Source organism: Phyllostomus discolor, chromosome X (assembly GCF_004126475.2).
Source record: "Phyllostomus discolor isolate MPI-MPIP mPhyDis1 chromosome X, mPhyDis1.pri.v3, whole genome shotgun sequence".
Classification (NCBI taxonomy): domain Eukaryota; kingdom Metazoa; phylum Chordata; class Mammalia; order Chiroptera; family Phyllostomidae; genus Phyllostomus; species Phyllostomus discolor.
In genome coordinates, this window is record NC_050198.1 from 15,766,311 (window position 1) to 15,838,399 (window position 72,089).

Sequence of the window (72,089 nt, forward strand, 5' to 3'; positions counted from 1 at the left end):
TATAAAACTAAATAATTAAACTGTCCACAAACCAGAGATTTAGTTTTATTTTGTTTTTGGTTTTGGTTTTTTTGGTATGGCCAGTGAGAAATACCATTCTCAAGTTTGTTATGGAACCACAGACTGTCAGTTACTCAGTTAGTTGATCAGAAGGATTTATCATTCATCCACTGTTTAAATGTTATTCTATATAAGACTCCCAAATAAATAATTCATAGTATTTAACCAGATATATGTTGAGTCATTTGGAGGCTAATTAAAAATAATCATTTTGATTTTGTATGGGAAAGAAATGAAGCAAAGGAAGCAGGGATCCTTGTATCTTAATATTCTATGTGTTATGCTTAATTTGAATTAGGATACATTTTCCACATTGGCAATTCCCTTGTTTATAATTTAAAAAGCAATGATAATAATAGCATCAGACTCTATTACAATTACTTTGCAGAGGTAAGAAAAGAACCACTTAAAACATTGTAATTACATCAATGTTATTAAATGTCAAAATCCCAACATTAATCACCATTCTGCACTGAAGCATGAAATGGCTTCAAAGTCCTTAGCTAAACAAGGATTGTGACTTAATTAGTAAGGGTAAAGGTTGAACCAGTGAGGAACAAAAAGATTTGGCTGTAAAGAAAAGAAACTATATTTTACAGAACTATATGTTTGGTATTTTCCAAGTGAACCATATTTCATGTGAATTTATTTTTCTTTTCAATTAAAGTGATTTGTTAAACATATAATTAAATGTATTTTATGTTTTATATCTTCATAAGATTTTTCATATAAATGTGTACAAACTTGAAACTTTCTTTGTCAAACCTCAGGTCCCAATTTGTAACTTGGAAAATGTGTCCATTGTAATTATACAATGGCAACATAGGAACCACCAGATCTATCTATAGTCAAAAATCAAAAGTAGTCTTAGGTAACTGGATTTAGAAATGCAGACAACTGTAATTGAATAACAATAATGTAATTAAAAAAATAAAAAGAAATGAGGTATAGTAGATGTATTTTATAAAGTGTCACAAATATACTTAACATCTATTTAGCTCCTGCAACTAAACTGGAGACAGTGTGGCATGATGATAGGAACTCAGACACTTTCACATAGACTGCTTTCACATTCTAGCTACACCTGTGCTAGTGATGGGGTCTTGGGAAAGAGTGTTATAAACAAAACTAATCTTCACAGATATCAGCACCTCAGTGAAGTATACAATAGAGCCCCAGAACTGCCTTTCCTGTGCTGAATGTGGACTTTCATTCATCATCTGAGAGAACATTTGGAGCTTTCTCATGCAGGAGGTGCCTGCCAACCAACAGTTGCTATTTCTAAAGTTTTCCCATCTTAGTGTGTCCATAGCAGTGTTTGTAAAATATGTAAATAGTCTCTTGCCCTTTGCCCTTATTATTTTATAAGAAAAAGAATTTTAAAACATGGAAATGAAATAAAAGAAGTTGAGGGTCATATTTAATACAGTCAGGACAGAGATTGAAATAATTCATCATGAATGCCAAGAAAAGACCCTTATTGGATTTGAATGCTGATCATAGGTTCAACCATTTAGGAAAAGAACATTTATGAATGCACATTAGTAACTGGATTTCAAAATAGAATTTTGTCACAAGTTTCTGCTGAGGCACAGAGAAAACAAGATGCTAAGTGAGATTTAAAGTCATGAAGCAGGAATCATGAAGTTTACATGATTCTTAATCCGTCTTGCATGCCAAGCCTATAAAGGTATGGAAGCTGGAAAAGGGAAAAGAATGTTTGAGAGAGCCAAGCCTTTTATGCATTGAGGGCATTCTGTAGGTGGAGTGGTGGAGGTGCTTCTCCTTTCAACACATCAATAAAAGCACTTTAAGGAGATGACTTCTAGAGTTCTGTACTGCAGTTTGGGGAACATCATGGATTAGTGTCTGACTCTCACCTGGAAATCTAAAAAGCAATCGATGGCTGAGTAAAACACGGAATGGCATGGTACAGAACATGTGGCTGCACTGGGCAGCTTACGTTTAGACTTTGCCAAAGCGGAAGGGGTAGGGGAGGGGAGGGAGAGAGAGAGAGTTTTCCTTCAAGAGGACAGCAGAGAGCAAACATGCATGCTGCCATAAGTTTACCTTACATCTGTCCAAAAGATTTGCCTAGTAAGGTAAAAAGACTTAGTAGAAGGAGCTGGAGAGAAAGGCAGATATCTGCGGTCTGAAGAAGGAGAAGCAACACTAGAAGGAATATAGAAGTAGTTGCAAGAAAGAGAGATCCCAAGAGATTGGGAATAAGGAAAAGATGATGATTTGCCCAAATAATCTATGCAAGTACCCATATGAAGAAGAGTTGACTCTAAACATCTGCATGGCCAGAGAAAACTACAAGCTCAACATTGGCCAGGTAAGAACTCTTCTGCTACCCTTATCTCTTTCTCCTTAATGCCTTCCAACCCTGTGAGTATCTACAAATGTTGGTAGCAAGATATGCAAGTAAAACTAGAACTACATGGTCAGAGAAATATTAAAGCCCCTGCTGTCCCACTATAGGCAGTTAACTTGGGAACATTTCAAACTGGAAGAAAAATCACCTTAAATAATCTTAATCTACATCACTATAAATCACCTTAACTGTGATTACAATTGCATGTAAGTGCTGTGAGACCTTCTGGAGAATATTTGAATGTGGGGTGATCTTGGGGAGCTCCAACACAATGGGAGAATTTACTATAATGACCCCAAGTCACTGAAATATAGCTACAGTATTATTTGGTGGGGGGAGGAAAACAGGCAAGGGGCAGGAAATGACAAAACCCTGGTATGTGTATGCCTATGGAGTCACCCATAATATGAAACAGATGCTGAGCTGCTGTCTGTGGTCAGAGGTGAAAGTTACTATGGAATGTCAAAATGATATATACACCCCACCCCCACCAGGAGATTCCACTTTCTTGATCCCAGGCTACCTTGGGTCATTCAAGATAAAGTGAGAAAAAGTAGCTATAGAGCAGATTGTGCTTTTGTTTGTTTGTCTGTCTATCTGTCTCCATTCTCTGGGAAGGGGAGGAAAGGGTCTGAACACAAAAATTAGCTTTAGGTAGATGTCTCCTCCAAGTGGGAGGGGGGGAAAAGGTTAAGTCTGTTCCCAGAGCTGGAGGAAGGCTTTGGATAAACTAGAGAAGGAAAGAAAGACAAAAACCAGTCTAGTCATTTCTTCAGCCTCATTTGGACTCAGAATACAGGTGTCTGGCCCTACAGTGTCCCAGCTTTGCTGCTGCTGTGAAGAGCTCCTGGTATTTTCAGTCTACTGAGTCCCCAATTGTCTGGACCTGACTCCATGCTAAAACCTGTTCCTGCCCACTATGGGTTGTTATGGTGTCAGCAGGTATGGGGCTGCACTGACGTGAAAGCAGGCAAAGGCTCAGTGAACAGGACTCAAGACTCTGGGACTGCTGATAATTTATGATACCCTTCTGCCAGGTCCTAAAATCATGTGGATGCTAGCTGGCCTAGCCAAATCACTTGCGTATGCCCTAGGATAATAGCTTGTTCTTGAAGAGGACCACATGAAAGGGAGCTGTGGATGCGCACTAGAGTTCTGATGCAGAGGCTGATTGCCATCCTAACTCATGATTCCTATTGAAAGCTCCCCCTCTGCCCACCTCTGACTGATCAGGCTCTGGAATCCCCCTGGGATAGATTGATGTCTCACTGCTGTTGACATGTATTCTGCCTTCCAGATTAGCTGCAGTTTGCAGCAATGGATTGACAGCCTGACTCCACTTCCCTCACCTTTCTCATGCTGCACACAACTTAGTAAGGCAGTTGGATCACTCAAGGCAGCTGTCTCTAGAAAGGGATTGATTGTTTCAAGGCTGCTCACTGGATAAATGATTGGGACAAGAGGCATGGGGGATGAGGGGTTATGCAAACCCACTTTTTCAAAACTGGAAAAAATCAGAATCTTGCCAAGTATTTGGAATATGATGGCTTTCTAGTTAAGGTGGATAAAAATGTTATTCTGTGAAAATGCTTTTGTCCTTCTTGCACACAACCCTTCCAGACCAAAGGTTTAGGCAAAAGAAAGAAAGAGAGAGGGAGAGAGCGGCAGAGGAGAGAGAGAGAGGAGAGAGAGAGGAGAGAGAGAGAAGGAAGGAAGGAAGGAAGGAAGGAAGGAAGGAAGGAAGGAAGGAAGGAAGGAAGGAAGGAAGGAAGGAGGGAATTACTAAGAAAAATTGTAAAGTTAGGATTAGTGAATGGGACACTCTGGCTTTGTAACAGCAGCAGAAACAACAACAAACCCTGGCACCTGGGAATTCACAGGAGAAGGGGTAGGACATTAATGACCTTTGTTTACATAATTGCTCCTGGAAATTTCCCCTGTTGAAATGAACAAGGTGAGTTTGACTGCCCATAGTAACAAAAACCAGACTGAAGAGACAGGTGCTGGTGCAAAAGGAAAGACATTTATTCAGAAGCCATGTGACCTGGGAGAATGGCAACCTGTCTCAAAGACCACTTCTTCTTGCTCAAGCATGGTTCTTATAGGGATAAAGAGGAGCAGGCTTTCTTTCTCTAACCAAACATCCTGCCACCTTTTGGCATGCTCAGGCACTGACCATTCATCTTTCTAGCCTTTAGCATGCTCAGTGTAAGAACCTCCCCCTGTACCATCTTGGACAATGTGGGAGACTCCCTGGTGCTCTGACTATCTGCAGTAACACTCTTTTTTTTGGGGGGGGGGAAGCTTGTGCTGCCTTTGCAACAAGTGCTTGCTGCAAGCACTTCAGGATTTCTGAGCCTAGGTGACATATGACAGTGTGACTATGAAACAGCAGGGGTAGGCCAGCTCCTGCACAGTCCCATGGAACACCGCCACATGCCATGCACACTTGGCAGGTGATGAATTCCTGTTGCAGACAGAACTGTTTGGAACTGAGTGACTGTGCCTCTGAAAGCAAGGACTAAACTCAGAACTCTGGGGCAGGAGGAAAGTCACATTGGGGGTCCTGATATCCTGTGTTGCCTGACCAATGCATGTTCTGCTTGGTGTATAGATCCTTAGAGAATGGAAGAAAGACATAGTTAAGAGTAAACTCTTTATTTCCAGGTGATGCATGTGCCCTCACAAATTGCACTGCTTGGGTGTGTGTCCTGACCTTCATGATATTGCCAGACATGTGCTGAGCCTCAGTTGATGCCTCAGGCCAGGTTAATAGAGAAACTTATAGAGGAAGCCACTAAGCTTCCCAAGATAGACTTTTATAATTAATGGGATGTGTTTTAGCTGGCTAAGTCCATGACCCATACAGGGAATAAGTGAGATCAACACTGAAGGTTGGACTCACCCTGCTGTGTGGGGTTCCACTGATAACAATTCTGTCAAGATACCTTGACCAAGGGCCAAGGAAATGGATTGCACAGTCAGGTTAACATAGCAAGACCGAGACTGCTCTCCTTAGAATGACCTGTTTGCAAGGTTGATCCTTGGCTGACATCTGGACACTTCGATATGGAGACTGCCCTGCCTTTTCCTAAGTCATAAGACTGAGTAATTGTGCAAACAATGGGGTTTATACTGAACACCTGCTTTCTCTATGTGTTTGAAATTTTGGTACATGCTAGGTAGAGGGAGCCTATGTGACTAGCCCTCAATAAAAACGCTAAACTCTGAATCTTGAAAGGCTTCTCTCAGCAGGAATATATCACACACGTTACTGAATTTTTATTGTTCAGAAGGGTGTGCTTTGAGTGGTTCCTCATAGGACAGGGAGAGCAGAATGAAGCCTGCATATGGATTCATCCAGACCCTGCCTTAGAATCCAGCCATATATCCTTAACACATCTTTGTAATAAGTCTTAGACCTGAAAACAAGTATATGCTGAGTTCAATGAAACCTTCTAGCACATTTCGAATGGAATGGAAATCTTGGGGTCCCCTAACACAGTAACCAATGAAAATCTCAGATATTTTCTTATCACATTGTACATGCAGTAGGTTATTCTGAAATTTAATTGTATTAATCACGACTTTGACACTAAGGTAGTTGGTAGATCTGCCACCAGATAGTTTATTTAATGTTGACAAAGAAGCACATATTATGTATGCCACATTTGAGAACATTTTTAAAATTTAACTTTTTAAAAAGATTTTACTTTTTATTTTTAGAGAAAGGGGAAGGGAAGAAGAAAGAGAGGGAGAAAAACATTAATGTGTGACAGAAACATTGTTTAGTTGCCTCTCACACGACCTGGCCTGCAACCCAGGTATGTGCCCTGATGGGGAATCGAACCTGCAACCCCCTTGTTCACAGGCCAGAACTCAATCCATTGAGCCACACCAGCTGAAATTTAACACTTTTAATACATTTTGACATATTACCTTTGCAATCGTTAACTATTTTATTTGCTGTGTTATTCTAACAGCCTGATTCTGAGATGTACATAGGATTCACCAGACAGCCAAAGGGATCTACACAAAAGGAAGCTGAAGACTCCTTGCAGTGGGTCTAGATGTATTAATCACTAATGGGCAATTTATTACCTATAAATGAACAAACATTTAGTGCCCTAAATTTTATCCAGAGACAAGAAAGAACTAGTTCTACAGATGACATTTAAAGGGGCAGCAGGAGCCAACAACAAAGTCACTTGATGATTTCATGCAATGCTTGTTCAATGTGACAGTTACCTCTATAATATATCTAAAAGGTAAGATATAATTGGGGGTTTATAATGATGTTGAGCCTTCTGGAACTATAGAATGTAAGTTTCCTGTTGACCTTTATCCACTGTGTGCAGAAAAATCCCAAACTAAAACTCTGAAAAACTCCTACTTCACTGTCAGGTGCCTCTATGATTGCAGACTGCCACTTGACTCTACTTGGTACAAAGACAGACTTCCATGCAGATGTTGGAAGTGGAAATGAAAGCAGAGACAAGTTGACCCTCACTGGCACTGGCATGTCATAATATTAAATGCCATAATGCCATCTACAAAGGTAACTTAATTTTTGTTTATGTTGACTAGGTTTTAAAGTATTTTTTGGAGTCTTAAACCCTGATGAAACCTTTTGCAATCAAGTTAATGGTTCACACCTTAACATTTATTAAAACAATGTTACAAATTTGATTTTACCAGGTTCAGTGGAGAGTCACTAAACTTATGAAAATAGCTCACTAGTGTAGTACCCTGTTCATTCTTTAAAGATGTACAGAGACATGTTACCTGTTGCAAATGTTTTCCTTCACAGTCAACTATTATGAAACAGGGGATTTTCTAATTGTCTGTAACTAAAGTTTTTCTTTAACTGAATACAAAAATACTATGCATGTAAAAATACTAAGAAAGTTTATTTTATGCTATTTACACTCTTCTACACACAGCTCCTTATCATTCTTCATGGCGAACTGCATTTCTGTGACCCACAGATGCCTTTATAAATTCGTGCAAAGCATCTCCAGCATCATATCATCCATGCTGACCGCGCCGATGATGGGCCTGAAGAACAGTTCAGCAATGGCAGAGGCACTGATGAATCGAAGCTCAAAAAGGATACTATTCAGTGCAGCAACTCTGGCATGGAACCCCCTGTGCATCATCCTGGTATGTTCGCCAAGGATCTGCTGAGTTCCCCACTGAAGTCCCTGAACGTACTTCACACACTGCAGACCTGGCAGATCTGGAGGAGAAAACAAGAGAAAAATCTCTTCATTATTTACAGCTCACTCACAGAGTCCTTTGCTAGCTTTTTTATTTATTTAAAAGTTCTTTTTCTTTTATTGATTCTAGAGAGAGGGGAAGGGAGGAAGAAAGAAGGGAACAGAAACATCAATCAGTTGCCTCTCTCACACACCCCAACTGGGACTGAACCTGCAACCCAGGCACGTGCCCTGACTGGGAATCGAACTAATGACCTTTTGGTTTACAGGATGATGCCCAACCAACTGAACCACACCAGCCAGGGCCTTTGCTAGCTTTTTAAATATATCATTCATGCCCCTTCCCAAATTAAACAAGAGCTCAAGCTTCCTGGTGAAAAGGGCTTTCTAGAGCAAATATAAATGCCAAACCAGGTCTAAATTTTCAGAAGCAATGCTTTCAAGAATGAAACATTATATTATTATTCTTATTTATTACCCACTATGTTTGTATCCTCACACTTAAAAACTGCTGGCCCTGAGCCAACAAATGTACACTTAATTCAATGTGACCGTAGAATGTAGTTTAATGAATTATTGTTCCTGTTCATTATCTGTGCAAATCTGAAGAAAGTAAAATTATTTCAAGAAGTGAGCACTTTACCATTTACCTATGGGAAGCAGGCCATTGTACAATGACAACAAATTCTGCCAGTTACAAATATTTTATCATCCTCCCTTGAGTTTTCCAGCATTATAATAATTATCCAGTCAATGGTGGTAAACTTCAGACATAAACTGTGGCTCACTGTCTTGTTTTATGTAACTATTTGCCTATAGACTGATTTTAGTCTTGAGTCCCATAATAATTTAAAAGATAACACCAGTCACTTAGCTCATTGTACCATGATTTCTGTATTGGAGAAGGTGGAGGAAAAAGAGTAACTCTAATGAGTGCACCAAAGGGCTCTTTTTAAAAATTACTTTAAAATAAGAGGTCTTTGAAAGTACTGCTTTACAGCCATTAAAAGGTTAAAAAGCCAACATGAAAACATCATGGATTGCAACATGGTTCAAAAGTAACTTTTTCAAATAGAGAATACATGGCCTTCTTGCAGTCCAGTGTGAAACCCAAGTAAAACTGAGTGAAATACAATGCAGGAAAGATGAAGTGCCTATAAATTTAAGAAGGTAGTAAGAGGAAGCTGCTTTTTTAAAGTCCTTTGATCCTCCATGATATTACTGTAAAGTTCTTCAACTTGTATTTAATTAATCACCAATTTTTTCATTCTGTTTAAGTGATGTCAATGATGATTGCAATCATTTTCCTTCTTTTTTTCTACAAAATGCAACAGAGATGTATTTCAAAAGCACCATGCTAATCCTCACAGAGTAGCAGAACCAGTGTTCTTTAAAAAATCATAATGTCAATAAATGAGCCATTCCTATTATAGGCAAATACAAAATTTGATAAATAAATTGAAAGCAAAAAAAGCAGCATCTCTAATCCATATTCCAATTCTGATTACCCCAGTCCACACATTAACATCCCCTGCCACCTACACCTCATTATCCAGGCTTGGGACCCAAGTTTATTGAGTTTGAATTTCACTGATGATGGTAACAAGAGGTCTGTGTGAAACTCCACAGCAACATAAAGCTCCTCTAGGTCATATTCAGGTTCATTAAATCTTTATCATGTGAACTCTACATTACTTTTGTCTGCTTCCATACCATACCTCCCCTTTCACCATCTCATCCCCCCTCTAAAATGGCTTTTCCCCCCCCAAAGAAGGCTTGCCTTCAAAGTAAATTCAGAGAAGAAAGAAAGGTGGATAGATGGACTCCACAGTAAAAACACATGTTAAACATAAAGATCAAAGGATCCAAAAAGATAAACAGCAAAGAAAGTACACACACTTAACAGGCTTCACTTTTCCTCCCAATACAGATGCATTTGTGTTTTAAATATACTCAGCTGATTGGGAGGATTCTGAAAAGTAGAGCAAGAATAAGGGAGATTGTGTGTGTGTGTATGTGTATGTGTGTGTGTGTGTGTGTGTGTGTGTGGAAAGTGTGCAAAACAACAAAATGGGGTGAAGGAAAGGAGGGAAACTAGTGAAATGTAAACTTCTAGAAACTGGCCCGTCTTATCTTTGTGTCCCAGCAGAACAAGGCGCATGATAGATGTTTAATAACACAGGCTGAAGGAAAGCATAAACTATTTCCCAATGATCTTAGGAACCACCTGGGGCACTTGAATGCAGGTTTGCAGACCCTGGACCAGAACTACTTAATCAGAATCTGTAGGGGTGGGGCCTAAAGAGACTTTAAACAAGCCCCGCCCCCCACCCAGCCCCAATGTTTCTAATGCACAGTCAAGTTTGGAAGACAGTGATGTAATCAAAATGTTACCTACAATGATCATTGGGATGAGCTGGCATTTCTAGGTCCTGAAATATATTTGACTTGAAAATAAATTATTTTCTGACTAAATACTGCTCTATAGCCCTTCAAAGATGCTAGGCAGGAAGTAAGGACATGACCTGAGACTCCTGGTGTCAGGAAAAAAATGTCATGAAAACTATCCCTATGCAAGCTGCCTGGAAACTTCCTGCCCACTGTGGCCCTTTTGGAAGGGCTCTGATTGAAGATGACTTTAGTAGTAGGACATACTTGAGACTAGGTTCTAGGCTGTCCATGGAGATGGTCTCCCATGATTTGGTTGCACTGTGAGGAGGACAGTGTCTAGTGCCCAAAAGACATTGGGTCCAGGAGAGAGGAGGCCCATGCTCCACAACTCACTGGCCATTCACTTTGCAGTAAGGTCCCTTAGGACTAGGCTACCTAATTTGCGAATGGGACAGAGGACAAAGGAACTTGATTAGGAGGTCTCTAAGGTCTTTTCAAGCTCTAATATACAGTGCTCCTGCTCACAGTCCCTAGTGTGTCATTTCCCTGCCCCATTGCTAGCCTGATATTCACAGACATTTGAAGGATGACACAGTACAGCTGCTTAGGACCATAAAAATGACCGTTCAGAGAAAGACCATGAAACACTAAGTCGTGTCCTGCCTGACAGTGTCCCCAGGGCATGGTCTCCCTATGGGTCCTTCAGAAATGTCTCATTTCTTTCCAGCCTTACTAGAGGCCCTCCAACAGAAAGATTCTAGTAAGTTTCAGAGCCAGGTTCAGAAAGAGAAGTTGCAGACTTTGAAGTAAACACAAACTTTTTTTACTGCTATGCTACTAGATGTGAAAAACCAGAGGAGGTGGAATACCCATGCCCCTCGAAGGCACAGACTTTTGAGTAGTAACAGAAAGTTACAGAGAGATAAGTACAAACTTCAACAAAGTATGCCCCTCCTCTAGGATGTGTTTCTGGCAGCAGCCCACCCACAAGAGGTGGTTTCTGGAGCTCCCCCAACTGTGCTGAGTTAGTAGCCATTCTTCACTTTTGCCCAGACACTCCCCTGACCACTGAACGCTCTTCAGTGCCTGAGTCCTAGTAGACACTGCGGAATCCCCTATTGAGCAGAGAAAACCCAGAGCCAGAGGCCAGGGCCCTTACCTGGGGTAAAGAGCACGATCCCCTTGAGGTAGGCGTACTCCTTGGAACTGATGCCCAGGCTCCAGCACTTGGCAAGGAAGCTCTTAATAGCTTGGACTTCGGTGGCTGAAGGCAAACGCCTGGCCTCTGTTGGTGGCACCAAGTGTTGCTGCAGCGTAGGGAGAGGCGGCGGCTCCTCGCCGGCAGTCTCCCGCCGCCTGGTGGTGAGGATACTCTGCAGTGGACTGGGCTCCGAAGTCTCCATGGTCTCGAAGCTCACGCGATCCTGGGCCAGCTCCAGCATGAGTAGTGGCGCCCAGCCGCTGCGCACCAGCACCAGCTGCTGGTCCAGGGGCAGAACCTGGAAACAGGGTAAGAACTTGACAAAGCGCATCGTCTTCAACAGGCTTGCTGAAGCTGCCTCGCAGGCCACCTGTGGACTCTTGAGGGTCACTCGCCGCTGTGCGCCACTCGAGGGGTTCCACCAGGGGGCCCCCAGCAGCACTCCCGGCCGAACCGCGTGCATTTGTTTTGAGCTTGTGGGCATGTTGTTGAAGATGCTGCTGCCCCGCCGTGGGTGGTTTTCACCGCAAAAGCAGCAGCGGTATATGAGCGCCGTAGCCCGCCTGCCCAGCATCTCCTCTCTGCCCACCGGCGGCTCCGAGCCGCAGGAGCAGCCCCAGCACGCCCCCGCCAGCCGTGCCTTGGGTGCCTTGGAAGCTTCTTGCGTTTGTTTTGCGCTCGTGAGCATGTGGTAGAGAATGCTGCCTTGCCTTGGGTGATCTTCACCGCACAAACAGCAGCGGTACAGGACCGCCACTGGCCGCCTACTTGGCAGCCCCTCTCTGCCCAATGGGGGCTCCACGCCACAAGAGCAGCCCAGGCACGCGCCCCTCAGCCGCACCTTGGGCTCCGCTGCTTCTGACGCCTCGGGCTTTTGCTTAGCGCTCATGAGCATGTTGTAGAGGATGCTGCCCGGCCACTGATTGTCCTCACCCGCCATGACCGCGGTGCCCGCAGCCCGGCTCTGTCCAGGGGCCGGCGCCTGGGATCTATTTATACTGAGTGCGCACGCACGCGCGTCGTCTGTCTCCGCCTGGGCAAGGGCGTGGAGGGGGGCGCGGCGCTGCACAGCCGTGTGTTTGGTGGTGACTTCGGAGGTTCAAACGGGGCAGATGCGCCTTAAAGGCTGGAAGTGGAAGAGAAACGGAGGCATGAGAACTCCTGGACACTTCCCTTTTTCCTTTCATTACACCCTTCCCTGCTTCTGGAAGACCAGAGCAGAGCCCAAGGAACAGGTATTTGGGGCACTGTTCCAACTCTCTCCAATTCCGGGCATCTAATTTGCTCCCTTTATTGGGAGGGCAGGGTTGCCTAAAAGGGGAAAATTTTCTATGCCATCTTTGCAAACTTTCACTGAATGATCAAACTTTACATGACTTGTATTTTGTATTTGGATAGAAAAGTCTCATTTTCAGGACCTTGAAAAATACAGACCATGGGAGCTTGGTAGAAATGGCCAACCACAGGCCCCAACCAGAACTTTTAACTCTGAATCTTCATTTTAACGAGGTTCCCAGGAGATTTGCATGCACCTTAAATTAGGGAAAGCACTAGTTTAAGGATGCTGTCATAAACATTTTTGATTGATTCAATTAATACTTATGAGCACCCACTGTCTTAGATGCTGTGTTAGAGAGCTGGGGGCAGAAATCAGGATGTCAAAGTGGCTAATATTTAGGGATATAATAATCAGAAGGGGCTAAAGTTTCAGTGAAAACTTTGAATTCTTCTAGATGTATTATGTTGGGCAGCTGTGTAATTCACATTTCTTCCCCCACTCTCTCTAAGTGAATAATGAGAAACACAGGTTTCAGGAACCATGGATCCTTTGGTCCTCATTTGCCTCCTTCTTTGAGTTCCATACAAGTGTTGAAATCAGTGGATTTCTCCATATTACTACCTGCCCCTTCTGTAACTAGCTGATTGTTTCAACCCGTTAGGTAACATCAAAATCACAATCCTTTAGTCCTCAAATTCCTCATCTTTCTTTTTTAAGATTATTTATTTATTTAGCTTTAGGCAGAAGGGAAGGGGAGAAAGAGAGAGAAACATCAATGTGTCATTGCCTCTGGTATGCCCCCAGCTGGGGACCTGGCCCGCAACCCAGGCATGTGCCCTGACTGGGAATTGAACCAGTGACCCTTTGGTTCACAGGCCAGCACTCAACCCATTGAGCCACACCAGCCAGGGTGAATTCCTTATCTTTAAAATGGGATGTTTATTTAGTGATCTCTTAGGTTCAGGACTGAAGACATAGAGCAGTAAAGGGGACTGCGGTATACCTCTGGTATAGGATCCTCTTTCTCTTTTTTCAGTTTCTCTTAAAACATGGAATTCTGAGCTTAGGAGGAAAACCTAGGAGACACATATTTTGCATTCAACCCAAAAATTTATTCTGCCTGTAAGAGGTCCTATAACATAGTGGTTAAATCTCTAACAGTGATGCCAGATTGCTTCCATTTTAATTCTGTCCCTGACACTTTGTAGCTCCCTGGCCTTGAAAAATATATTAGTTTCCTATTGCTGATGTAACAAATTACCACAAATTTAGTGACTTAAGCAACAAATTTATTGTGTTACAGTTCTGGAGGACAGAGCTCTGAAATCAGTTTCACTGGACTAAAATCAAGGTGATATTTCTTCCAAAAGCTCTAGGGGATAATCTATTCTCTTGCCTCTTCCAGCTTCTATAACATGCCTGCATTCCTTGGCTCCTAGCCACATCACTCAGACTCTGCTTTTATCTTCTTTCTGACTCTTTTAAGGATTTTTATAATTTCATTGGGTAAACACACATAGATAATCTAGAATAATCTCTTCATCTCGAATTTTTTCAATCACATCTGCAAAGTCCCTTTTACCACATAAGATAACGCATTCACAGGTCCTGAGGATTAGGACTTGGACATTTTGGGGGCTAGGGCATTATTTAGCCTTTCACAGGAAAGTTACTGTACCTCAGTTTCCTTATTTGTCAAACATGGACAATAATCTCTGTGAGGTTATCCTTGTATTGTGTTAATTTATGTAATGAATATTTTCTTGGTACGAAACTATTGGATGTATCAACCATTATACTCCCCTTCCTTTTTTAATAATGTGGAATGATTTCAGGTTTAGGATGTGATACTATACATCAGCACCACCATTATTCTATCTCTCTTAAGGAAACCCACACTCACCCTCCACCCAGAAGCTGTCTCATTTTCTTCTGCATGTCCACATTTCTTGGCCTAGACTCAAAACACTGGATGGGTTACCTGGCCCCCAACAGTAATGTATATTCAAAATGTTATCTCTTGCCCATTTCGTCATTTGCCATGTCTTTCATTCAAGCTACTATTTTGAGTATGGTTAATGTTGCTTCTACAGTCTTCCTGCTTGATGAAGCCACTAACCACCCTAGCTGAAAACCCAGCTGGCCTCAGTCCTACCTTAACTTGCCAGTGCTAGTTACTTTTAACTATGTTACCCCACGTTATTTTCTTCCTAACACTTATCAGAATCTGATATGATTTATTTATTTATTTATTTGATGCTTGTTGGTTGTCACCCCCCACTAGTATAAAAGTCCCTTGAGGCAAGGAATAAGTCATTCTGTATCCCAGCAACTAGAACAATGTCTGGTATGCAGTAGATACTCAAAAATATATTTGTTGGCCACCCATATCTTTACATAAAGAAGAGAAGGCTACAGTTTGTAATCTATAGACACAGAGAACAGCCATTCCCACACAACTATCATTGCAGTGAATCTGAAGGGAGAAGTTAGCAGGACCCACTGAACTCAGAGCTTTCTGGAAACTTTTTTTTTGACACTCGGAGTGCTTCATGCATTGTGGTAAAGTAGCAAGAAGGACCTAGTTAACAGTCAGAAGACATGACTTTGAATTTGGGCTCTTTCACTCTAAAGATCTATATTATATTGAATAACTTGTTTCATTCAGCTTTCACACTTGTGAAATGGGGAAAAATAATATACACCAATATAATCTGTACACCCTAAGCCCTTTCAAAGGTTGTTTTTTTCTCTCAATATATTTCTTTATTAAACATTTGCTGACCTCATAATTACATTGAGAATATAGAGCAACTTAAGTTTACACTCATTTACTTTCTAATGATTTAACATAATATTAGCCCTTACAGCTATGGAATCAGAAAAAATGCTATAAATTATTGTAATATGTGTACCCTAAACCTGTATAATTCAAGGATTTTTCTAAATCTCTTTCATCTTATAACTGTATTTTTTAAAGTCCTAGTAACTTAAACTCATTTTTTGTGACTTTAATCATTCATACCTCACACTTATTAGATGCCTTTGACTTAAACTTTCAGACATTGTCTCAAACTGAAACTTCAATACAGTGTTGAGAACCATGCACTTGTGATATATTGGTTATAATTTAAACTTCCCAGGAGCAGAGTCTTCTGATTTTTTTTTACTTGTGGCTTGTTTGTTTGTTTATTTGTTTGTTTGAAGTTGTGATCCTCTATTTGCTACTCTGAAGGACTTTCTAGGTTCTTTGGATTGACTATTTCTAAGAAGAGATTGCCTGCTTGTCCTTCACAAGTATTCATCTTTGGGAACGTCAAAAGAAAACTGACTTCATCTTTACACTTTCCACTTTTTCCCCTGAATGAATAGTTCCTGAGAAACAAAATCATCTAACCACATCAGTAATGCCAACTTACAGGTTGCTACAGTGAAGATGTAACCTTCCAAGGCAGGCACAGGCCTCTTCATTTGAATTGTTCTCTGTCCTTAGACCACTGTGACAGCTAGACAAAAGGGCACTCATCAACTGCACCTGTCATGTGCCAAGTTTGTCCACAACTACAATTTGGGTATTTACACTGAGTCATTGTTTGATGACCTTGGTCAGTTGGACACCTGCTCTTCAGAGTCCATTATCTGTTCCAACTCAGGATGGGAGTAAAGCTGCTCTGCCTGCCTGCATGCAACCTTCAAATTCAAAGCAATGCCATTTTCACTAAAGGATGTAGGCATGAAGTACAGGTGGGGATAAAGTCAGGTAAAATTATAAAATTGAACTTTGCACAGCAAGCTGCTCTTGACCTGGGAAGTCTCTATGATCTGAAACCTGATATGAATTTTTAATCCAGGCTGAAAAAGAGCTAGAATGCCTCAGAATTCAGCTCCTTCCATAAACAGGTGACAGGGAGTAACACTAGAGTTTTCCTGGTTTTCAAGGTAAATATCGGGTAAACACTATTGTAGAAGAATAGTGGCTGATAAAATCCAAGAGATAGCCTTCCTCCTTTTCCTTTCCAAGACCCAGATGTCTAAAGCTCTTTTCTTGTGGATGAATTAATAGGCTTTAGTTGCTGACTCATGAAACCCCTGAAGACAATCTAGTCATCATTATTTATTTCCTTTTGAATAAGCAACAAAGAAGGCCTTAGGGGTCACATTGGTGCTGAACTGGAATAATGACTCTCATGGCCACAGTAATTCACAAATTTTCTAAAATCAACTTTCCAAATCACTCAAACAACAACCCCATTCAAGGAAAAATGTTCACCAAACCAATTTGTTTTACTGCATCTCTCAATTTTGAGTCCATTTCAATGCCACATGTTGATCAAACTGTCTAATTAATAAATGTAATTGACCGGTGAAAAAATGATTGTCCCATTGGTTGACAAGATACTAAAACTGATTTGACTGGTCACTTTGAAAATCACTGCTCCCTTGGTCCACATAACTATGTCCCCTAATGGTGATGGTAATGTTAGTTATAGATTCCCATTGTATCAAAGTCTGAAACTGTTATAATATCTCCCTCCCAGGAACTTGCTTTCTTTTCCCACCCAACTTCTCTTATAACATATTTCCAACAATCATTATACCTAGAGTGCCTTGTATATTGCCTGAATTATTAAAGACACTCAAAAACAACTGTTAATAAAACAGTGAGTGAAAGGTTTCTTCCACTTTACTAGGTTGCCCAACTGTTGCTCCTCCTTTCCCATGACTGTGTGTGTTTTAACAATCTTGCCAGCCCTGGTGGAAAGACCCTAAGTCCTTTCTGCTAGTTTGATAATCTCAAAAAAATGAGAGCAAATATTTTATCTGTGTTTACTTCACAAGGTTATCAACTATATGGAATGCTTAATCATGCCTCACAGTTGTGCATTATTACAGTTAGATAGCAATTTCTTTAAAGTGGAAGCATCAGACTTTGTGATGTGATGTATTGCCCAAGTAAATCAAGTTTGTGCACTTGAAATTCTCTTCCTCTCCCTCTCTCTCTCTCTCTCTCTCTCTCTCTCTCTCTCTCTCTCTCTTTCTCTCTCTCTCTCTCTCTCTCTCTCTCTCTCTCTCTCTCTCTTTCTCTCTCTCTCTCTCTCTCTCTCTCTCTCTCTCTCTCTCTCTCTCTCTCTCTATATATATATATATATATTTCAAGGCTCTATATGTATATAGTGCACTTGAAATAAGGGATCCTACAGTTGAAAATAAATCACTCAAGTTTGGAGTTAAATATGCTTAACATTAGTAGTGCCATGAACCTAATTGCTTTCCCTAAGCTCACAATAACAAACATATGAAGAACAAAAAACTAGGTGAATGGATGTATGTGAATTTCTTTACAATGGAACCAAACACTGGAGATGCAGAAAATCAAAATTTTATTTTCAAACTGATGTTTTTCCATGATGGGTGTTTTGCCATGATTATTAAGAAGCAGCTGTCTTAGCTTGAGTTCTCAGAAGCAGGGCACTGCACAGGATTGTGTGCACATTCCAGGAAGATGACCCCAGGAAGCAGTAGTGAGAATACAGGAAAAGTGAAATTGGGAATGAGGGAAGGCCAATATCAAGGTGAATTGCTGAGGTCACTGTTGTGAGAAATAGAGGTCACTCCTCCAGGGCTTCCCAGAATTGCCCATCAAAGGAGGTGGCAGCAGTATTTATCCATTAGTTTCCATCTCCCAAGGGTGAATATTTCCCCCAATATCTATGGTGTTACAAAGCATAGTTCTTATTTTAAAAGACACTGACCTCATGGAACTGTGTACCCACTTGTTTGGAATCAAAGGTATGGGCAAGAAGATACAAAGCAGGAAATCTGAGAGGGACAGATTATCCTGGTCTAGCTGTCCTGAGATCAATCCAGTTGATAAGGGAATTGATTGAGGTGAGAAAATAATGACCACAGCACTCTTTTGCTGAGCTTGCTCATCTTTAAAAACCATGTTACCATAATGTCCCAGGCCATTTAATTCTTTAGATAAGTAAGGCTTGAGTGGAGGGGGCCAGCAAGAACATTCACCCAGAATTGAATAATATTTGTCCTGACTCAGTCTTTATTCAACAGTGTTACCAGTCACTGTTACAGAGTGGAAAAACAAAAGCAAAAATTTTACTGTTTATCAGTAAAACAACCATCTTTCACCAACTATCTACAACTTTTTTTTTTTGCAAAAGTAAGAGTTGTAGTATTACATGTATCTTTTGGGTATTTCTAAATACTGACATTATTCACAAATTTTTAATATTTGATCGATCTATTCAAACAAGTTTTAGCAAAACCAGAAACTTCACATAGGCCTCCTCTTCAGACTTGAGGTATGGCAGGATCCGGTAGTCTAACTACATTTCTAGAACCTGTTTCTTGAAGTCTTCTTACATCTCATTCCAATGTGAGTTATCCTTGATTCATATCCTGCAAGCAACCCAGTAGCCAATTTTATCAATTCCACCTTCAAAATGTATCTCAGATCTAACACTTTCCCATCACTATCATCACTATATCATGGCTGAAACCACCATCCTGTCGAACCTCAACTCCTGCAACAACCTCTTCACTGGCTGTAGTTCTCCAAATAAAGAGTAATGCTTAAAGATGTGAGCTTGTATGGCTTTTCATCACACTTAGAAAAATGCAGTGGTGTAGGCCCTTACTCTTAGAATACTACAGGATCTGGCTCTGGCTCTTTCTAACACCTATCCCTCACTCTGTTCCAGCCACATGGCCTTCTTGATATTCCTCAAACCTGAAACCTCCCTCATCCTGATTGTTGCACCTCTTCCTGCAGATAATCACATGGTTCATTCTTTTAACTTTGATTTAGCTTTGCTCAAATGTCATGTCCTCAGAAAGGCCCTCCCTGTCTGACTTCCCTACCTAAAACAAAACCTCTGCATTCTTTACCCTGCTTGCCTGCTTATCATTATATATCTACATGTATATTTATTAGATGATTTGTTTCTTGTTTGCCTCTCCTGTGAAAATACACAGTCTATGAGAGTGCTGACTGAGACATTCCTGCTATGTGCCTAGCACCAGGAATAGTGCCTAGAACATGGTATAAGTGATGAGTAATATGGAGTGGTTATTCTCCAGGGCTCCTGAACCTGACTGCCTGTGTGGAATTTCATTTTCATTCTCCTATTGACTGAGCAAGCTACTCTATGGATGTTTCCTTAATGAATTACCTGAACAAGTAACTGTCCAGCAACCACTCCCACTTTTCATGCCTCCTCTTTACCAGGTGGAAAATGCCAACCTTCTCAGTAGCTTTTCCCTGTGTGTTTTCTGGGTCATGATTTCCCCTGCCCTAGTTTATCTATCAGTGTAACTATATCTCCCTTCCATCTTCCAAAAGTCTATACAAATCTCCATTCCCATGGATTGTTTCCTTCTCAAAGCTGTAATCAATTTATCCTGTCTGTACCATTTACTGTGTCATTTCAATAGGATTCTGTGAGGAGAGGTAAATGTTTGTGTTCTGCCTGATACCTCGAGCCACAAGCTCCTGGTTCACAATTTAGTAAACATGAAACTGTTAGGACTCTGTGGTGTGTGTATGTGTGTGTGTATTTTCTTTAGAATTTGTATAATGTGAGAAAGTATTCCAAGGGACTTAGCCCAAAATGATCTGGAGCCCACAGTTTTCAAGATGGTGGAATTTGGTTCACAGGCCACTAAAGTAAAACTGTCCAGTGCCATTTCTATGACATCCCTCCAGCTGAAGTCTGATGGATGGAAGCAAAAGATGCCATTAGAGACCAGACCCTTAAGTAACCTTGCAGCAGCATTTGAAATGGGCATTGCACATATAAGAACACACACAAATAAGAAATAAAACATTTCATAACAATTCTGCTAAAACTACAAGTACTGTAAATAAAATATAACTTGCCATTTCTCCTGTATCTAGAACTGTATGTATAAGAAAGGTTCTAACAACCTTTCTGCATTCATCTCTCAAATTTTGCCCCATATTATAGATGCCAACACAGATATTAGACATCCCAAAACACATCATGCTTCTTGCTATTTCTTTAAAAATTAAATTCTTCTAAAAATTGCCAGTTAATTTTTTTCAAATTATGTAATTATAACATTACTATAATTTACAATGTTGTTTTAGGATCAGAAAATGATTTAACTGTTAGATAATTGCAAGCTAGTATATTAAATTAAATATTTGTGGATGAAACTGCTAAGTCTGACAAGCTTGGGGGAGGCCTGCGTGATAGCCTTGCAAACTTGTGAACCTAAAGTAATCACATAGGATGGTGTGAACTTGCCAACTAAAAGTAGGTCATGGCAGGCAGTAATGTCCTAGGCTGGAACCTTCCCTGACAAAAGTTCATCTTTACCTTAATTGAGCCTATTGGGGTTTTTTTTTGCATCTATAACATACATTTAGAATGTCAAATTTTGTTTTTCTGGATCCCTCAAAGCACAGGCACCATGGGGAGCACTCTGCACCATGGATCCCACAAATCCCCTCATTGTTATTGTTACCATGTTAATTGTTGATTGCTAACTATCCCATACCACCTATGTAAAAGAAGTATGTGACTATCATTTTATTTTCTATTCAATCCAAGGGGCCCCCCTACTTTGCTTTCTCTGGCCTCCCTAATCTACCAACAATAGATTTCATGTAATACAACCTAATTATGCCTCCTCTTTTGATTATAATGTATAAAATAAGGTACAAAACTGCCATTTTCTGGAGAAATTTCTCAATCTATTCAGGTTTTGCTCCCCAGCAATTGTCATCAGTTTGGCTCAAATAAACTGATAAAAATTATTTAAAAAATAAAATAAATAAAAGTAAATTCTTTTTACACCTCTATACTTTTGAATATGGTATTTGTTTCTAGAATGTCCTTTTGTTTTTTCAAAAAATATTTGAACCTTTACATAGATTCCCAAATTCAAATTCAGTGTCATTTTCTACATAAAGCATTCCTAAAACCCCTTAAATAGGGTTTGTCCCTCTTTCTTCAATGTAATCATATGTCCTATGTGTACTTTCCATATGTCCTATGAGCTTTCAACATATTGTTTATAATTATTTTGATGTACTTATTTCCCTATTATAAAATGAGGTTCTTGAGGATGTAAATAATGTCTCATTCATTTTTGTAGTCAGTATCTTCTTCATATTGGGATCTATATAAGTCAATTTGGGTTAGTTATGCTATATAACAATTAACCCCCCCAAACCTTGATGGTCTATAACAGCAAAGGTGTGTTTCTTGCTTATGTTATCATGGGTAGGGTGTGGCCCTGTTTCATGCTATCTTCATTCCAAGGCCCAGGTTGATAGAGCAAATTCCATTTGGAACATCACTGGCTTTCTAACAAATAGAAAAGAAATAAGGTAATTCATGAGATTATACACTTTCTGGGTATCTCCCCCCCAAATTAGAACATTATTCATAAAGGTATATGAACCTCTATGTTCACTGAACAATTATTCACAGTGGGCAAAACATGCACACAATGAAAGTGTCCTTTGGTAGATGATTGAATAAAGAAGTTGTGGTACATATATATAACAGAATACTACTCAGCCATGATTAAAGATGAAATACTGCCATTTGTGACAACATGGATGAGTCTTGAGAATACTGTGCTAGGCAAAATAAGTTAGAAAAAATCAGGAACCATATGATTTCACTAATATGTGGAATATAAAATAGAAAGTAATAAATAAACAAATAAGACAAACAAACAAAACCTCACAGACAGACAACAGTATGGTGGTTACCAGAGGGGAAGGGGGGTAGAGGGTAGTAGTAAAGGGTAAAGGGGGTCAAATATATGGTGACAGAAGGAGATTCAACTTGGCCTGGTGAACATGCAATGTAGAGTATAGATGATGTATTATAGAATTGTAATTCTATAATACACTTGAAACCTATATAATTTTATTAATCAAGGTCACCCCAATAAATTTAATAAAAATATAAAGGTTTATTTTGACAATCATTCAATCCAAAATAATAGTACCTTAAACAATATAGAAGTTCATTCTATCTCATTCATAATTGATCTGGGGACAGAAACTTCATGGCTGTTAAGATATCTCCATGTCCATCAAGGATCCCTCATGGACATCCTTCTATCTTCCTTTTTCTCTACAATTGTTAGCTTACTGCTTATGGTCAAGATGACTGCTATGCCTCCAGCCATTAAATCCCCATGCCAGCCATCAGAAAGATGGAAGAGACAAGGAATGATTGGTAATCTCTTTGACCATGTTTACAAAGAAGCTAACATGCTACAATTTACATATCATGAACAGAGCTTAGTCACAAAGCCACACGTGGTTGAAAGGAAGAGTGGGGAAAGTAATCTTTACATAGCCATATACCCTGGTAAAAACTCAGGGGTTCTTTTACAAGATAAGAAGCAGAAAATGGATTTTGGAGTATGCATTCATCTCTAGTATAGAATGCTTCAAAATATAAAATAAATATGCTATTCTATCTGACTTGTAAAATAATATATGCATTTTCTGCCTTAGCCATTCTCTTTCCCCTGCCCTAGCCACCCAGCCTGTAGGCCTTACCACAAATGTTCAAGCTCCTCTAATGATTTTGTAATATGTGGCTCATCCAGAAAATTGTATTTACTGTATTTTGAAATAACTGCTTTTTACCTAGAGTTCTCATTCTGAGCACCAAAATATGAGAGGTTCCCACCGGGGTCTAACAAGTCACCATCTAACAAAAATGTTACTCAAAAGGTTCATTTTATTGATGCAAAGTTCATATAACACAAAATTTACCATTTTAACCATTTTATGGACAATGGCTTTTAGTATATTTACAGCACTGTGCACCCATCACCACTAATTTCAGAGCATTTTCATCATCTCAAAGAGAAACCCTGAACCCATCAAGCAATTACTCCACATTCCTCCCTTCCACCAAACTCTAGCAAGCATTAATTTGCTTTCTGTCTCTATGGATTTACTTTATTCTGCATATTTCTAATAAATGGAACTATGCAATATGTAGCCCTTTGTGTTTCACTTATTTTAATTTACATAGTGTTTTCAAAACTCCTCCATGTTGTAGAGTGTATCAGCACTTCATTACTTTTTATGGCCAAATTTATCCCATTATGTGACTATTCTACATCTTGTCTATCCATTCATCAATTACTGGACACTTGTTTTTTTTTCAGCTTTGGGGCTATTATTACTAATGCTGCTATAAACATTCACATGCAAATTTTTGTTTGGACCTACATTTTCACTTATCTTGAGTATAAATATCTAGAAGTGGAAATGCTGGGTAATATGGTAATTCTATATTTAACTTTTTGATGAACAGCCAATCTGTTTTCCAAAGTGCCTAAACTATTTTACATTCTCACCAACGATATAAGGTTTACAACTTATACACATTCTCAGCAACAGTTACTTTCTGTTTGTTTGCCTGTTTTTTTATTGTTGTTCAAGTACAGTTGTCTCGAATTTTCCCCCACCACTCTCACCCCACCTCATCCACCCCTGCCTCCCACCCTCAATCCTACCCCCTTTGGCTTTGTCCATGTGTCTTTTATATGTGTTCCTTGACAACCCCTCCCCTATTTTCCCCCATTATCCCTCTCCCCTCACCCCTCTGGTTACTGTCAGTTTGTTCTTTATTTCAATGTCTCATTATATTTTTTATTGCTTGTTTGTTTTGTTGACTAGGTTGTCTGTTTTTCTAAAAGATTTTATTTATTTATTTTTAGAGAGAGAGAAAAGGTGGGAGAAAGAGAGGAAGAGAAACATCAATTGGTTGCTTCTTGTATACACCCTGACTGGGGACTGAACCCGAAACCCAGGCATGTGCCCTGACCAGGAATTGAACTGGCAACCTTTTGCTTTGTTGGACCTTGCCCAACTGATGAGCCATACCCATCAGGGTGTTTGTCTGTTTTTTTAATTACAGCATCCCAGTGGGCATGAAGTAGTATCTCACTGTGATTTTAATTTACATTTTTCTAATGGTTAATGATGTTGAGCACCTTTTCATGTGTTTGTTGACCATTTGTATATTTTCTGTGGCAAAATGTCTATTTGAGTCTGCCCATTTTTTAATTGGGTTGTTTGTATTTTTGTGGCTGGGCAGCAAATTTTTTGTATAGTTTGGATATTAATCCTTTATCAGATATGTAATTCGTGAATGTTTTCTCTGATTCTGTTGCCTTTTCACTTTTTTGATAAGCTGTTTGATGCATGAAAGTTTTTAATTTTGAAGGAATCAAATTTATCTTTCTTCTCTTTTTGTTTCTTTTGCCTTTGTGGTCATATTTATGAGACCACTGCCTGATTCATAGTCACAGAGATTTACACGTATGCCTTCTAAGAATTTTTTATGGTTTTAGCTGTTATATACTTGATCCAATCTGAATTGATTTTTGTATATGGTATGAAATAGAAGTACAGATTCAACTTTTTGCATGTCGGTATACAGCTAACCCAACATCATTTGTTGAAAAGACTGTTCTTTTTCCCATTGAATAGTCTTAGCACCCTTGCCAAAAATCAATTGTCCATAGATGTAAGGGATTCCTGGAATCATAATTTTATTCCATTTATGTATATATCTATTCCTATGTTGGTACTGCATTGTTTTTGTTACAATGGCTTTGAAGTAAAGTTTTGAAATCAAGAAATGTGAAGTCATCTAACCTTTTGCTTTCTTCTCCAGATTGTTTTGGCTGTTTGTGTAATTCCATATGAATTTTAGAATTAGTTTATTCATTTCTGACAAAAAAAGGTGCTGGAATTTTGACAGGGTTTTCCCTGAATCTTTAGAAGAATTCAAAGAGAATTGCCATCCTACTGATATTAAATCTTCCAATCCATAAACACAGGATGTCTTTCCATTTATTTAGGTCATCTTTAATTTCTTTCAACAATGCTTTATAGTTTTCAGTATACAAGTCTCCCACCTCTTTGGTCAAATTTATACCTAGGCATTTGATTTTTATACTACTTTAAGTGGAACTGTTTTCATAATTTTATGTTAAGATGTTTCTTGTCTTTAACACATAAAAGAGATTAATGATACTTTATAAAAATTAATTCACATTCAGATTGTTTTTTTGCTGGTTTATAGAAATATAATCAATTATTGTATGTTGATCTTGAATTGTGCAACTTTGCTGAACTTGTTTATTAGCACAAATAGCTTTTTTATGATTCTTTAGGGTTTTCTGTATGTAAAATCATATTATTGCAAATAGAGATAATTTTATCTTTCCTTTTGAATATTGACAACTTTCATTATTTTTTTCTTGCCTAACTTTCCTGGGTAGAAATCCAGTACACTATTGAAAGAAAATGGTCAGAACAGACATTTTTGGCTTGTTCCTGATCTCGCAGTAAAGTCAGTCTTTCATTGTTATATATGTTAGCTGTGGGTTTTTCATAGGTGTTCTTTATCTGATTGAGGCAGTTCCCCCTTTACTCCTATTTTGTTGAGTGTTTTTTCGTGTTCTTTCATTTATTTTATTTTATTATTTTTTATTGTTCAAGTACAGTTGTCTCCATTTCCCTACCACCATCCCCACCCACACAAGCCATCCCCACCTCCCACCCTCGACCCTACCCCCCTTTGGCTTTGTCCATGGGTCCTTTATACATGTTCCTTGACAACCCTCCCCCCTTTTCCCACCATTATCCCCTCCTAGCTCCCCTCTGGTGGCTATCAGTTTGTTCTTTATTTCAATGTCTCTGGTTATATTTTGCTTGTTTGTGTTGTTGACTAGGTTCCGCTTATAGGTGAGATCATATGGTATATGACTTTCATTGCCTGGCTTGTTTCACTCAGCATAGTGTTCTCCAGATCCATCCAGGCTGTCACATAGGGTAAGAGCTCCTTTCTTTCTGCTGCATAATATTCCATCATGTAAATGTACCACAGTTTTTTGATCCACTCATTCACTGATGGGCACCTAGGTTGCTTCCAGCACTTGGATATTATAAATTGTGCTACTATGAACATTGGGGTTCATAGGTTCTTTTGAATTGGTGCTTTAGAATTCTTAGGGTATAATCCTAGCAGTGGAATTGCTGGGTCAAAAGGCAGTTCCATGTTTAGTTTTCTGAGGAAATTCCATACTCTTTTCCACAGTGGCTGCACCAGACTGCATTCCCAACAGTTTGCATTCCTACCAACAGTGTACCAGGGTTCTGTTTTCTCCATAACTTCACCAGCATTTGTTTGTTGATTTGGTTATAATGGCCATTATGACTGGTGTGAAGTGGTTTCTGATTGTAGTTTTTATTTGCATCTCTGTGATGGCTAGTGATGCTGAGCATCCTTTCATGTGTCTCTAGGCCCTACATATGTCCTCTTTGGAGAAGTGTCCATTCTGGTCCTTTGCCCATTTTTTAATTGGGTTGTTTGTCTTCCTGGAGTGGAGTCATGTGAATTCTTTCTATATTTTGGAGATCAAATCCTTGCCTGAGGTATCATTTGCAAATATATTTTCACATATAGTCGGTTCTTGTTTCATTTTGCTGATGTTTTCTTTAGATTTGCAGAAGCTTTTTATTTTGATAGTCTATTTATTTATTCATTCCTTTATGTCCCTTGCTCTAGGGGACATATTGGTGAAAATATTGCTGCATGGAATGTCTGAGATTTTCATCCCTACTTTCTCATCTAAGACTTTTATGGCATTATCAGTTATATTTAAGTCTTTTATCCATCTTGAATTTATTTTTGTGTATGGTACATGTTGGTTCTCCAGTTTCATATTTTTGCATGTGGCTGTCCAGATCTCCCAACACCATTTGTTTAAGAGGCTTTTTTACTGCATTTATGCTTCTGCCCCCTTTGTCGAATATTAATTGACCATAGAGACTTGGGTTTATCTCTAGGCCCTCTATTCTCTTCCATTGGTCTATGTGTCTGTTCTTATATCAGTACCAGACTGTTTTGATGACCATGGCCTTGTAATATACTTTGATATCAGGTACTGTGATCCCTCCTACTTTGTTGTTCTTTCTCAAAATTGCTGCAGTTATTCGGGGTCATTCATAGTTCCATATAAATTTTGAAGTGTTTGTTCTGTATCTGTGCAATATGTCATTGGTATTTTAATAAGGATTGTGTTGAATCTATAAATTGCTTTGGGTAGTATGGTCCTTTTGATCATGTTAATTCTTCCAATCCATGAGCATGGTATATGCTTCCATTTATTTGTGTCTTCCTTAATTTCTTTCTTCAGTGTTGTGTAGCTTTCTGAGTACAGGTCTTTTACCTCCTTGGTTATGCTTATTCCTAGGTACTTTATTTTTCTTGTTGCTATTTCCAATGTTTTTTTTCTGATTTCTGTTTCTGATATTTCATTGTTGGTGTACAAAAGTGCCTCTGATTACTGAATATTGGCTTTGTATCTCTCTTTTTTGTCAAATCACTTATTAGGTCGAGTAGTTTTTTGGTCGAGTCTGTATGGTTTTCTAAGTTCACTATTAAGTCATCTGCAAACAATGACAGTTTTAGTTCTTCCTTTCCAATTTGGATGCCTTTATTTCCCTTTCTTGTCTGATTGCTGTGGCTAGGACTTCCAATATTATGTTGAAAAGAAGTCGTGAAAGCAGACACCCTTGTCTTGTTCCTGATCTTAGTGGGAAAGCTTTTGTTTTTGCCCATTGAGTATGATGTTGGCTGTAGGTCTCTCGTATATGGCCTTTATTATGGGGAGGAATGCTCCCTCTATTCCCACTTTGCTGAGTGTTTTTATCAGAAATCGGTGCTGTACCTTATCAAATGCTTTTTCCACATCTATTAATATGATCATGTGATTTTTGACTTTATGTATGATGTTACTGATTTGTGAATATTGTACCATCCTTGCATCCCTGGGATGAATCCCACTTGATCATGGTGTATGATCTTTTTAATGTATTGCTGGATGCGGTTTGCCAATATTTTGTTGAGGATTTTAGCATCTATGTTCATCACAAATATTGGCCTGTAGTTTTCTTTCTTTGTTGTGTCTCTATTTGGTTTTGGGATTAATATGATGCTGGCTTCATAAAACGAGTTTGGGGTCTTCCACCTTCTTGGATTTTTTGGAATAGTCTGTGAAGGGTAGGGGTTAAGTCTTCCTTAAATGTTTTGTAAAATTCTCCTGTGAAACCGTATGGTCCAGAGCTTTTGTGTGCTGGGAGTTTTTTATTACTGTTTCAATTTCATCAAGTGTTATTGGTCTGTTCAGGCTTTCTGCTTCTTCTTCATTCAGTTTTAGAAGATTATATTTTTCTAAAAATGTGTCCTTTTCACCTAGGCTTTCAAGTTTCTTGGCATATAGTTGTTCATAGTAATTTCTTACAATCCTTTGCATTTCTGTGGTATCAGTTGTAATCTGTTCTCTTTCATTTCTGATTGTGTTTATTTGGGTCCTCTCTCTTTTTTCTTGATGAATTTGCTTAAAGGCTTGTCAATTTTGTTTATCATTTCAAAGAACCAGATCCTGGATTTTTTGATTTTTAGAATTGTTCCTTTAGTCTCTATGTCATTTCATTGTGCTCTGATCTTGGTTATCTCCTTCCTTCTACTTGCTCTGGGCTTTCTTTGTTGTTGTTTATTTGAAGTGTTTCTATCTTTTTTAGGTAGGCCTGTATTGCTATGAGTTTCTCTCCCAGGACTGCCTTTGCTGTGTCCCATAAGTTGTGGACTATTGTGAGTTCATTTTCATTTGTTTCCAGAAACTTTTTGATTTCTTCCTTGATCTCATTCTTAACCCATTCATTATTTAATAATAGCATGCTATTCAATCTCCATGAATTTGAATGTTTTGAGTTTTTTTTCCTTGAGGTTAGTTTCTAGTTTCAGGTCCTTGTGATCTGAGAAGATGCTTGATATGATTTGAATTTTCTTAAATTTGTTGAGGCGTGTTATGTGTTCTATTATGTGGTCTATCTTTGAAAATGTTCCATGTGAATTTCAAAAGAATGTGCATTTTGTTTCTTTGTGATGAAAGGTTCTATATATATCAGTCAAGTCCATTTGATCAAGGGCATTGTTCAATGCCACAATGCCCTTGCTAATATTTTGTTTGGAAGATCTATCCATTTTTGACAGTGAGGTTTTAAAATCCCCTAGTGTGAGTGTGTTGCTGTCTATATCTTTCCTGAAGTCCTCAAGGATTTTCCTTATATATTGGGGTGCTCCTGTGTTGGGTGCATATATGTTTACAATGTTTATGTCTTCTTGATGGATTCTTTCCTTGAGTATTATGAAATGTCCTTCTGGGTCTCTTTTTATGGCGTTTGTTTTGGAGTCTATTTTGTCAGATACAAGTATTGCTACCCTGGCTTTTTTCCTCCTGTTTATTTTCTTGGAATATTTTTTCCCATCCCATTCCCTTTCAGTCTGTGTAGGTCTTTTGTTTTGAGGTGAGTCTCTTCTAGGCAGCATATGTGTGGGTCATGTTTTCTTATCCATTCAGCTACTCTATGTCTTTTGATTGGAACATTTAATCCATTTACATTTAAGGTTATTATAGATAGGTACTTATTCATTGCCATTTCACTCCCTTTCTACCTGTGTTCCTCACTCTTTTTCTTCCTTTTCTTAAAGCAGTCCCTTTAGCATGTCTTGCAATGCTGGTTTGGTGGAGGTGTATTCTTTCAGCTTTCTTTTGTTTTGAAATTCCTTATTTGCCTTCCATTTTAATTGAGAACCTTGCCGGGGACAGTAGCCTTGGTTGCAGGCCTTTGCTTTTCATTACTTGGAATATTTCTTGACATTCTGTTCTGGCTTGGAGCATTTCCATTGAGAAATCAACTGCTAGCCTTATTGGGGCTCCCTTGTTTGTTACATCCTGTTTCTCCCTTGCTGCCTTTAAGATTCTCTCTGTCTTAGAATTTTGCCATTTTAATTATGATATGTCTTGGAGTGGGCCTCTTTGGGTTCCTGTTGATTGATTGCTTCCTGGGTTTGTGTGATTTTTTCTCTCATCAAATTAGGGAAGTTTTCCATTATTACTTTTTCAAACAGGTTTTCTGTCCCTTGCTCTTCTTCTCCTCCTTCTGATATCCCTATTATACAGGTATTATTATGTTTCTTGTTATCCTGCAGTTACCTTAACCCCTCTTCATTCTTTCTGAGGCTCCTTTCCTTTCCTTGCTCTTTCTGGGAGTTTTGGTTTTTTTTCTACCTTGTCCTCAAGCTTACTGATCCGAACCTCTGCTTCATCGACCCTGCTTTTTATTCCTTCTGCTGTGTTCTTCAGTTCAGAAATTGTGTTCTTCATTTCCTCTTGGCTCTTGTTGATAGTTTCTATTTCCCTTTTCATGTTGATATAGATTGCAGTACATTCATCATAGTTTCTCTATAGATTTGGTAATTCTCAGTGAGCTCATTGAGCTTTCTTATAACCATTGCTTTGAACTCAATATCTGATAGTTGACTTGTCCCTATTTCATTTAGCATTCTTTCTGAGGATTCTTCCTTTCTTTTCATTTGAGATTTGTTTCTTTGTCTTCCCATTGTTTGTGAGACTCTTCTTGTTAGCCTCTGCTTCTTAAATTGATCTGTTTTGACTCCCTGAGTTTGTGGTGTGGACTTTTATGGTAGGAGACTTGTGAGATTCAGTGGTGCAGTCTCCTTGATCTCCTGAACTTGATGCTCTTGGGATACCCTTTATACTGTTTATATTGGCTCTCTGGCTATAATTGGGTTTTGACTGTGGTTGAGTCATTCTTTAGCGAGACCTTCCCTCCAGCTGGTTGACTGAGGGTCACTCTGTCCACCACATCTTATATCCTGTTGTGCAGATGCTGCCAGAACAAAACCAGAAAGCCCAGGGAACAAACCCATATCCACAAAAACATATCTTCCCACCCCCACACAATGCCACTATCAACAGCAAATGAACCAATGTTAATATAAGGGTGTAGAGAGATTAAGATTATTATAAGAAATGAGAGAAATAAACTGTAGTATAAATTCTAGTGATTTAATATGCACAAACTTGCTGGACAAGAAATGAATGTTAGAAAGCTATGCAGGATAGAAAATATCACTAATCAAGCAGAAGACCACAGTGGATTTAGTCTAGGTAGCCTCTAGTATTTACCAGTGTGTTTTTCTTTCTGGATCCAGCTCTGGTGATTTCAGATGTTGGCCCAGTCTGACCTTAGGCAGCCTGCTCCAAGACTGCCAGGGATCTACCTTCTATGGCTGCTTCCTCCCATTGTTAATCTAGTCCCTCTGCACTCATCAGTCAGGCTTAATCCCCATAGGGTAGGGCAGAATACCCCCTGGATCTGAGGCTGTTGTTTCCCCTCAGGCTGCTGCTGCTTGGAAGGGTGTGGTCTGTTTGCCTGAACAAGGTGGCTGCTGCTGTCTGGGAAATGACTCAGCACTAGGATCCCAGCAACTACTCTCTCAGTTCTCTCCCCTAAGCTTCCATCTGCAGTCTCTCCTCAGGTATCTCTAGCCCACTCTGCCCCCACCTTTGCCAGAGTCACAAGTAAATGGCTACAAATGAAAATTTCTGTGCTGGCCCTTTAAATGGCTCTTTGCATCTCCAACCATCCATCTCTGGTGGAGAGCAACGCTACTGTTTCTCACTGCTGGTTGTTATGTGTACTGTTTGGGCTCTGGTGTTCTAGGCTGGGGATCCCAGCTTAGGGTTTAGACCCCGTTCTTCTCAGGGGGATCTAACCCACTGCTTAATTATCCCTGCGGCACTGCCACCTTTGGGCACCCAGCCAGGCCTCCGAGTCTCCACCACACTCCTTACCAACAGGTTGTGCTGAAGCTGATCCTTCTATCTGTCTGAGGTTATAAGGCTTCTCTCTTGCAATTTTTCAGTTGTTTGTTCTTGGTGATTTCTCCACAGTTTACTTGTAATTCCAGATTGATCCTGGGAGAAGGTTACTGTGGCTTCCATTCACTCCTCTGCCATCTTGCCTCACCTCTGTTGAGTGTTTTTATCATGAAAGGCTACTAGGTTTTACCAAGTGCTGTTTCTGCATCAGTTAAGGTGATCAGGTATCTTTTTCCCTTCATTCTATTTATATGATATATTATATTAATTGATTTTCATATGTTAAATCACCCTTTCATTCCTGGGATAAGACTCACTGGGTATGGTGTATAATCCTTTCAATGCACCTTTATTCTTACTCATCAGGGCGACTGGACAATTCAAATGGTTTAAACTAATTCAAACCAATGCAATTTATTTTTGAGAAAAGATGATATATAAAATACAAGTAATTAAATATTTAATGGTTAGAATTTTCTCTTTTGGAATGTCAATGAGAAAATGTTTATAGATAGGAAAATTAATGGGCAGTGGTACATTATCTGTGCTCAAAGATACATGATCACATTTTACCATAAGAGAAATTCTGCACTTTTTTTTTTGCTTATGCAAAAAAAAATGGTGGTAACCATTACATTTGAAGGGCTGATGGAACCATTATCTTTTTTTTTAAAGATTTTGTTTATTTTTAGAGAGGGAAGGGGGGAGAGAGAGAGAGAGAGAGAGAGAGAGAGAGAGAGAAACATCAATGTGCGGTTGCTGGGGGTTATGGCCTGCAACCCAGGCATGTACCCTGGCTGGGAATCGAACCTGGGACACTTTGGTTCCCAGCCCATGCTCCATCCACTGAGCTACGCCAGCCAGGGGAACCATTATCTTTTAAAATGCACATCAGTAGTTTGTTTTCTAACAGAAGTTCAGAATGAGCTTTAAATAAATATCTACAGTGATGGAAGGATGTGCACATCAAGTGTGTTTTCAAATAATATTTGGTTATTTCCAAAATTCAGGTTCATATTAATGTATTTACTATCAAAGATTACTTAAAGGAAGGGAGAGAGGGAGGGAGAGAAGGAGGAAAAGATGGAAGGAAAGAGGGAAGAAAGGAAGCAAGGAAGGAAGGGAGGAAGGAAAGAAGGAAGGAAGAAAAATAACAAGGAAGGAAAAAAATGAGAAATCCCTCATCCTTGAGTTCAGTTCTAAGAGATAAATCACACAAAATTTTTGAATAATTTAAATAAGTGTTTTACCTCCCAGGTCAACTATGAAAAGTATGCTGAGATATGTTGTTGGTGTTATTACTTAAATATTTGTTATTCTGTATGTACATGTATACTGTTAAAGCCCAATGACCCAAAGATTACAAGAGACAAGCCTATAGTCTGACAGAATCATATTTATTGCCTTAATAAAATTAGAGGGGTGTACCCTAGGGGGACTTTGGATTGATGCTCTCAACAAAAGGAAGGATGGAGGCATCTTTTGTAAGGTTTGGTTTCTGTTACAGGATTCAATAGAGCATCTCAGTGAAGTGAGGACAGCTATGAATTGATTAGCGTCTCTGAGGTCTGATCATGGAAAGCAGGCATTAACTAAGAATTGGGTGATGTTTTGACTTAATGGCAGTTTGGCAGCTGAATATCCCCAATAACAGAAAAGAATAACAGAATATACATGGGAGCATCATTGGTAAGGAAGCAACAAACATTCAAATTGGGGCAGGGAATGGGGGAAGAGTGGTACATAGCCTTGAGTGAACCGGTGTTTCCTGTTAATTTTGCAACTACTATTATTTGTATCTGTTCTCCCTGCATAATTAGCAACAGAACTGCTTTTCTTCTGTTTTAATCCAAGACAAGTTTTTTTTTAGTGTCAGACAGATTTTTACTATTATAGTCCATATACTCTAGCCATCTGTTGAGTGTCATATATAATTAAGAGCTTTTTTTGTTTTTAATGATATTAAGTCTTTAAAGGTACTCTTTAGTATAAAAGCATGAATAATATCTATTTTGGGAGGTTAAATTTAAATTATCTTTTAAATATTGACTAGGAAGTAAAAGTCTCAAGGATCTGCTTTTCTGTCTTGATCATTGACTCTTTCTTTTGATCAGAGAAAATTTTTATTGTTTTATCATTGACTCTTAAGGGACATAAAACAGGAGGGTTAATCAAGTTTTGCCTCCAGCAGCTATGATATGGATTTTTCAATAAGGACTAGTTTCATGCAAATCTTGGTTATAAATAAATTGTCCCAAGGTATTTACAAACTCCTTGGGGGCAAGGATGTTGTTTTATTCACATCTGTACTCCCTCATAGTTTAACACAGACCTTTTATATATGACTCTCAGTAAATAATTGTTGGGTTGAATCCTATTTGTAAAAGGACTCTGAAAGCAATACATAAAAGATTGAGTATATTTATAAGATAGGAAAGAGAGAAATGTTGATCTTAACCATACCTTAAAGTGTGTATGTCATTTTAATGCTTTCCCAAAGGCTAAGGGATAATCAATATCAAGGGGCAAAAACATGCTCTTTTTTCCAAAGGAAAAGTGAGTTTCCACATATATTTAGTGAAAGAATGTCCTATCTTTTACTGAATACTTTAAAATCATGGACTAGTCTTGTTTTATTTTTTCACCCATTTTTCTCAACTTTATTAAATATAGAAGTATCTACCAAAACTTAGAATTATAATAATGATATTCATCTTTATAGTTAACATATCAACCATTAACCTATAACTTAATGTTTATTTTAGAAACAAAGTTTTCCCTGAACACAATAAAGTCTATTGATAATAATGGTAACCTTTGTTATTTTTCTATCTTGAGAGCCCGTGTCTTTGCTCCACAGAACAATAGATAATAGTTTGTATTTGTTTTGTTTCATTTTTTGAAAATCAATTTTTCTTCAAGCCTGCTTCCTGAAAGAGTGGGAAAGCTTTGTTTAACCACAGTTTGAACAACATATTTATGTAGTAATTCCATTTATGACTTATGCATATATATATATGCATAAAAGAGAAATATACAAAAAGCTATGAGAGTTCAGACAATCCAGAGATTTTTTTTTTTTGTCTAGAGAACACTGGATTTTAATGGGCAGCAAGGATTTTCTAAGGAAGGGGAAGATGCAAGTTGAATAGTAGATTGGGACGAGAAAATTCTCTGCAAATTTTAAGTTTTCCAGTTTGTTGTGGAGTGAGTTGAAGGTTAGTTAGAATCAGATATAGTGAAAGACAATTTTAATTTGGATCCGCTTCAAAGTTAATTCTGCAACAAGAACTTGGGTGCATGCAGGTGGCATTTTTAAGAATCACTCTCATGAACAGTAAATGAGGAGCTGAGACAGTGAAGGGAGAAAAGCCCCCCAAAAGGGTTCATTGATGAGCAAGTTACCTCTGTGGGCAACAGGGGCCCAATGCCTTTAGAGAATCCCCTGATAACCAATATGTAACACAGTGAAGAATTATTCCACTGAAGGAGGGGAAAGATGGAGTATTTATCTTTAAAGTCTTATTCCCCATTGGTTGAGAGTTGAGGAATAAGGGTTACTACACCACCATATTTCTGAGTTGCTACTGCACGCAGCTAGTCAAACTCTCAGGCTGCTCAGGAAATCCCTCAGATAAAGAAGAAGAAATACAGGAGCCCAAGATACAAATTTGGCAACAGGTTGGAAACTGTCTCCACCTACAGTTTTATGTGAACTCATGAGAGCTTAGAGTATGGTAAGGGGCATCAAAAGAGTCTACTACAGCAGCCTTTGATGCCAAAGTGAGGATTTTTCAATAGATGATGGAACTCTTGAAATTAGCTGGGACATTCAGAAATATGTAGATGAGTGTACCAGGAAGATGCATATAGAATTGCTTCAAGGATAAAACACAAGAATAAAGTGGTAAATGTGGCCATCCTTGTCTTGTTCCTGATCTTAATGGGAACTTTCTATTAGAGAAACTTTCTATTAGTCTTGGGGATGTAAAGTACAACACAGGAAGTCTAGTCAATAATATTGTAATAACTATGTATGGTAACATTTGGATACTGGAAATACCAGAGGACTACTCCACAAAGTATATGATTGTCTGACCACTATGCTATACACCTGAAACTGATACAAAATAATATTGAATGTAAACTGTGACTGAAAAAATTAAAAAAGAAAGAAGTGGGCAACTTTTTGAGCCTAAATCATTTGGAGATTCTTAGCCAAAAATACGCAACTGGGAGCAAGTGATGTACAGAAATTATGAAGGTAGTGTTTATCCAGTCAATTCAATATGATAAGGATACTCAGACCTCCCTATTCCCTCCAGTTTCGTTTCTACCTCTGGGACAGATTCTGGTTTGAGTTATGGTTCTGAATTTTGCTATCCATTAGAATTATCTAAGAAGGCTTGTTAAAATCCTGATATTCAGGCCTCTCCAGAGGCCAGTTAAATCAGCGTAGCGACATCTAGGGTTCAGTGGTTTTCAAAGCTCCCTGGATGATTCCAGTGTGCAGCCACGATCAAGAAATATTGAGTTATAGCTATAAAATATTAATAAGTTCTACTTTCATACTCAACATCAAGTGCCCAGTTCTAATTCTGGTTTTGTCCTGGTCACTGGGTTTTTTGCTTCTTCCTGGAAAGCATTATCTTTCTTATTCAACCACTATGGTAACTAGATTCTGCTCCCTTGTTTATATTCCCAGCACCCATGTCCTCTATTCTATTTTTGCCAAGCTTCTCAAGCCTTGATCAATATCTGAACTTTAGTCCTAAGGGTAAAAGTTTGTTGGCTGGTGTTTCTGATACCAATAGCCTGCCAATCTGAATGTCTTCATCACAGTCCCATGCCCCATCCCTAGCCAAATGAAGTCTCTAAGCCTAACAGAGCTGAGATTCCTCTGAAGTTCACAGCTAAAGTATGGTTTGTTTTTCCTAATTATTTCCTATTATATAATTTTTCTATTATGTAATAAGAATCCATTATGCTTCCCTTTTCTGAAAGAGCTGAGTGAAGCTCTAATTTAGATTTTGGAAATGTGAAAATAAAATGTGTGGAATACTTGCTACCAAGATTGAAGCAAGTTGACAAAGCAGACCATGTATTCTAGCCTGCTCCCTCACTGTCACAGATGATAATGAACACAAAAGATATGGACTCCCACAATGCCATTACTATTCTTTTCAACAAATGTATCCACCTTTACTGCATCTGTGACAAACTTGCTTCTTCCTTGCAGCTTCAGGTTATGAAGTGTTTTTCTCCTTCCCCAATCTAATCCAAGCCCTTATGCTATGACTTTCATACTTTCTTCATTCACTTCTCCCTCCAGTTACTTGAATCTCTAAAAGGTTATTTATATCTTCCATCTTAAAAACAAACAAAACACTAAAAAACAATAATCTCTTCTTTGGCCCTAAAATTTCCTGAAGGCAATATTGCCCTTTTGCTTTCCCTTCACTGTAAAAAATAATTAAGAGTAGTCTACACACAGTGAATTCACTTCCTCAACACAATAAAATCTGACTTATGAGAACTCTTCTTTATTGAAACTGCTACTGCAGAGGTTCATAATGACCTTCTGGTTGCTAAAACTAAATAAATGTTTCCATAATTGTCTGATGGCCTTCTTACAACATTTAACAATTTATTTTCTCTCCCTTTGGAACCTCTTCCCCACCACATGGAGTGACATCACTCTCTTGCCTCTCTAGCCACTCTGTATCAGTCTCCTTTACAGACTTAGCTCTCCCCATGCTGGCTTTAAGCACAATTTTTACTACAATCCCAATTTTGACACAGTTCTAAACTTCATGTTTTCTATGAGTTTATTCTTGCTTTCTTTGGTTCCAAGGTCTTTACATCCCACATAAATACCTTGTCTAAATTCTAGACATGTATTTTCAGCCTCTATCCGCATACACCACAGACATCTCAAATTCAACCTATTACTTTCCAAGCCATTGTCACTTGGCTGCTACCTCTACCACTCCACTGAACATGCTTAGGAAAACATCTCTAATGTTTTCTTTTTCTTTTTTTTTTTAAGTGAATGACGGCTTTATTGGCAAAATTATAATAGAGAGGTGGTGTGTGAAGTTATTTCGGATGACATATCTGTTTTCCGTACAACGAACAGCTTCAATCACCACATTAAAACTTGCAGAACATCTACATGTGGAGCTTTAGCTTCAGGCCCGGGGCAGCTGTGAAATGGAAGCTGCCGCACCACTCCAGCCCTTGGGTGTCAGTGTACTGTCCTTCACCTTCCACCCTATTTTCATTGAAATTTCCAGTGTATTTTGCCCCATTTGGGAATGTGTAAGTCCCCAGTCCATGAAACATGTTGTCCTTAAAGTGGCCTTCATATGCTGCTCCTGAAAAATGTTCAAGTCTTCCAAAACCATTCATCTTGTCATCTTTCCAGCTTCCTGTGTAGACAATCCCATTTGGAGTTGTATGAATACCTATTCCATTTCTCTCGAAGATTCCAGAAGGTGTTCTTGTACAGTCACCATCATACTTGTCTCCATTTGGAAAAATAAAGTTTATCTTATATACTTCTGGAGTTGACAGAGAGGTCCTGGAGAGATTTTCTTGACTCTGGGATTCCTCCGGAGTAGCCAGCTCTGCCTCTAATGTTTTCCTAGTTGAAAAAGGTAACTGAAATTCCCTCCTTAGGAAATATTTTTTACTTCCAGACTACAATATTCTCCTGTGTCATACATATACTTCTTCTCTGAACATTTTCTCTCTCTTTTACACACTTCTCTTTTCCAACTTGCTCTGTAGATCTTTTCATTCCTCTAGATTCTGAGCTATGGTACAGTTAACAGTTATGTAGCACCTAGTGAATGAGAAGAATCCTCATGCTTAGTGTACTGGAGGAGGATCATGCATAATAGAAAGTTACAGTTTATTTTTTGTCCATTCAGCACTCTATGTCTTTTGATTGTGAAGTTATGGTTCAAAATATTAAGGAAGAGGTGAGAGAATGATGTTGGCATGACCATTTGTGAAGGGATGTGGAGTGTTTTGTTCAAGTTTAGTATAAGTGGAAACACTTTTTGAACCAAGTATAATGGCAAAGTCACTGCCTCCAATCCTTAAGTTTTTTGAACTACACTAAGTCATGGCTGTTAAGAGAAGACTATGGCAACAACAAAATACATATAATTTATGATTTGTTTCTGAGCCAAATGAAGGTAGAACTCATTCTTTCATCTCTGAATTTCCAATATCTGATATACTACCTTATCATTGTAAAAACAAAATTTTTTTTTGAAAATGAATGATACAGAAGCCCTCAGGACACAACCAATGAAACGTTTGTGCTTTTTGACCTAAACAGCTTTCAGAAATTCAGTGGCAATGGAAGAGAAATACAGTGGTGGGTATGTCCAGTAACTGGTAATTTGCAAGGTGGACCCAGTGGAAGATGAAGCAAATAGAACCAAAAGAAATGTTTTTAAATAAGATGAGTTCCAGTGACAGAGAAAAAGATACATTTGATAGGAAGATGGGTGGGATAGAGGTAGTAGGAGAGTGGGCTATGGTGAGAAGGGGAAATTCAGAGTTTCCAGTCTTGGGTGAGGATAGAACTGAGTGATAGTAGGTCTCAATTTGTGACTATTCCAGAATCAACTGAAGCTATGAGGAGATGAGGCAGGGCAAAAATCCATGATACCAAGTATTTGATGACAGAGTGGCAACAGAGGTAGGGAAGATCACCCCAATCCAAGTGTTAAAGAAAGTGAGAGAAGTTTCTGTCTGAGAAAGTGCCACAGTGTTTAAGAGTACAGACTCTGGATTCAGACCTGTGGTTTAATTCATACTTCTATTGTTTATCAGCTGTGTAACCCTAAACAAGTGACCTTGGGCAAGTTATTTGACCTAGCCAAGCCTAAATATCATCTTCTGTAAAGCAGACAAAATAGCATCTATCTCATAAGGTTGTTATTCTGATTAAATGAGACAATGCAAGTAAAATGCTCTAACAAATGATGGCTAACATGTAGTAAGCCCTCAGTAACTGTTAACTGGAAAACATAAACATTGGCCATGAAGACAGGGCAACAACAATATGAGAGTTAGCTTGACTTTCAAAAAAATAAAAAGTGATTTAAATTCATTCTAGTTATTGAGCCCTGGCTGGTGTGGCTCAGTGGACTGAGTGCTGATCTGCAAGCCAAAAGGCTACCAGTTCGATTACCAGCCAGGCCACATGCCTGGGTTGCTGGCCAGGTCCCCAGTAGAGGGCAAGCGAGAGGCAATGACACATTGATGTTTCTCTCCCTCTCTTTCTCCTTCCCTTCCCCTCTGTCTATAAATTAATAAATAATAATAATAAATAATAAATAAATACACAAATAAATAATAAATAAAAATCTTTTTTATTCATTCTAGTTATTGAGCCCAAATACATTCTTTCCAGGGAGCTGAAAAAAACCTACCAATGTAATCATGGAACTATTTCTAGTAATCTTTGAAGAGTAGCTTAATTTAGCCTGGGTTCCATAGAAAATAAATCATAAGGCAAATGCTTAATGCTAATACTTTATAGGCATTCAATCTCAAGAACAAAGAGTGAGAGAAAGGGGTAGTGAGGCATAAAGGGAAAGCAAATATAAAGAAGCATGGTACCTAGTTGGTCATGATAAGTCAATTGCTTCATCTTGCCAGATGACTTGAGAGTCAAGTAAGGGCAGTACTGCCCTTAGACCCAGACAACAGGGAATCCTTGCTGTCAACCATGTGTGATACACACACACACACACACACACACACACTTAAAGAATACATGCATGCATCTTTCACTAGAGATACAGCACTCAGTACTTCTGGCACAGCCAAGGTATGTGTTGTAAACATCTGCTTTCATGACTGACACCATCCAGGCCTCAGAAAAATGTCTCTCAACATCTTTTGCCTTGTACCCTGATGCCAGTGATGGGTTGTCCCACAATGTCCCATTATTGGAAATGGAGTTGTTACCTACCCCACACTGCAGGAAAGTTTTGAGTTATAGAAGCACTTAGGCAAGAGAAAAATAGTAATAATTTACTAGTATTTGTTCCCTTGGCCTGAGTGAAGTAGATTCTTGCATTCTCTGATTGAGAAGAAGCCTGATAGATACTCCTTTTAATCTAACTTCTGTCTTTCTGTATTCATCCATCCTCCTTCCAAAATCCCCAGAAAATTTTTCTCTTACCTTCTCCAGTACCTCATACTTTAGAGAAGAGGTGTATTTCTGCTTAGAGGAGATGAATGGTGGAAGCAGGTGTTTCCATCACTCATCTTCCTCAATTCAGCATCCCCACCAGTGAGAACCTCACTACTTACCAAAGAATGAAGCTACTCTCACCTAAGTCAGCACTAACGTTTTAACTCCCTGAGGGCCACAGAGGCAAATATCTTATGAAGAGAGCTTTTTCTTCTTGTTGCTATAATCCTGTTCCTAGCAGAATACTAAGAGTGATATAGTAGTGTTTGGTGGCATGTGGACCTTCTAGAACTAGATTTATGTAACAGAGTCCACCACATTAGCTGTAAATGACCCAATCACAATTGATCCTGTATGGGTGTTACCAGCCTCAAATGAATTCTTAATAGCATTTACAAATTATGCAGGCACCTTAACATAAATTAATAAAAATTCTACAGTAAATATTTTCATTTATGTATTAGATATAACCCCCAAAAGCAAGATAGAGTATATTTTCTCAAGAAGGTTCTAGAAAATATTCACATCCTCCTCTTTGTTTTGTTTAAAGCAAGTATATCCAAACTAAATGATTGTAATAACTGTATGTTGTTTCCTTTTGTGCAAAAATAAATTAGATTCATAAAAAATTATAGAGAGCTCTTGATTACAAATGAACAATCTGTTAAGAATTTCTTTTTTCTTTCTTTTTATTGTCATTCAAATATAGTTGTCTCCATTTTCCTCCCACCACTCCCCCAATCCCACCCATCCCCTCCTCCCACCCTCTATCCTACCCCTCTTTGGCTGACTATTATAAATTGTTGGAAGTAACTTAAAAAATTTTTATGTCCATGATTTTCCAATTCATTAGTCCATTAAACCCCCTGTTCAAATGAAATTTTGTAAGTGGAACCTCATCAACAAAACAAGCAAGCAAGCAAAATATAACCAGAGACACTGAAATTGAGAACAAGCTGACAGTAACCAGAGGGGAGATCGGAGGGGATAATGAGGGAAAGTAGGGAAGGGTTGTCAAGGGACATGTATAAAGGACCCGTGGACAAAGCCAAAGTGGGGTAGGATTGAAGGTGGGAGGTGGGGATGGCTGGGGTAGGTGGGAGTAGTGGGGAAAAAATAGAGACAGCTGTACTTGAATAAGAATTAAAAATTAAAAAATTAAAATTAAAAAAGAAAGTCTGAACAGTCAACCAAAAAAATAAAATAAAACTGGTAAAAAGTATATCACTGTAGTTGAAATAGGGTTGTAGCTCTGATAATTGCTCATTACCTCTGCCATTGAGGGACTTGGGTTGGAGGTAGATTCCAAATTCCCTAGGGTTTTACCCATTGTAGTTGAACCATATTTCTCATCTGTTTCTTTATCTGTTCTCTTAGAGGGCCCACAAAGTAGTCAAATTGTTGAAAAGTGGATGAACTACTTCCTAACTAATCATTTAGTAAGATGCCATTTTTCTCCTAATTGTACAAAGAAGTGAAATATAAAATTCAATCTTAGCAACAGAATCTAAGTCATATAATTTCTAAAGTACACTGATATTTCAATCTTTTAATAAGGATAATTCATGTTGTTTAACAAGCATATTAATCTCCCCTATAGTCTTCTAACAGTGAGATTTCATGAAAAGGAAGACGATAGTAAGGCTTTCTTTCAAGATTTTTAAAAAATATTTTATTTATTTATTTTTAGAGAGAAGGGAAGGAGAAAGAGAGGGAGAGAAATATTAATGGGTGGTTGCCTCTCGCACACCCCCTACTGGGGACCTGGCCCACAACCCAGGCATGTGCCCTGACTGGGAATTGAACCTGTGACCTTTTGGCTCACAGCCCATGCTCAATCCACTGAGCTACACCAGCCAGGGTGAAAATAGTAAATTTTTAAAATCAGCAAAGAATAAATGTCATTCAAGTCCAGAAATTTATTCTGTCTGCCAAGGACATTCATTGTCTCTTGTAAACATAGTTAGACTACATTATCAACTTTATCCCTGTCTTCACACTCTTTCCCCCACCAAACCATCCTTTAACTGTTGCTTGAGTAATCTTGAAGAACACTTCTAATTGCATAATTTTCCTGCTGTAAACACTGTAGGGATTGCTCCCTTTTTCCCAGCAGAGTTTAAAATCCCCCATAAATGAGTGGAAATGCTGTCATCAGCAAAGTGATATAAAACTAAAAACATGAAGCAAGATTGTCAAAGATGTGTGATTTCTGTCTTGTCTGTCTTTCAGAACAAAATTTCATGACTGTCATAGTGGTCTTTTCACTATGGATAAGAACCAACAATCAACTAAGATTTCCTTTTTTTCTCTAAATGTACAATTTGTATTTAGAGCCAAAAATGGGATACATTCTTAGGGGAAGAAAGAGTGTGAAGGTAGAAGAATTTTCTGTGCATTATTCAGAGGGAAACTGCTACCAGGTCAGGGTAAACTCAGGTTTTGTAGCACCTAAAACTTTAAAAAGTTTTGTGGGGGAGGGATGGGGTTATTTAAGACAGTAAGTACAGAATTACATGCACTCAAATTGGAGTAGGGCTTGAAAGGGGCTTATGATGTGTGGGGCACTAGAACTGAAATTTCATTATCTTCATGGTAAATCTATAAGAGAGTCAGGAAAAAACCACCTTTGTAGCTATGATCTATCTGTGGTACCCTTTTCTAGCTATTTTCTGTACCGGGCTTTAATAAGGTTTTTTAATCCCTTAGTATCCTCCCCTTTCTGAATGTCATGTTGGTCCCTACTCTTCAATTATAGCTGTAACTCATGATCCCAAACTATTTAGACAATACAAATTTTAGGTGGTTTATACTTGGAAGTCTTTTCTTCTTCCTGTTAGCCATACAGTGAATAGCTTTGCTTCTTTCCATTTCCTTGTTTGTTATTAGTGCAGGAACTATGTGACTCAGTTTGCTGAGATAGCCCAGTTTATGCCTGTTCTCCTGGCATAATTATTAAAACTGTTTTCTTGCAGAAAACTGTACTTGAACAACAATGAAAATATTTTGAAAAAAGGAAAATAAAATAAAAAATAAATCATTTAAAAAAACTGCTTTCTTTCTGGAGCTCCACTGAACCAGAAAATACTAGAACAATAGCAGAGAGAGAGGAGCTTGTTAAACAGATCCAATACCATTTGTGACAGCATGGGTGAACCTAGAAGGTATTATGCTAAGTGAAATGAGTCAGACAGAAAAAGACAAGTAACATATGACTTCACTTATATGTGGAAGTGGAAGAACAATATAAGTAAACAAACACAGCAAAAACAGGCTTGTAGATACAGAGAACAGACTGATGGTTGCCAGAGGGATGGGGGTTTGGGGGACTGAGTAAAAAAGGTGAAGAAATTGAGCAGTACAGACCAGTAGTTACAAAATAGTCATGAGGATGTAAAGTACAGCATAAGGAATAGAGTCAATGATATTGTAATAACTGTGTATGGTACCAGTTGGATACTGGAAATATCAGGAGGAACACTTTGTAAAGTATATGATTGTATCACCACCATGTTGTACACCTGGAATTAATACAAAATAATATTGAATGTAAACTTTAATTGAAAGTAAAGCTAAAACAAAAACACACAAAAAAGAGATCTAATAAAGCTGTTTTTAAACCTTTAGGTTTACCCTCAACCTGTGCATGCATGAATCTGATCTTAGTTACCAGATACCTTACAGAATGAGCTATGATAGACCTTCATCTAGTTCCCAAACTGACCACTGGGTGGTGTACATGAGGGACAGTTCCAAATAACCAGCAAAGCCTTCAACAACTGAACTGCCATTGGTACCAAAACCCACAGAAGGTAGGTTGAAATTTGCAGCCTGAATCAAATCAGGTCAAGCACATGCTATCACAAAAATATTCTGACCTATTCAAGTACCTACTAAAAAATATCAACACCCTTTGTATAATTTAAACAAGACCCAGTCTCACAATATAATATTCAAAATGTCCAAAAAACAATCCAAAATTACTCAACATATGAAGAATCTCAGAAATCTTATCTCACATGGAAAAAGACAATCAACAAGTGCCAACAAGATGACACAGGTAATGGAATGTCCTGACACAGACTTTAAAGCAATTATAATAAAATGCTAGAAAGAGCAATCACAAACCCTCCTGAAATGCAAGTTAAAATTAGAAGTATCTGCAAATAAATAGAATATATAAAGAAGAACCAAATGAAAAGTTTAGGAATGAAAAATACAACTGATATTTTAAAACCTTACTTGATATTGTCAATAGCAGAATCAAGGTGACCAAGGAAAGAGTTAGTGAGCATAAAGCCATTTCAATAGAAATTATCAACTATGAAAAACAAATCAAAATAAATTGAAAAATAAACAGAGTCATTATTATCAAACTGCTAAAAACTATAGACAGCCCTGGCTGGTGTGGCTCAGTGGATTGAGCATGGGCTTATGAACCAAAGGGTCACCAATTTGATTCCCAGTCAGGGCACATACCTGGGTTGTGGGCCAGGTTCCCAGTTTGCGGGGCATGAGAGGCAAGCATGCATTGATGTTTCTCTCCCTCTCTTTCTCCTTCTCTGCCCATCTCTCTAGAAAATGAATAAATAAAATCTTTTTTAAAACTATAGACAAAAATTTTTAAAGCAGCCAGAGAAAATGATGCATTATTTATTGTACAGCATTTATTTAAATAACATTGGATTTCTTATCAGAAACTATGGTGGCAGGTGGGTAGAACATTTTTTAAATGCTTGAAGAAAAGAATTTTCAATTCAGAATTCTATATTCAGAGAAGATATCCTTCAGAACAGAGGGAGACTAGACTTTGGGTGGTGATCACACAATGCAATATACAGGTGATGTGTTATAGCATTGTATACTTGAAACTTTTATAATGTGTTAACCAATGACACCCAATAAATTTAATTAAAAATAAAAGTGAAAGAGCCCTGGCTTGTGTGGCTCAGTGGATTGAGCATCAACCGGTGAACCAATGGGTCACTGGTTTGATTCCCAGCCAAGATATATGCTTTTGTTGTGGGCCAGGTCCCCAGGAGGGGATGTGCAAGAGGCAACCACACATTGATGTTCCTCTCCCTCTCTTTCTCCCTCCCTTCCCCTCTCTCTAAAAATAAATAAATAAAATCTTTCTAAAAAGATTTTTTAAAAAGCAAAGGATAGAGATTCTCAGCTGTAGGAAAAGTAAGATAATTCACAGCCAAAAGACCTACTCTAAAAGAATAGCTAAAGAAAGTTCTTTAGTTGAAAGGGAAATCATACCAAAGTAAACCTGGAACATCAGGAATAAAGGCACAAGAAATTCTAAATATCTGGGGGGAAATAAAAGAGAAGACACAAATTACAAATATCAGAAATGAAAGAGAGACTAGCACTGAAGACCCCACAGACATAAGGAGGATAATAGAAGAATCTTATTAACAACTTCAGGCACATAAATTGAACAATTGAGATGGACTAGACTAGTTCCTTGAAAACCACAAACCACCAAAACTCACCTGATATAAAGTATATAATCTGAATAACCCTATACCTATTAAATAAATCAAACAAAACATGTACATAATCTGTATGTTGAAAATTGTAAAAACCTGGGAAAGAAATCAGAGAAGACCTAAATCCATGGAAAGACATACTGTTTTCATGGATTAGAAGACTTAATATATTAAGGGGATAGTCTTAATATATTAAGAATGTATTAATATATTCTCCCAAAATTGCTCAATAGTTTTAAAATAATACCAATATAAATTCCAACAGTAGTTTTGTAAATATAAGCAAACTGATTCTAAAATTTATACAGAAGGAAAAATAAAGCATAACAGTTAAAACAATTTTGAAAAAGAAAAAGAAAATGGGAGGAATCACTATAATTGATATTAAAGCTTACTATATAGCTACAATAATCAAGAAAGTATGGTACTGGGAGGGAGGTAGACATATAGAACACTAAACAGAATACAGAATGCAGAAAAGACAAGTTTGGCTATTTAGTTTTGACAAAATTATAAAAGGAACCCAATAGAAAAAATACAGTTTTTTCAATAAATAGTTTTACAAAACATGCCATACACCAAAAAACTTAAACCTGTTGGGAGCTGCCCTGCCTGGTCTCAAGAAGCTGTAACCCTCCTTGACTTAGGCTGAGTGAAAGACCTCTGGACCAGGAGCCACTGAAGGAGACAAAATTTATTTCCCTGGCTTGAACGGCAGTCAATGAGGGGTAACAATTCTCTTGCATAGAGAATGAAGCTAAGACAGACGCGTTCACAAAGGAATGGCAGAAAATGGACTCATGGGGCTGTGGAAATAACGGGGTGATCAGACATCAACCCCTGCCCCCTTTGGCTTTGTCAAAGCCTGAGTCTTTGCTCTTGGATGTAAGAAATCCAAGTCTCCTGGCTGCCTTTGTCTTCTGAGACCTGCAAGGGCAAAACAGCCCAGAACAGAAACGGCAGACCCCTGAGGTAATCAGGCCTGGGACATAGAATATGCAAGATCCTATGAGATCTGTTTGCTGGAGGATGTTATTATCTTGGAATTTAAAAACACAGGCAGGAAACTTTTGGAACCTGTACCTCTTTCATATGTTAAAAACACCAAACCTTCCCCGGATTCTCAGCAGTAGTGCTGCCCCCACCTTTGTAGGTTGTCTACATCTTTTGATCTTTTCTGCCAGACTGTGAATCCACAAACTAAGTCTGTTTTCTCAATAAAAATCTGTATGGACACAGGGCACTCCCCACGTGAGGAGTGGCCATGGCACCCTCCAAGAGAGAGGGTGGCCTAGGCACTCCCCATGTGAGGAGTGGCCATTCTGTCCTGATTCTCCCACAGAACCTGGTTGTCTCTGTGTATGCTTTTAGCATGTTTTGACGAACATCCGCAGCCAAGATGGATACTGCAGGCCGGGATCCTTTATATAAACCTACTTTGCATTTTATACAAGACCTATTTTAAAATAGATCATAGACTTAAATATAAACATAACATTATAAAACTATTAGAACAAAACATAAGAGAAATCTTTCTCACAGAAGTTTAGGTGAAGAGTTCCTTAGATGTGACACCAAAAATACAATCCATATAAGAAAAAAATTGATAAACTGAAGCATATCAAAATTTGTTAAATTTGCTCTGTGAAAGACACTAATAAGAGGAAAAAGAGAGAAGTTATACACTGGGAGACCATATTTGCAAATCTTATATCTGACAAGGGATATCCAAAACATATCTAAAAAGGGGTATCCAGAACATACAAAGAATTCTCAAAACTTAGTAATAAGATAATGTACAATCTACTTGAAAACAGTCAGAAGACTTGAGCAGGCACTTTACCAAGGAAGGTGTAAGGACAGCAAATAAGCATATGAAAAGATGTTCAATGTCATTAGTCATTAGGGAAATGCAAGTTATACCTTAATAAGATATCATTATACAACTATTGGAATGGCTGAAACAAAAAATACTTACATTCTTTGCATAGTGGGTACACAGTGCAATATACAGATCTTGTGTCATAGAAATATACACTTGAAGCCTATATGATCCTATTAACCAATATCACCCAACCAAATTTAATAAAAAGTTGAAAAATACTGACATTATCAAGTGATAATGAGGATGCAAAGCAACTGGAACTCTCACACAGTCCTGGTGGAAATACAAAATTATCTAACACTCTGAAAATTGGTTTGACAATTTCTTAAAAAGTTAAACAGCTACCATATGACCCAGCTATACCATTCCAGGGCATTTACCCCATAACAAGAATTGGAAATCTTTTTCTGTGAAGAGGTGGATAGTCAATATTTTAGGCTTTGCAGGTGATACAGTCTCCGTCTATCCCAGTTTGGATAATAAATTATTTGGTCAGCCTATTTATCAACTCTTTCACAACAATATCTACTCCTAATTTTATTCAATATTCACAGATGAGGATACTGAGGCCCATGGTTATTTGATTATTGGATGATTGTGTCAAGAGCTGAAACTATGATATATGAATGCAAAGCCTAAGCTTTATCCTTCCATCAGATGGCCGTTCATCAGATCAGCTGCCATGTAGTTGATCTGATTACATCAGGTCATCCTTTATGGGGAAATTTATCAATGAGTTCTGACATAAGTTGGTCAAGGAGGAACTCTCTGAGGAGTGAACATTTCAGGCAAAAATGAAAAGAGGAAGTGAGTTATGTGAATTGCAATGGTAATAGGCATTACAAATACAAGAAATATCAAGTGAAACATCTGAGGCAAGATCAGATCTATGTGTTCACCGAGTAGCAAGGTCAGTGTGTCTCAGGAAAAGAGAGTGAAAGGGACAGTAGTAGGATACATGCTCAAAGTAGACATTGCTCAGATGATATGGAGCTTTGCAAGTCATAGTGGGGACTTTGAATTTTAATTTAGGTATATGGGAAAACTGATGAAGGGTTCTAAATAGGGAAGTAATTCATCTGACTTATGCTTTTGAAATTGCACTATAGGAAGGCCAATATGAAAGTGAAGCTGGGGGACCAGTTAGGAGGTTATGGAGGTGAAGATGACTTTGTCTAGGGTGGTAACTGTGGTAGATATGAGAAACAATGGAATTCAGGATATATTCTGAAGACAGGTTGCCAAGATTTGCTGATGGATTGCATTAAAGAGTCTAAGAGAAAGATATTTTCCAAGTTCTGTGCTAAGCACTATGAGAGTAATGAGAAGTGGTCAATTCAAGGATGTATTTTGAAGAAAGAGGTCACAGGACTTGATAATAAACTGGGAAAATAGTGGAAGGAAAGGGGAAGAATTAAAGATGACTCATAAGTTTTAAGTCTGAGCAAATGGGTAAACAGTATCACTATATAATAAGGCAGGAAACTCTGATGAAGCAGTAGGTTTGGGAAGGAAATTAAAAGGTATGCTTCTTAATTCAAGTAGAACTATAAGCATGTGGTTCCATATATGAATCTGGTATCAGAAAAGATATCAGGGCAGGAGATATAAATGTTGGAGTCATCCCCATCTAAATAGTACTTGGAAACCACAAGAGTGAGTGATATCGCCTGGGGATAGTGTGTCGATTTAAAAAAGAGGGACAATGGCTGCGCTCTATGCCACTCTATTCTTTAGAGGTCAGGAAGAAGAGCATGGGTTAGCAAATGAAATTTGGAAGGAAGAAAGCCAATGACATAGGAGGGAAATTTGGAAACCCAAGTGAAGAAAGGGTTTCAAGGAAGAGAATACTATCAACTGTGTCAAATGTTGCTGAGGGATCAAGGAAGGTGGGGACTGAAATTGATCAATAGGGCTTGGTATCAAGTAGGTCCATCACTAGTGACCTTGATAAGAACCCTTTCAGAGTAGAGGGCATAAAAGTCTGAGAGTGGGAAGTGAGAAGCTGGAGACTAACTCTTTTATGCTAGTTCTCTTTTATAGGGGATGGAATAAGAGGGGCATTACTTCAAGTGAATGATTTTTTAAGTGGGTCCAAATATATAGTTCACAGTTGATAAGAATGTCTGGATAATTACCATGTTTCAAGGACACATTGTTAGGGAGCTCTATTGTAATTAGAGTTTGAAAATCAATAAAAGTTATTTTCTGTCCTGAAATATAAATGTTGTGTGTTAAATGATGGAACAGAACTAAGTTAATATTTAATTCAATATGAGGATAATCTTTGAGGTCAATTCCATACATTTAAATGAAGCAAATGACTAGCTCCAAAGATAGCTTAATAACTTTACATCTCTCAAAGATGTAAAGTTCTCTAAATCACAATAGTTGATATAGCTATCTTTGGAGCTAGTCATTTAATACATGGCATTGACCTACTTTCCTCTTCAATTATTTAAGTTAGCTGTTCAGTTGAATCTTGTCCTTTCAATGTGAAGAAAAGAACTGTAATTTGTTGTGCATTTTTTAGTCAAAATTATAGTGTTCATTTGACAAAGGGATTAGTTGCAAGTAAATGTAAAATAAGTTAAAGGATACCAAACTCATTTTTTAAAAAACATTAATTTGCCAGTATGAAGAAATGTAGATTACCATTTTACCAGTTTTTTGATGTTAGATAAATCATCTTCCAAGTTATTTACTTGAGTATTAATTTACATCTAGCACTTGCATAGGCAATTGTGAGGATTGAGATTTCTCTCATTTTACTTTTCCTCAGTAAATATAATACAAAGTAGTTTTTTTGGTAAAAGGAGAATCAACAGAAAGGCTGTGCTACCTATCCAAATATGACTGCTCTCCTACATGTATGGTATAAAGTGCTATGGTTTTCACACTGTACTTTGAAAGACTGATTTCCTTCCCTTTCCACTAAAGATTATCTGCTTCTTGACTCACTGGAAGATAATGACAAAACACTGCCCATACTGCCAAAATAGAACTCGAGCAAAAATTCCACTAAAACAGCAAGCACCTTCTCTCCCTTTGCCCAACATTGAGTCACTCACTTATAAATTATCATAACAAGTGGCAGATATTTTTTCCAAATGAGAAACACAATTTTCATAAAGCCCAAAAGTAAAGTAACTGATTAAAATTTTTGCAAAGCATCAGAAACTCTGACACAGAAACCACATAATAAATGTTTTCAAGTTGTTTCTAGTTTGACTCTGAAGACAAACCCAAGTAGAGATGCATTTTTTTTAAAAAAATGAAGACAAAGAATCATATAATAAATTTAACTCAGGACATGGGAAAAATAGTTAATTTTAATTAATCATCACTAAGTCAGACTCACAGATGTTATGAAGATTCATTTTGAAGCCACTCTTGAACATTTTCTGAAATGGTTCCATTTCTAAAACAAATATGCATGATCTTAACCCTGAGGGACATGCTAACTTCTTAGTATAGCTCAAGGTGTTCATAAACATAAATGTATATGAAACTATTATTTTTAAGTATATTTTATTGATTATGCTATTATAGTTGTCCCATTTTTCTCTGCTTTCTCCCCCTTCACCCTACACTCCCTCCCTCCAACATCCCTTCCCTATATCAAAGAATTTAGTAATACAGCAAGCATAATCTTTAAATCAGTAAATTGTAATCTAATTTGAATTATATACAATATTATTATCTTTTTATTCTTTCATTTTTATCTCTAGCATGTTTTGAGTGCCCTAGGATTAGTATGGAGTCAACAACTGACAAAAATATGTAGAATTTGAAGATAATTTAGAGAAGAGCAAAAATAATAAGAAGAATGAGTTCTTGGTAAGTCAGCATTTTGAAGAAATTGAGTGTTTCCCATCACCCTCAAAAAGACAGGATTTTAATTTACTTTTATTCTGCTTGTCTGTGGAATACAAAATTGAATATCATACCACCAGGTGACATTTAAAATAAGCAATAAAATCAGCAAAGAGGGTATAAGAACAGAAAAAGTAGGACAAAGAGGCCATCATAACCAAATCAACAAACAACAAATGCTGGTGAGATTGTGGAGAAAAGGGAACCCTAGTACACTGTTGGTGGGAATGCAGACTGGTGCAGCCACTGTGGAAAACGGTATGGAATTTCCTCAGAAAACTAAAAATGGAACTGTCTTTTGACCTGGCAATTCCACTGCTAGGATTATACCCTAAGAATCCTGACACACCAATTCAAAAGAACCTATGTTCATAGCAGCATTATTTACAATAGCCAAATGTTGGAAACAACCTAAGTGCCCATCAGTAAATGAATGGATCAAAAAACTGTGGTACATTTATATGATGGAATATTATGCAGCAGAAAGAAAGGAGCTCCTATCCTTTGTGACAGCCTGGATGGATCTGGAGAACATTATGCCAAGTGAAATAAGCCAAGCAATGAAAGGCATATGCCATATAATTTCACCTATAAGTGGAACCTAGCCAACAAAACAAACAAGCAAAATATAACCAGAGACATTGAAATAAAGAACAAACTGATAGTGACCAGAGGGGATAATGGTGGGAAAAGTGGGAAAGGTTGTCAAGGAACATGTATAAAGGACCCATGGACAAAACCAAAGGGGGGTAAAATCAAGAGTGGGAAGTGGGGATGGCTGGGGAGCAGGGGAGTGGTTGTGGGAAAATGGAAACAACTGTATTTGAACAACAATAAAAAATGCATCTTAAAAAATTAAGCAATAAAACTTTGAAACATATATAATATTTGAAAAAAAAAGAGACCAAAAGTAAGATAAGCAACACAACATAACCAAAGAGGCTTAATATAATATGTGCTTGTAAGAGATGAACCACCCATTTGACTGTCTTCCCCCAAAGAAAATGCAAGGATGTAACACAGTAAATTACATCACACAGACAAGCTTTTTAGAACAACCACATCTTTTCCTAATATTGAGGCCATAGTAATAGGATGCTGTGTTACACAATTGTCAATGCCCTCAACAACTTCCTTTCAGTGAATATAGCCATGGATTTCATAGGGCTGCTTCTTTTAAATTTCTTTAGTAAATGATGGTGACATAATATCAAAGAACATTCAAGAGAAACATTTGTAGGAAATACTAAAACATGGAGCAGGAATGTCTCATGGTTAGTCTGACATAATATAGAATAAGGATTTAGACCTGAGCTGTCTAATAGAGTGGCTACTAGCCATGTGAGACTATTTACATTTAAATTTAAATTAATTAAAATTAAATACAATTAAAAACTCAGCCCTCAGTCACACTAGCCACATGTCAAGTTCCCCATGGCCATTTGTGGCTGGTCCTACAACATTGTATAGCACAGATAGAGAATATTTCTAACAGTGTGGTGAGTGGACAGTAATGATTTAGCCTTATAGAAAAGAATGCACTGAATATTTATAGAGAAGCCTGCCAACTTGTGATAGTCACTGAGCAATTGTGAGTTCAAGGTTATGCTCTCGAAATCACCAGTAAGACAACAATTTACACTGCGAAAGCCAATACCATAGTTTTAACAGGTAATGTGGAAGTCTTACTAATTTCATCCCAGGACAGGAATGAATGGTGGTGAGACGTAATGCTTATTGAACAAGGCTAGAGAAAGGCAGTTTGGAGTAATAAAAAGAACAAGGTGAGACAAGAAGAAGCACTTTAAAAAGTTGGGGAGAGTATATTATATAGTTGTTCAAAGACATGAGAATACAAAGAACAATTATCTTTGTATTATGAATAAGTGACCTCCAGCCCTTTGAAATGCCATGAGCTTGAAGATATGATTACATATTTAATAATAGTTCAAGCACTGACCATTATCTTCATTTCTGAAAGTTTTATTATCAGCTTAAGCAGAATATTTTGAAATATGGAGAATGGAGATCTATTACAACTGATGTTGTTACAAACTCACCAGCATTCACAAACCTAGATAATATTTGAAATTATTCACATCTTCCAACATGCCCTTCCTCAAAACACTTTTGTAGTCCTTTTGGATAACCTTCATAAACACTCTACAAAATACATAAGCAAAAAGTGGCATAGTCTCACTGTTTCTACCTTTTTTCCCCAAGGTTGTAAATGTTTTCAACATAGCAGCCAGAGTGATCTTTGATAAATGTAAGTCAGATAATAGCGCTCATCCATTCAAAACTTTGCAATGGCTCCCATCTCACTCGGAATAAGTGCCAAAGTCCTTACAATGGCCCACCAGGCCTTCCATGATCAGCCTGTTATCTCTGTCACCTCTTCTCCTACCACTTGCTCTAGGGTCAGTCAGTTCCAGCCACTCTGGTATCTCTGTTGTTTCTCAATCAAGGGCCTTTGCTTTAGCTGTGCAGTTTGTCTGAACTATTGTTCCATAAGACATCATTTGGTGAACTTCCTCATCCCCTTCAAGTCTTTGCATAAGCCTCACCTTCTTAATGAGATTGGTTCTGACCATTCTATTTAATAATGCCACCTGCCCATGCCTTTCCAACCCTCTAACCACTGTACTCCCCATGCTGCATACCTCACTCTTTTATGTTTTCCATTGCCCTTGTGCTATAGGATATTATATTACTATATAATTGACATTTCTTGCATTCATTCTCTATTATTTATCTTGTCCATCTAGAATTTAACTTCCAGAAAGATGGAATTGTTCATTCTGTTCACTAAGAAGAGTGCAAGGCACAAAGGAAGCCCTCAAAAAAAATGTTGTTGAATGAATGAATGACTTTATAAGAATTTCTACTAAACATATAAAATGATATTTCTCCAGTTTCTAAATATCAAGTCATAAAACTATATAATTTTAGAGTTGCAAGGCCCTTGGCAGAAATGCAGCACAATTATGCCTTTATGCATATAAGTCAACCATGACCCAGAGAAATTAAGTGACAGCATAAGGTCAACCAGCTAATTTACAGCAGAGCCATAGGACTAGAGATTCTCAATCCATCTACAAATATGATTTTCCAGCACTGATTATATTCTAAAATATGCCACTGTCTCAGAGTTATACCAGAAAAAGAAATGCTAATAAATTTTCAGCTAATGCAGGTTCATTGTAATAAGTGTATATCCTCATGAGCAGCAGAAACTTGAATGAGTAAATTTAAGAATCTTTCTTTAAACTAGAATCACATACCTTACTAATACCTCATAGAACCCCTCACCAAATTATAGTTTTAAAGTATAATGCTTTACATGGAGTAAAAAGTAAGTGTTTCAGGAAAAATTGGGATCTGATCATAAATACATAAATTGAAGCTTGACCATTTTCTATTTCCTTTATATTTTCTGTCACCTGGACTCTACTATATTCCATTGCTGACAGCTGCAGTCTTAATGTGATTTTTTTTGAGAAAATAGGTGCTTTTTGGTCCAAACCACTTTTATCTTTGGCTTATCAGAAACATCCATATATCATAGCTTGGGGAAAGAAGATAAAATAGGGCATCTTTCTTGCATATAAATCATGGCTTGTGGATCATCGCTGTTAATTAAAAATCCTTGCAAGGCTAAATTCAACATGATGGAAGCTTAGGACATCCTTGCTAAAGGACAAACCTGCAAGAAAAAGTATCTTCAAATTTCTATGAGAAAGAAAGTTGGATGGGGTCATTAAGGATTCTGCCTCTGCATGTTATACTGCACCATAATTTGTTGCTGACTGGATGTAAACATGCTAATTCCTGGGTGTAATTGGGTTACATTTTTTGTTTCACTGATGTTTGCTTGTTTCACTATTGTCTGGCAACTTAATAATCTTAGTATTAACCGAAGATAGAAAACAAACAGCCTTAGTCATATAACGTGAGAATTTTACAAGGTCAGAACAAAATAAGCGAAGTTTCCACTATACTATTTTAGTGACATATTCAAAAACGAAGCCCATTAGCCTTGAGTCTGGTTTGCATGGTTATTTGATACCCTTAATGCATACAGGAGAATGGTTAGTATCAGTGTCTTTTCAAGGTATGAATGGATATTTATTTTAGGATTGTGATTACTTGTGCTCTTGGTCAGTGCCAGTCAGGTCAATAGGATTATATTCCAGAAATTGATTTTCCCCCAATAAGTAAATAATGAAGTAATTTAACCTCATCTGCTTCCTAATCTAAAACCTTTCACTTGTACTGTGAGGAAAGGCCACTGCCTTCACTTGAGATGTGTTCATGCACAAGGCCAATAAACACCTTTGGGTTTTATATGAAGGTCATGCAAAGCTGATCATTTGGGAAATGCGTACAGCTGAAGTGCATCTTCTGCTCCTTGTGGCCATCAATCCTGGCTTTCAGAGATATCTTCACTTATGTTAAAGGGTGAACATGATACTGCATTAATCATGGACATGGTTGCTGCCCTGAGAATTTCTCTTTCATTTACTTTTAAGTGTTTATTCAAATACTAGCATGGAAAGAAAACAACACTTAGCTGGAAATGAAAATGAAAAAGCAGGTGGAAACCCATGATTGTTCAGATTATGAATTATCTGGGCTTGCTTTATGCCATACCTGTTATTTTATTACTGCTCAATCTGTGGCTTCTTGAAGGATCCTAACACTCACTCGTGGAACTCACAATAGACTTAAATATTTGACTCTGTTTTCATAGGTGAGATCACCTACTGGTCAAAGTAGTCCCAATTTTTTTCATGATTCGCGTGGCTAATAAAAAAGACGGTATCCAACATTAACACATATGTACTCTGAGCCAGACGGGACACTAACACTTTACTTGCATTATCTCATTTAATCCTTTTAGAATCAGAAATCTAGCTAGCATTGGTTCAAGGAACCAAAGTCAAGCCATTGGATTCCAAAATCCAGGTGTTTGGGCACTAGACTTCACATACTCCTGTGCCTATAGTTACTGGTAGCAGCAAAAATCTTTATCCTCCAAGTCATTCATTAGCTGGTTATGTCTCCTGAGGAGATATAGGATTATATTAAAGAGGTGCCTCGGGGGAGTTTCTCATTCATTTGAGGAAATAAAAGATAAAAGGGCTGAAAAGCATTATAAAAGGTGATAACTTAATTGAAAAGTATTTTTCCTTTCCTTCTCTGATGTTTTAGAAATTGGCACTATCTTTCCTGTTTGTTAAAATTTAGAATTTTAATATAATTTTGATTATCCCATTTTATTTTCAGCTGTGATTGTTGATGAAAAAGATGTTTATGACATTAAAATAAAAAGTAGAGGCCTGGCTGGTGTTGCTCAGTGGCTTGAGTGCCAGTCTGCAAACCAAAGGGTCACCAGTTTGATTTTCAATCAGGGCACACACCTGGGTTATGGGCCAGGTCCCCAGTAGGGAGCGCGCAAAAGGCAACCACATATTGATATTTCTCTCCCTCTCTTTCTCCCTCCTTTCCCCTCTCTCTAAAAATAAATAAATAAAATATTTTTTAAGTAGATAAAATCTCTCTTTAAGACAAAATTTCAATATATGGGGTTGAAGTTAAATGACTAGCATGAAGTAAGTGAACATTCTAAGAGGAGATATGTGTAAGTGGTTTTAAAGATATTTTTTTCATTTATTCCCCCAAATATTTGTTGAGTGCCCACTGTATACAAGGTAATGTGCTAAGCACTGAGTCCCATCAGCTCTAGGTTAATTGCTCTTTTTATGTACTCCCAGAAACCATTAGACTGGCCTGCTGGGAAGAGACTCCCATTCATAAGGCAAGCAACTGGGTGAAGTCAACGACTGTTCCCTATTCCTGGAGTGAGTGGAATTGTAGCGACACATCAGCCTCAGCTTCTAAGTTCTCATCGAGGAAATGATCTCAGGCAAAATCACACTGGAAAACATTTACTAAATGGGAAGGCTCTATGAAAGGGACAGGATTTGCTACTAGGAAGGCAGACAGTGTAAGGATGAGTACCCATCCTGGGAATAAGAAAAGCAATGCAGGAAGCTAAAATGAATGAAGCTCTGCTTTACTTTTAGTTTTTCCCTAGTTTATTTTCTTGTCATTTTGGTTGGAATATTAAAGTATCCAGAGATTGAGGAAATGGTGTATCCAATATTCACCTGGATATTGCATAAGCAGTATTCACATTGCCTATGACTTCCTGTGCCCTGTTTACCAAGTTCAGGAGCCAAGAACACCCTCCTTGTGTACTTTCTCTATATTTCCCCATGGTTTCCTGACATACTGGACAGTGATTCCTAAAGTCAGGTCTCTTCCCTCCACCTCCACAAATTAAATAGCTCCTGTCAGCCAGTATAGATTTTGGAGATGTCAGAGGAGGAGTTCCAACTTTAACTCTCCATGAGATTGTATCAGTCCCTTTTGAAACATTGGCCTGGCAGTGTGTGGGTAATGACCCAGTTATAGTATTATTGGATATGGTTTTAACACAGACTTTTGAAAGACATTTGGCATAGACTAACTCTTTCTGTAAAGCTCAACTGGAAATAAAGCAAAGTTCACTCCTTCCATGGCCTTGTTCACTTCTGCGTCATTAAACTTTTTGTTACTTTAATGGATGTCTTGTTGTTGTTGTTGTTGTTGTTTGTTGTTGTTTGTTGTTGCTGTTGGATTCCTATTGGAGGCATACCAAAGAATGTAAGAGAAAAAAGTCTCTTCCCTCCATAACTTAGAGCCCTATACTGAAATCCATGGTGGAGGGAAAGATTTATTGAAACAAGTTGATACATTGCAATGAGATGGTTCTCAAACTGATTCCACTCCAGGGGTGATCCATAGATATAACTGGGTTAGGGTTACTTGAGTTCTTGAAAACTACAACTTTAATACATTTCTTATTTCACTTTGCTATCCAAACATTGTCTGGCAATGCTAGTAGCTCTGCATGTTGATTTAATGTGTTAACGTTGATGGTTTTTAAAAGGCTCCCTCCTGAGTGATGGTGGCAATTTAATTCAAAGTAATGTGTCAAAGAGGTGATTCTAACTCAATTCCTTTATAGAAGCTGGGGCACAGAAAATTTCTAAGTTTTGACCTTCCCTGGAAAAATGAGGAATAGAATTCATATTCTAGCCCATAAACAGCAGGTAGTTACTTTGACTTTCCTAGACAGGTGTTTCCTAGCTTACTCAATTGCCTACATCTCCATTTTACCTTTCACATAGAGCAGATCCCAGCCAAAGTTTAATACTCTTGAATATCTGAATTTGCCACCCTTATATCATTTACATGGCAGGGTGAGGGAAGATGGAGAAAATAGAAATGTGGGTCAGAGCTGCCCTCACTGCTTTACTCCAGGGTTGTTATGACTATTCAATCCATGCACTGCACAAAGGTGTCAAGCCCAGAAATCCAGTCCATACTTCTTTTGCCAAGTCACGCACCCTAGCATGGAATTGCATTCCCCCAGGGGAAAGACTGCCTTTTTCTCCACAAAAGGGCAATTTACAGCTTACTAATCCAGATGCCAGTTGGATTGTTTTAGACGAGAGGGGTGCCTTCTAATTGACACAAGAGTAACCTATGGTCAGCTGGAACCCTTCCCAGTTCCTAATACCAGACCACCAAACCTACTACCTAGTAGGTTACAGAACACTCACAGCCCTAGCTTATTCATAATGTAAGTTGAAGACTTAGGCAGATTCCTTAGAGGCGGAGCCTGAGACAGAGATTCTTGTTCACGTGTAGTCACCAACTATCCCAGGATTGAGGGATTGCCCAGGAGGTGAGACTTTCAGTGCTAAAACTGGGAAATTCCTAGGCAAATCAGGATAAGTTGGTCATCCTATTAAGTGACATATTTAGAGACTACCTTCAGGAGAAAGGAAATAAGGGAAATAGAAGTAAAGGAAGAAAGCTAAGCAAGGAAAAAGTGTCAGCTGGAGAATTGTTTCAACCTGGTCCATTGGGAACCTCTGAGGCACAAATTGGTTGGTTCCACCTTGAGGCAAGAAGACTGATTTCTATAATTTGTGTCAGCCAGCCATTGGCCCATTGCTGTTCCTACAGGGTGGAGAATATGTTACTTCCTGCCTGGGGCAGCCCTCCTTAGACAGAGAGCAATGAGGACAATGCTACAGAGAAAGGGACAGCTGTGGGTCATTAGCAGCTGACACTCAGAGCAACTGGGTAATAGGTGCAGCAACCCAGTGAAAGAAATACATGTGGGGCCCAGCATCCACTACAACTCGTTATTCAAACCTACACTTTTTGTCTAACAATGAACTCCAGGGAGAGAAATAGAGTGTAGCACAAAATCCATATCACTTACTGCCAAAGAGAAAGGCTTTGGAAAAGTAAGTAGTTCCTGAGGATCAGACCAGGAGTAAAAACATCATCAATGGCAGCAAAGACTCCATTTTCTTTCGTGGAGAAACCATGGTGATATCATCTTCTCAAGGACCAGAACTCTCTACTCCACACCTGTTGTGTCTCTCCTTGTCTTCTCTATCTAAGAATGGGAGCGAGAAGTGTTTACAATGCTTTCCCAGTGTCTTGGAAAACCCTGGAAGCAGCATCCTTAGTGGTGTCCCAGATAGGGTGGCCAACTCGTCCTTCTTTGCCTGGATTTCTTGCTTTTAGCAAAGAAAGTCCCACATCCTGGAAAATCCCTCATCCCCAGGAAAACCAGTTCCATTGGTCAATGTAGTTCCCAGAGGTTAAACAGAAATGTTACACAGGGAGAAGATTTCCATCACCTAGATAATCTCTCAGATGAAAAAGTCAACTGATTGTATTGAATCTGTAATTCTTTAGGAATTATAGTACTAATTCATGTTGAATGCCAGTAAAGCATTATTGTAGTTCCTGGATGATAGAGTAAAAAGGGGAGATGTCAGATAAATAAGACAAGAAGCATAGGGCAATGAACTCCAAGATGGGATGTTTGAGGTCAATATAGCAGATAAGTGAGAGATCTTTGGAAGACTAGTTGACATGACTGGAAATGCACATCAGGAAGATTCATCTTAGGATAGTGTGTAGAATGCAGGATAAATTATTAGTTATTAATAATTAAAACATTATTCCCTTTGGGTGATATTTGTCTAGTGGGTTGCCAGGAATACTAGTCAAACTCTGCTTCTCTTGGCCTCACTCTGATCTGATCTTTGGAATTCCAGTTACATTATAGAAGCTGATGTACTTGCATACCACATCACTGGAAAGATATATGGGAAATTGGAACAAAGACTTATTTCCTCTGGGAAGAGGGACTGGATAATTGGAGAAAAATGGCAGTGAGACAGTTTGAAACTGTCCTTTGAAACTCTGGAATTTTTAAAAATATGAATGTATTACCAACTCACAAGTTAATCATACAATTTAAATTAAACAAGCAAAATAAAAAAGAAGGTAGATAGAAGGAAAGACTTACAGTGAATTAGGCTGAGCTACATTTTAGAACTCTGCATTGAATTTTCCAGAGCTGAACTGACTGATTCTGGGTGTAACTTAATTCTATCTGTGTACATTAATAAACAAATGGATTTAATTTGATTTTTTAGTAATGAAAATGTGAAATTACATACAGTTATTCTCCTGCTATTTTTCCTCTATAAAACAAACAACAGAACAGCTATAAGAGAAGAGGAGGGAGGTGAGGACTGTTTGAATGAAGATGATGAAGGGATTAGTCAAATAACATACATGGACCCATGGACATGGACAATGGTGTGGAGAATGACTATGGAAGTGGGGGGTGATCTGGGTGGAGGGGGTGAAGGGGGAAAATTGGGACAGCTATAATAGCATAAACAATAAAAATGAAATAAAACACACACAACCATGTGGAAGTTAAAATTTGATTTAAGCAGCATAATATAATGAAAAGTGCATGGATTTGGGAGTGGGTTAACTGGTTTCAAATCCAAGTTGTATCACTTAGTAGTAGCTATTAGATCTTTAGGCAGGTTAAATAATCTCATTGAGCCAATTTTCTTGCCTGTAAATGATAATAATAGCTACCTCAAAGGGCCACCATAGAAATGAAATGAGAATCCATATGGGAAAATTCATAAAAGGAGGAAAGGAAAGTTCACATTCCTCTGCTAAAGCATCTAGCATTATGCTCTGCACACCACTGGTGTTAAATAAGTATAATCTGAGTAATAAAATGTGACTAATTCTTTGATGATAATTTGGCACAAATATTGTAGTATGTTATAAAGAAAATCAGACTTGGATTTAGGATATCTAGTTCTAGCCTCAACACTCTTTGACCTTAAAAGACTAACTTAACCACTTTAGTATTGAGTTCATTCTCCCTAACATCCTTCAAATCTTTATTGAAGACTTTTTGATGAGGACTTTCCAGAATAACTGTTTAAATCTGCAAACCTTATCTTCCCTAGCTCTCTAGATTACTTTTCACCACTGGCCATGCTATTCATTTTACTTGTTTGTTTAGTATATATTTCACTCCCTCCTTTATAACAATATAAACCCCATGAGAGCAAGGATTTTTGTTTGTGTTTCCTGCTCTAACTAGAGCATCTAGAGCAGTGCCAATATATGGCAGGCATTAAAATTTTGATTAATGGCCCTGGCTGGTATGGCTCAATGGATTGAGTACTGACCTGCAAATGAAAGGATTGCCGGTTCAATTCCCAGTCAGAGCACATGCCTGGGTTGCAGGCCAGGTCCTCAGTAGGGGGTGCTCAAGGAGCAATCACACATTGATGTTTCTCTTCCTCTTTCTCCCTCCCTTCCTATCTCTAAAAATAAATAAATAAAATCTTTTTTAAAATTTGTTGAATGAATGTATGTACAAGTGTGTAAATTAAGAGGCTGGGCTAAGAGAACTCTATAGTCCTTTCTAGTTCTACAGTATCATGGCAAATGATTCAAATTATTTTATTCCATATTTAAGCTATGGTTTTAGGCCTATGTTACTAGAAAGTCTACCTTTAGCAATGATGACATCTCCATAACTAAAAAAATATGAGACTGATCAATACAAGTGTATCCTTTAATAATGTCATGTTTAATTGGCAAAGGGTTTCATTTTTTGAAAATCAGAGAAACATTGAAGAATGTGAAAAAAGCAACCTAAATAACCTAATGTGATTATTAAATTCTAAAAGTAATATGGGAACTTTTTCATGTACTTTTCAAAAACATAATAAACATGGCAACTTAATTTTTCTTAGGAATTATTGCTTTGATGGTTTCTTTTATTTAAATTTCATTTATTAGATAATAATTCTCAACTAACAACATTGTTTATTAACCTTTGTGTGTCCATCTTGGAAAGTTAGTTCAGTGAAAATCAATTATTGAGCTAGGAGACCAGAATGATAGTACTCTACTCCAATATCCATTAGTGGATTCAATATGTGACTTTGGTTTGAGCCTGTAATACCTTTGATTTCTTATTCTTTAACTGTAATAAGTAAAAAATGAATATTTTAGAGAATGGCCTTTTTTGAGTATTTGTTATCTGGCTATCTGTTAGCGACAGAGGTCATACCTTGGTATATCTGACTTTCTCTCTAGAGTCCTGAGTTTTAAATCAGAAGAAAATCATGGCTGACCCTAGAGTGGGATTCTGGAACCAATTAAGCACAATAGAAGCATAGACTACAAGTCATGATTTCAACTCTATATGTTTGCTTTCTATAGCAGAAACAACTGTGTGTTCCTGACATCAAGCCATTTTATTTTTTCCTGGGTATACAGAAAGAATACATTTTCCCATCACTTTTGCATTTAGATAAAGACATGTGACCAGTTCCGTACAATGAATTGTATGCAAGGCTGTATGCCCTCATTTGGAGGTTGTGCCCCTAAAATCTCCAATGAAATCTGATAAGCTCTCTTTGCTTGCCTCCTTTCTGGATTTAGAACATCCAGTAGAGGATTCCAAAGTTAATCTGTGAAAAAGAAGATGGCTTGATCCTAGAGTCACTACTTAGAGGAAATTTGCCCAGAATAACTTCTTAGCCAGAAATAGCTACTCTGAGGTTTGTATTGGCAAGAACAGAACTAATTAAGTCTTTGAGATTTAGAATTGATTTTTATAGCACTATCCCGAATAGTATACCCCCCTCCATTCTGCAATTAACCAGAAAGTTATTACTTTGCTCAGTTTGATTTCCTTTCTAAATGAAGGAACTAGACGATACTACATGGTAACAACTGATTTGAAATGGTTAGATTTGGGATATGTGGAAACGTGGACTGAAACTTATCTTCAGGATTCATGTTCTTACACTGATACACCTTTATAGGTAGTTAAGCAGAAAGAGAAAAGATTAAAGAGCTACTGCATATTATTAAAGATGCCTCATATTTCATCCAGAGGCAGCTAGGCAAGTATTTAAAACACAAATTCATGAGGTCAGCTTACTAATTTACATATAAGTTTGAAAATGAAAAGTGGCCCCGGCTGGCATAGCTCAGTGGATTGAGCATGGACTGCGAACCAAAGTGTTGCAGGTTTGATTCCCAGTCAAGTTACATGCCTGGGTTGCAGGCCATGACCCCCAGCAACCGCACATTAATGTTTCTCTCTCTCTCTTTCTCCCTCCCTTCCCTCTCTAAAAATAAATAAAATCTTAAAAAAAATGAAAAGTTAGTGTTGCCCTATTAATGTGAACTCTTCTAAATTGTGTATTACCTCTGGGCTAAGGTCAAGTGGATGTAGCTAAGCCTCAAAGAAAAAATTTCCATAAAATAATGAAATTTCAGTTTCTTCTTCTTTCCAAAGAAAGACTTCAACATTTCAGAAACTGAAATAGTGTTTTGTAATAGAAGCCTGTAGAAACTTAAATTATGGTTCTAAGTTTTTCTACAGAAAGGGAAAATACTTTTAACCATTAGAGGAAATGTGTTTTATTCCTAAGGAATTGAAGCATGGATTTGTATATTTAAATACCACTATTATTTATTTTCCAGTTATAATATGAGAATGTTTATTTTTAGAAGTGTGTTGTGTAGTCTCCAAATATTTTGGAACTTTCCAGCTAAGCTTCTATTATTAATTTCTAGTTTCATTCTATTGTGGTTAGAGAGCATACTTTCTCTGATTTCTATATTATAAATGTGTTAAGTTGTATTTTATGGCCAAGAATGTGATCAATTGTGGTAAATGCTCCATGCAAGCTTGAGAAAATGTGTATTCTACTGTTATTGGGTCCCATATTCTATAAATGTCAATTAAATCCAGTTGATTAAAGGGCACTGTTCAGTTCAATTATATGCTCACTGATTTACTATCTGTCCTATCTGTCAATTATTGATAGAGAAATGTTGAAGTCTCCAACTATAGTTATAGTTATGGATTTGTTGATATGTCCTTGTAGTTTGATCAGTTTTTGCTTCATGTCTTTTAATGCTATGCTGTTAGGTACATACATATTAAGGATTCTTATTTCTTCTTAGAGAATAGACTCCTTTACAGTTATGTAAGGCCCCTCTTTATCTTTAATAAATTTTCTTGCTCTGAAGTCTACTATGTTTAATGTAGCTACTCCAGCTTCTTCTTGACTAGTATTGTACATTTTTCTCCATCCTTTCACTTTTAATCTTTCTGTGTCTTAATATTTAAAGTGAATTTCTTGTAGACAACGTTTAGTGGGCTTTTTAAAAATTCATTCTGACCAGTCTCTTTTAATTGATGTATTTAGACAATTTACACTTAAAGTGATTATTGATAGAGTTAGATTAATACCTAGCATATTTAACTGGTTTTTATTGTCCTTATTCTTTATTTCCTTGTATGTGTGTATGTGTTCTTCCACAATTTTGTTGTATTTGGGAGTTTTAATTGAGCATTTCATGTGATTCCATTTCTCTCTTCTCATAGTGTATCAATTATAGTTCTTTTTATCTTATTTAGTGGCTGCCCTAGTGTTCACAGTATAGATTTGCAACTAATACACTTTCAAATAATACTATATCACTTTATGGGTAGTGGAGATACTTTTTAACAGAGTATACTCAATTTCTCCATCCAATCCCTTATTACATGGCTGCTGCTCATTTCAGTTAATGAGATACAGTCACCAACACACTTTTACTGTTATTATTTTGGAACAAACTATTGTCTGTTAGATCAATTAAGACTAAAGAAAAAGATGAAAAGTTAGAATATTGTTATATATCTTTCCAATTATTTTTCTATCTATACATTTGTTTTATGTAACTTTTTAAACATACAGAAAAAACTGATAATGCTATAATTACCCATATACCCATGTTAATTGTTTGCTACCTTGTTTTATGGGTCTTTTCTTTGTAAGAAGTACAATATAATGAGAGTTGATACCTCCTTTGTACCCTTCCTAATTCTAGTCTTTTTCCCCACACTCCATAGAGATAACAATCATCCTGATTTGATTTTTTCCTGATACTCTTTTTGTTCTCTTTTATAAGATATGAATGTTATTAAACATTACATAAATGAAATCTTAATATATGTAATCTTCTACAAGTTGCTATTCTCAACATTTTGCTTAGGTGATTTTTCCTATTGAAACATATAGATCCAGGAGTTCTGGCCAATGTGGAGAAGTAGGTAGATATGCTTTAACTCCTCATACAACCAAAAGAAGGAAACAAAAAATTTATTTTTTATTGTTGTTCAAGTATAGTTGTCTCCATGTTCACACTACCTTGGCCCCAGTTCCACCCATCCCTGCCTGCCATCCTTGAACCTATCCCCTTTGGCTTTGTCCATGTGTCCTTTATACATGTTCCTTGATGGACCTTCCCCTAATTTCCCCCATTATGCTTCTCCCCCCTCCTCTCTGGTTACAGTCAGTTTGTTCTTTATTTCAATGTCTCTGGTTGTGTTTTGCTTGCTTGTTTTGTTGATTAGGTTTCACTTATAGGTGAGATCATATGGCATTTGTCTTTCACCACCTGCCTTATTTCACTCAGCATAATGCTCTCCAGTTCCATCCATGCTGTTGCGAAGCATAGGAGTTCCTTCTTTCTTTCTGCAGCATAGTATTCCATTGCGTAAATGTGCCACAGTTTTTTGATCCACTCATTTACTGATGGGCACTTTGGCTGCTTCCAGCATCTGGCTATTGTAAATTGTGCTGCTATGAACACTGGGGTGCATAGGTTCTTTTGAATTGGTGGGAAACAGCCAATTTAAGGACAAAAAATAATCAGAACTGCCAGAAAATCAAACTGTATGGAAGTCCTACAACAAAGGAGTTAAAGAAAAAATATTCATCGAGACTGGTAGGAAGGGTGGAGACAAGCAGCTGGGGTGAAGAGGACACAAGGCAAGGCAGAGGCTGGCAGACTGGATGGTCGGTCCCACATTCAAGTACAGATAAGCTGGGAGGAACAACTGGGGAGCGAGACAAATCATGCACCCCAGGGTTCCAGCACAGGCAAAATAAATCCTCAGAACTTCTGACTCTAAAACCTGTGGGGGCAGGACAAATTTCCAGTCTCTTGAAAGCAGGGCGAGAAGCTGAGCAAGCAGCATTGTTCCCTCTCTGACCTCTCCCCCACATACAGGACCTACATCCTGTATGTAGGCAAGGACCTATGTCCAAGATCATTCTATCCAGCAAAGCCATCATTTAAAATGGAAGGGCAGATAAAGTGCTTCCCAGATAAGGTCAAGTTAAAGGAGTTCATAACCACCAAGCCCTTATTATATAAAATGTTAAAGGGACTTATCTAAGAAAAAGAAGAAGATCAAAACTATGAACAGTAAAATGACAACAGTCTCACAACTATGAACAACTGAACCTGAAAAACCAAAAACAAACTAAGCAAACAACTAGAACAGGAAGAGAATCACAGAAATGGAGATCACATGGAGGGTTATCAGCAGGGAAGGGGAGGGAGAGAATGGGAGCAAAGGTGCAGAGAATAAGAAGCATAATTAGTAGGTACAAAATAGACAAGGGGAGGTTAAGAATAGTATGGGAAATGGAGAAGCCAAAGAACTTATATGTATGACCCATGGACATGAACTAAGGAGGACAAATGCTGGCGGGAGGGGGATACTAGACAGAGAGGTGTGAAGGGGAGAAAAAAGAATGGGACAACTGTAACAGCATAATCAATAAAATATACTTAAAAAAACATATAGATCTACTTGATTTAACTATTCCTGATTCTTGTACTATATATGACCTTACCCAATTTTCTGATTCTTTCTCATATTACTGGAAAGCTAGGTTACTTATAGGTTTTCACTCTTGCATGCAATGCTACAGTGACCATTCTTGTATGTATCTCTATGTGTGCATGTAAGTTTCACATGAGAGGCTATATAGTACAGCAGCAATTTTCAACTGGTGTGCTGTAAGAAGAACTCTGGTGTGCTGCAAGAAGTTTTAAAACATGCAGTACCTGACTGTTTAGTCAGGAGCACTGACCTCTTTTCCCTTGGATTGTCAAATAAAAAAATGACAGCAGTAAACACAATAGCCATCCCATGTGAATGAATCAAAATTATACTTATTTTTATTAGGTCAGCAAAAATATATAATATATTTTCTGGTGTGCCCCAGAATATTAGTAATTGGTTTATGGGTGCCACAAGATGAAAAAGATTGAAAATTGATCTGGTATAGGATGAAAGTGCACAGGCTTCCAAGGCAACATCGCCTCCATTGAAATCCCATCTTAATACTTACCAGTAATATTTTCATAGGCAATCTTTACATTGAGATCATATTACTCAATGCCCAGAATGCCAGAGTGAGGACTTAATACTTGATTGAATAAGCAATGAAGATAATTTAAAGATTTTGATTATGGGGTGATAAGATCAAATTGACAGATTTACCTGGAAATAGTGTAAACTACAAATTAACTTGGAATGTTGAGAGACTGGGGAACCAGCACACTTTAACCTGTATTACTGCATATGTCAACTAGGTTCTCAAACCATGAACTATTTTAAATCAGATGGAATTTCAAAGTAGAAGGAAAAAATCTGAGTAATAAAATAAAGAATTCTTATTTACCATTTATTTTCAACCTGGTGATGATTCTTTTTGTCTTATCTTCCCCAATTTTTGGATCCCATAATGCATCTTCATTCTCATTTATGATTCTCTCCTTTCTTTTTCTTCTCTCCAAAGTAGGAACTGAAATCATTCACACCAAGAAGATTAGAGTTGATCATCTCCCCAAATAATTCTTACTTTTAAAATTCCATATTTTTATCAAAGTAGTACATACACATGGTAAACAATTAAGCAGTACAAAAATGATTACAGTGAAAAGCAACCATCTCTAAGCCTAGCCTGTCACACCTTAGGGGCATTCTTCAAGGGCAGCCTTTTTAACCTTTTTAGTTTTTTGGATATTTATTTTAGTAACTCTAATTAACATGCTTATGTACCTACTTATTGATTTATTAACTTTAACTTATATCTATTTACAACCTTGTATGAAAAAATGAAGACTTCACTCAAAATTAACACCAATTCCCCATCACTTACTTCTATTTTTACTTAATTATGCTAATGTTGGGGTAGTCTGGTGGTTGCTTTTATAACTTGATGTAATATACATAAAGCTCCATATTCTCCATATTTTCCTTCTAACTTATTTAAATTATATTATTATTTGATTTTATATTATTTTCTTTTATAGCTTTAAATAATGCACATTAAATTCTATTTCATGTTCTATCAACTTTTAACTGTCATCTCTCTACTCTCCACCATTGTGAGATGAAGGGATCCCTCTTTTTCCATTTTTCCTTCAACTTCTTACCTTTCATCATCTTCCCTTTGTTTTACATTGTCAAGGCTTCTGTATTTAAGTATCTCAGACTAACGAACAAAATAGAACCACAGGCATGGAAACAGGATACATGGAACAGACTGAAAGTGACCAGAGGGGAGGAGGGAGGTGGATAATAGTAAGAAGGGGAGGGGACTAGACAAAGAACATGTATGAATGACCCATGGACATGGACAACAGGGTGAGAACTGACTGTGGGGGGTGGGATGAGTGGAGGAGGGGAAAAGGGGGAAAACTGGGACAACTGTAATAAATAATAATACAAATGAATATAATGTAAAAACAAGAATGTAAAAGATAAACACCAAATATATTATTTTTAAAAATATTTTATTGATTGTGCTATTACAGTTGCCCAAATTTTTCCCCCTTTGCCACCCTTTGCCTGGTACCCCCATTCCCTCCAGCAGCCCCCCTTAGTTCATGCCTGTGAGTCATATATATAAGTTCTTTGGCTACTCCTTTTCCTATACTGTTCCTAACATCCCCCCGTCTATTTTGTACCTATCCATTATGCTTCTTAATCCCTGTACCATTTTCCCCATTCTCCCCCTTCCACCTCCCAGCTGATAACCCTCCAAATGATCTCCATATCTGTGTTGTGTTCCTATTTGGCTTGTCTGCTTAGTTTGCTTTTTTAGATTCAGTTGTTGATAGTTGTGAATTTGCTGCTATTTTAATGTTCATAGTTTTGATCTTTTTCTTAAATAAGTTCCTTTAACATTTCACATAATAAGGGCTTGGTGATGATGAACTCTTTTAGCTTTACCTTGTCTGGGAAGCACTTTATCTGTCCTTCCATTCTAAATGATAGCTTTGTGGGATAGAGTAATATAGGTTGTAGGTCCTTGCTTTTCTTCACTTTAACTACTTCTTGCCAATCCCTTCTTGCTTGCCTGCAAAGTTTCTTTTGATAGACCAGCTGACAGTCTTATGGGAAGTCCTTTGTAGGTAACCCTCTTCTTTTCTCTTGCTACTTTTAACATTCTCTCTTTATCTTTAATCTTTGGTATTTTAATTATGATGTGTCTTGGTGTATTCCTCTTTGAGTCCCATTTGTTTGGGACTCTCTGTGCTTTCTGGACTTGTATGTCTATTTCCTTCAACAAATTAGGGAATTTTCTTTCATTATTTTTTCAAATAAGTTTTCAGTTTCTTGCTCTTCCTCTTCTCTTCTGGCATCCTTATGATTAGGATGTTGGTACATTTGGAGGTGTCCCAGAGACTCCTTATACTATTTTTGTCTTTTTAAATTATTTTCCTTTCTTGCTGTTCTAGTTGAATGCTTACTTCTTCTTTATGTTCCACACATTGATTTGAGCCCTGATCTCATCCCCTCCACTATTGGTTCCTGTAGATTTTTATTTATTTCACTCATGGTGCTCTGAGAACTGATTGAGCTCAGTCTCAAAATGAAGGGAAAAATGAAGGCTACCCAAAGTGAAATAAAGCAAAATATACAGGGAACCAATAGTGAAGGGAAG

The 72,089-nt window shown here is 37.8% G+C and overlaps 2 protein-coding genes across 2 annotated transcripts; both read right to left on the bottom strand.

The window, feature by feature from the left end:
- Window positions 1-7,080: 7,080 nt before the first annotated feature.
- On the bottom strand, window positions 7,081-12,221 carry NR0B1 (nuclear receptor subfamily 0 group B member 1). Its single transcript, XM_028523071.2, has 2 exons — window positions 11,207-12,221; window positions 7,081-7,676 (listed from the first exon to the last, which is right to left on the bottom strand). Exons 1-2 carry the CDS (start codon window positions 12,186-12,188, stop codon window positions 7,432-7,434), a joined length of 1,227 nt encoding a protein of 408 aa, XP_028378872.1. The 5' UTR covers window positions 12,189-12,221; the 3' UTR covers window positions 7,081-7,431.
- Window positions 12,222-38,353: 26,132 nt separating this feature from the next.
- On the bottom strand, window positions 38,354-38,951 carry LOC114505073 (MORN repeat-containing protein 2). Its single transcript, XM_028522952.2, has one exon. The coding sequence runs from the start codon at window positions 38,727-38,729 to the stop codon at window positions 38,490-38,492; it is 240 nt and encodes a 79-aa protein (XP_028378753.1). The 5' UTR covers window positions 38,730-38,951; the 3' UTR covers window positions 38,354-38,489.
- Window positions 38,952-72,089: the final 33,138 nt, after the last annotated feature.

What these genes read in the sequence shown, in the direction of transcription:
- LOC114505073 (XM_028522952.2), bottom strand. Translation starts at nt 38,729, where the DNA reads ATGAATGGTTTTGGAAGACTTGAACATTTTTCAGGAGCAGCATATGAA.
- NR0B1 (XM_028523071.2), bottom strand. Translation starts at nt 12,188, where the DNA reads ATGGCGGGTGAGGACAATCAGTGGCCGGGCAGCATCCTCTACAACATG. An exon ending in GATCGTGCTCTTTACCCCAG is followed by an intron (nt 7,677 to 11,206) that starts GTAAGGGCCCTG and finishes TTTCTCCTCCAG; the next exon opens with ATCTGCCAGGTCTGCAGTGT.